The sequence below is a fragment of the Bubalus kerabau genome, chromosome 6 (assembly GCF_029407905.1).
Source record: "Bubalus kerabau isolate K-KA32 ecotype Philippines breed swamp buffalo chromosome 6, PCC_UOA_SB_1v2, whole genome shotgun sequence".
NCBI classification, from domain to species: Eukaryota; Metazoa; Chordata; class Mammalia; order Artiodactyla; family Bovidae; genus Bubalus; species Bubalus kerabau.
Window position 1 is genome coordinate 91,286,590 of NC_073629.1, and position 72,089 is coordinate 91,358,678.

The following is a 72,089-nucleotide window of genomic DNA, read 5'->3' on the forward strand; positions in this document are numbered from 1 at the left end:
TGAACTGTGGTGTTGGAGAAGACTCTTGAGAGTCCCTTGGACTGCAAGGACATCCAACCAGTCCATTCTGAAGGAGATCAGCCCTGGGATTTCTTTGGAAGAAATGATACTAAAGCTGAAACTCCAGTACTTTGGCCACTTCATGCAAAGAGTTGACTCATTGGAAAAGACTCTGATGCTGGGAGGGATTGGGGGCAGGAGGAGAAGGGGACGACAGAGGATGAGATGGCTGGATGACATCACTGACTTGATGGACATGAGTCTAAGTGAACTCCAGGAGTTGGTGATGGACAGGGAGGCCTGGTGTGCTGCGATTCATGGGGTCGTAAAGAGTTGGGCAGGACTGAGCGACTGATCTGATCTGATCTGATCTGATCTGATATAGTCAGCAAAAACAAGACCGGGAGCTGACTGTGGCTCAGATCATGAATTCCTTATTGCCAAATTCAGACTTAAATTGAAGAAAGTATGGAAAACCACTAGGCCATCCAGGTATGACCTAAATCAAATCCCTTACAATTATACAGTGGAAGTGACAAATAGATTCAAGGGATTAGATCTGATAGACACAGTGCCTGAAGAACTACAGACAGAGGTTTGTGACATTGTACAGGAGGCAGGGATCAAGACCATCCCAAAGAAAAAGAAATGCAAAAAGGCAAAGTGGTTGTCTGAGAAGGCCTTATGAATAGCTGAGAAAAGAAGAGAAGTGAAAGGCAAAGGAGAAAAGGAAAGATATACCCATTTGAATTGCAGAGTTCCAAAGAATAGCAAGGAGAGATAAGAAAGCCTTCCTTAGTGGTCAGTGCAGAGAAATAGGGGAAAACAATAGAATGGGAAAGACTAGAGATCTCAAGAAAATTAGAGATACCAAGGGAACATTTCATGCAGAGATGGGCACAATAAAAGACAGAAATGGTATGGACTTAACAGAAGCAGAAGATATTAAGAAGAGGTGGCAAGAATACACAGAAGAACTACACAAAAAAGATCTTTGTGAGCCAGATAATCATGATGGTGTGATCACTCATCCAAAGCCAGACATCCTGGAATGCAAAGTCAAGTGGGCCTTAGGAAGCATCATACGAACAAAGCTAGTGGAGGTAATGGAATTCCAATTGAGTTATTTCAAACCCTAAAAGATGATGCTGTGAAAGTGCTGCACTCAATGTGCCAGCAAAATTTAGAAAACTCTCAGTTGTCACAGGAGAGGAAATGGTCAGTTTTCATTCCAATCCCAAAGAAAGGCAATGCCAAAGAATGCTCAAACTACCACACAATTTCACTCATCTCACACACTAGCAAAGTGATGCTCAAAATTCTCCAAGCCAGGCTTGAACAGTGCATAAACCATGAACTTCCAGATGTTCAAGCTGGATTTACAAAAGGTAGAGGAACAAAAGATCAAATTGCCAACATCAGTTGGATCATGGAAAAACCAAGAGAGTTCCAGGAAAACATATACTCCTGCTTTATTGACTATGCCAAAACCTTTGACTGTGTGGATCACAACAAACTGTGGAAAATTCTGAAAGAGATGTGAATACCAGACCACCTTACCTGTCTCCTGAGAAATCTATATCCAGGTCAAGAATAACAGTTAGAACCAGACATGGAACAACAAACTGGTTCCAAATTGGGAAAGGAGTACGTCAAGGCTGTATATTGTCATCCTGCATATTTAACTTATATGCAGAATACATCATGGGAAATGCCGAGCAGGATGAAGCACAAGCTGGAATCAAGATTGCCGGGAGAAATGTCAATAACCTCAAATATGCAGATGACATCACCCTTATGGCAGAAAGTGAGAAAGAACTAAAGAGCCTCTTGATGAAAGTCAAAGAGGAGAATGATAAGATTGGCTTAAAACTCAGCATTCAGAAAACTAAGATCATGGCATCCAGTCCCATCACTTCATGCCAAATAGATGGGGAAACAATGGAAACAGTGACAGATTTTATTTTCTTGGGCTCCAAAATCACTGCAGATGGTGACTGCAGCCATGAAATTAAAAGATGCTTGCTCCTTGGAAGAAAAGCTATGACCAACCTAGATAGCATATTAAAAAGTAGAGACATTACTATGCCAACAGAAGACCATCTAGTCAAAGCTATGGTTTTTCCAGTGGTCATGTATGGATACGAGAGTTGGACTATAAAGAAAGGTGAGCACCTAAGAACTGATGCTTTTGAACTGAGGTGTTGGAGAAGACTCTTAAGAGTCCCTTGGACTGCAAGGAGATTCAACCAGTCCATCCTGAAGGAAATCAGTCCTGAATAGTCTTTGGAAGGACTGATGCTAAAGCTGAAATTCCAATACTTTGGTCACCTGATACAAAGAACTGACTCATTTGAAAAGACCCTGATGCTGGGAAAGATTGAAGGCAGGAGGAGAAGAGGACGACAGAGGATGAGATGGTTGGATGGCATCACTGACTCGATGGACATGACTTTGAGCAAGCTCCAGGAGTCAGTGATGGACAGGGAAGCCTGGAGTGCTGTAGTCCATGGGGTCGCAAAGAGTTTGACATGACTGAGTGACTGAACTGAACTGAACTGAGGGCGTAGAAATGAACAGCACAGCTGCCTTACCTCAGGGACGCTCCCGCTGAAGTGACCTTGGAGCACAGACAGGGGAGTGAGGGAAGCCATGCAGCTCTCAAGGGCGAAAGGAATAGTAAAGGCCCCAGGGTGGAAGAGGACACAGCATGTTTGAAGGCTGGCCAGGACTGCCTCATTACGGTGAGGCAAGTGAAGAACCTAGGTGTAAAAAGGAACCCTCCTGCACTACTGCTGGGAATGTAAACTGGTGCAGCCACTACGGAGAACAGTATGGAGGTTCCTTAAAAACCTAAAATAGAGCTACCATCAGTTCAGTTCAGTTCAGTTGCTCAGTCGTGTCCAACTCTTCGTGACCCCATGAACTGCAGCTCTCCAGGCCTGCCTGTCCATCACCAACTCCCAGAGTTTACCCAAACCCATGTGCATGGAGTCGGTGATGCCATCCAGCCATCTCATCCTCTGTCATCCCCTTCTCCTTCTGCCCCCAATCCCTCCCAGCATCAGGGTCTTTTCCAATGAGTCAACTCTTCACATGAGGTGGCCAAAGTATTGGAGTTTCAGCCTCAGCATCAGTCCTTCCAATGAACACCCAGGACTGATCTCCTTTAGGATGGACTGGTTGGATCTCCTTGCAGTCCAAGGGACTCTCAAGAGTCTTCTCCAACACCACAGTTAGAAAGCATCAATTCTTCAGCGGTCAGCTTTCTTCACAGTCCAACTCTCACATTCACACATGACCACTGGAAAAACCATAGCCTTGACTACATGGACCTTTGTCGCCAAAGTAGGAGCTACCATATGGTCCAACAATTCATCTCCTGGATGTATATGCAGAGAAAATTATAATTTGAAAAAATACATGCACCTCAACGTTCAGAGCAGCACCATTTATAATAGCTGAGATGCAGAAGCAACCTAAACATCCCATCCTAAGAGGATAGATATATATATATATAGATAAATAGATAGATAATGGAATATTATTCGGTCATTAAAAAGAATGAAATGATGCCATTTGCAGCAACATGGATGCACCCAGAGATTATCATACTAAGTGAAGTAAACCAGACAGAAAGACACATATCATAAGATATCACTTATATGTGAAATCTAAAAGAAAAAAAAGATACAAATGAACATATTTACAAAACTGGAAGAGACTCATAGACATAAATAACAAACTTATTGTTACCAAAGAGGAATGGTGGTGTACAAGTATATGCTCTCTCCTGAGGGAAGGGATAAATTAGGAGTCTGGGATTAACAGATACAAACTATTATATATAAAATAGATAAACAACAAGTGCTACTATATAGCACAGGTAACTACACTCAATATCTTGTAATAACCTATAATGGAAAAGAATCTGAAAGAGAATGTGTGTGTGTGTGTGTGTGTGTGTGTATCCAAATCACTTTGCTGTACACCTGAAACTAACACTGTGTAGATCAACTTCAATTTAATTAAAAAAAAAAAAAAAAAAAAACACTTAAGGAGGCCCTCACTCTTTTTTTTTTTTAATTTTATTTTTAAACTTTACATAATTGTATTAGTTTTGCCAAATATCCAAATGAATCCACCACAGGTATACATGTGTTCCGCATCCTGAGGCCCTCACTCTTAAGGGGCCACACAAATGCCAACCAAGCAGGGAGTGTCTCCTTATACTTTGTGCCCTGACCACATTTCATTCTTCTTGCTTCATCTTGGCCTAAGTCTCAGAGCTGAGTAGGAGCTGGGGAGAGTAGCAGAGACCCCAGAGTGGCCCCCAGACTCAGAAGATATGGATATCAGGAAGTCAAAGACGATAGATGACTCACTTGCTTGTTCTTCCTAGGAAACCTAATGTCGAGATACCCCTACAAGCCTGGAAGGTTTATCTAAAAGGTTAGAGAGGGCTTGGATCCAGTTCTTAATGTGTTATAGGATCTTCACTAAGAAGCAGGAAAGAAGAGTTCCAGCCTTGTCTCCTAGCAGGGCATAGCTTTGCAACCTCAGGCAGCCCCCTTTCCCACTCAGCACTCAAATTTCTTTACTGTATCATGAAAGGATTGCATTAGATGAACTCAAAGTCCTCCCAACACCATCCAGGTCTGAAATTCTATGATTCTATGAACTCAGAACAAACCTCTGTTTTAAAAAGGAGCCGAAGGACTACAAAGAGGTTATCAAAAGCTCAAAGAGAACAAACCTTTTTTCTTCTTCCCCAAGTATTTCTAAGACACTTGGGAGCTAGTTTCAGAGTTCCAGTTGGCCCAAACTTGACCAGAGTCTGGAATTATTCTCTCTCCATGGGACAGAAGAGCCTCTTGGATGGTGACAACCTGGCTGTCAGTAACAGGCTGGAATCTGTTATCCTAGCAAGTGTCCACACACTGGTGCCTCTGCAGGTGAGTACCACGGTGGACACCCATGGGAGGGACCACTTCAAGAATCAGATAATAAAAAGGAATGTTCTGTTTTGAGCAAAGAAGGCCACTTGCAGCCAAGTTTTCCATTCATGAACCTGAGCCAACACAGATATAACTGCCTCATTACTCCTTTTTCTTAGGCTTTTCACAGCTAATTTTGTTCCCTCTATGTGACTAACAATTGCCTAGGGGATTAGAGTTTTTGAAGACTTTTACATCTTGACATTCAACCTGACTTATGCACTCAGGATCTGAAGCAGGAATTAACATCATTCCTCCTTTACAAATGAAGAAGCTGTGGCTCTCAGAGAGGAGCTGGGAACCATCCCCCAAGTTAAGTGTCAGACCAAAAACACACTGCCAGCGATACCTTATAAAATCGGTGCCATGAAACTCATGGTAACTCAGGGTTCAGTTCAGTTCAGTCGCTCAATCATGTCCAGCTCTTTGTGACCCCATGGACTGCAGCATGCCAGGCTTCCCTGTCCATCACCAACTCCCAAAGCTTGCTCAAACTCATGTCCATCAAGTCAGTGATGCCATCCAACCATCACATCCCGTGTCATCCCCTTCTCCTCCCACCTTCAATCTTTCCCAGCATCAGGGTCTTTTCCAATGAATCAGTTCTTCACATCAGGTGGCCAAAATATTGGAGTTTCAGCTTCAGCTTCAGTCCTTCCAATGACTATTCAGGACTGATTTCCTTTAGGATGGACTGGTTGGATCTCCTTGCAGTTAATTAAAAGAAATACCCCTGCCTGTTGCATCAGTGAATCAAATCTCACTTTCACGTTTTACAATTCCCTGGTGGCTCAATGGTAAAGAATCCACCTTCAGTGTAGGAGACCCAAGTTCGATCCCTAGATCAGGAAGATCTGGAAAAGGAAATGGCAACCCATTCCAGTATTCTTGCCTGGGAAATCCCATGGAAGAGTAACCTGGGGATTACAGTCCATGGGTTCTCAAGAATCAGAGGTGACTTAGTGACTAAATGACTACTATCTACCTATCCTGTCTGTTTTCCAGACAGCAGGGACACAGCCACCACCTCTCCTCTCCACCCTCCTCAACACCATCCGCCTCTCTGTCAAGCCCTCAAACACATTCTGACTCCTTCCACTCCTCCTCTAAAAGTCCATGCACATCGGCTCCAGGAAACAGAGTCCCAGGAGGATCACCATACCACTGGTTCTGCCATCAGCCTGCCTCCAGGGCAGGTCTGGGTGCCCTTGGAGCCCGCTTGTGCTATGCTGCTCTATGGAAAATCTTTGCAAAGCCTCAGGGAGGCCTCCACCCTCAAAGGGTGGAGGAAGTGGGACACTTAGATCCAGGACACCAGCGACTCTCATTTTCCACTCTTGACTCAGAGTGCCCTGCCCAGAAAAGCCATTGGACCCCAGGCTGCCCACAGATCAGCATGCCAAGATTGGTAGATGTGTTTGCCTGTGTAAATGGAGTCAAAGAATGGAAAATCTGGCCCCGTTTTTGGGAGAAAGTTCACGAGAAACATGCTTTCTCTGACTTGACCTGATAGAAAAAGTTGGGAGAGGTCAGAGCTGGGAGAGGAGAAGTGGTGATCTCCTGAGTCAGAAAAAGCAGTTGTACAGATGCAGAGAAAGCCAGCCACGCCACCACCAAGAGAAGGGTGGACCTACGGCGAGGAAAAGCAGGCTGCAAAAGTTACCTTCATAAATTAGCTTGTTTTCACTTGGGGTTTTAGCAACCAACAATTAGTTTTATAGAAAATGGAAAAATCCAAGTTCAAAGACTCTAGTCCTCCAACAGCCGGCTTCAGGCAATTCTAATCAAGCAATAAGTGAAAGAATAAACCTCAAAAAAAGGGCTAGAAGGTTCAGAATAGATTCCAATTTGACCTGGAAAAATCTTCTCCCTCCCTTGAGCTTCAAATAGTACTTTCATTTGCTACTCTTAGCTCGGAACTATCCCAACAGTCACTCAAGAGAATACCTTATTATGCCTATTTTGCAGGTGAGGAAGCTGAAGCTCAAAGAAGTGAAGTGGCTTAGTCAAGGTTATATTTTACTATGTGTAATAGCTAAATGGAAATTCTATCCCATGTCTGCCTGAACCTAGGGCTTCTAGCCACCATACCATATGCCTCAAAACAAACAAGAAGGATTTATTATACCTCTGATTCAAAGAGGTTAGGTGATTTTCCCAAGGTTGCACAGGAAATAAATTCAAATAGCAGGAAGTGAACCCAGGTTTCTTACCACCAGAAAAAGAGCCTTTTGCCTCATGCCACTCTGCCCTCATCACCTCTCTCTGTTCTGATCTATCCCTTCCAGCTGCCAAAGCAGCATCTGGTATGTAGCAGGTGCTAAATAAATATTTGATGGGTAAATGAGTCCTTCTTTGAAGTGAGGTTTTATTAGGTAATCGGATAATGGACTTAATTGAGTGAGATAGTGATTCATTTTGCTCAAGGCTTAAATCTGAATTTGGAGGCGAGCTCTTGACTTAGCTGTAAAATATGTCCCTGGGCTCCTCCCCAGTTAAGGACAGGGATGACTGGAGAAAGAACCCACTGTTCTTCTCTGGAATGAGAATAAACCCATAACTGAGGCTTTTATGTTTTTCTTCTCCAGGACAATCCGGGAACAAAGACTGTTCTTGACTTCACTGCAATGTCCAAGAGGATAGGGCCTTTTAGTGTCCAGACACTAGTTTTCTTCTCATTACCTGTGATTTTGTTAAGGTATAGCGATTCACCAATAGAAAACTGTAGAACAAAAAAACTGTGGGGCTTACCTCTAGGGAAAATTCCTCCTACATCTATCTCACACATTCTCTTGAGTACTGGGGAGTACTTGGGAACAGGGAGTAGGGGCACGAAAGGGGCTGCCTCATGCAACCTCTTCTCCAGACAGGATCCCAGGCATCTTCCCCGTGAGTCTGAAGACAGGGAGCCCCAGTCCACAGTGGGGGGAAACTAAGGATCAATGTAGATGACAGAGCCAGGATTTGAACTCTAATTTCCCTACGGCATAGCCAGTGTTCTTTCCCACCACAGTCAGAGGCTCCTAATGAAAAGTATCATCACAGAGGAATCTGCTTTACAAAGAAGTACCACCTGCTCTCTCTGTCAGTATGTGAGCATACAATGAGAGGGACAGAGCAGGGATGATCCCTATTTTATAGATGAGGAAACAGAGGCTGCCTCTATGTTGAAAGTGATACATGCATGTACTATGCACTACATATAATTCCTGTTTTTACAGAGAGGAAACGGAAGCTCAGAGCAACCAAGTTACCTACATATTTACATATATTATATATATTCATATTATGCTCCTACAATGTACACGTTCCCACCTGACATTTACAGTGCTATCTCTCCAAACTTCAATTTCTGCTTTTCTAAAATGAGGATGAGTGGCTCAACTGAAAGTGATCACCTGGAGAACGATGAAACATTTGGAAGTAGAATCTACTTCTGATTCTACTTTTTCAAATTCTGATTTGAAACCTTATTGAACTGTTGTCTATTACAAGGATCTTCTACTCTGATGTCATGAAATATGTAGCTCTTAAAAGCATCTAAATGTAGAACATTTTACCAATTGCTAGCCAGGGTAGCTAGTTCAACAAATACTTCCCTGAACCTGTGCAGAAAGTCAATTCTGATGTTTGTATGAATAATTCATTCATGGAATCAAAACTATGTATTCTACCAGTGTAGGAAGGCTGCATCTAAATAAATCCTGTCTTGTGTGTTGCCCATAAAATGGTCAGGGTGGGGGAAGAATTTGTCATTAACGTCCCCCAAGAGGCTGGACCAGGGGGCCCTTCATTCAGTGCTCTATGCCAAGTGCTTAAAATTAAAATGGCCTTTGCCCTCTTGAGGTGCAAGAAACACTATATTGGACAAAACCATGAAAGACATAGACCACTTGGCCAATCTTTGCAGAAAGTTTCCTTTCCGGCCAAGATTGTTGAGCACCAACCCTGTGTGCAGGGAAGGTCAGCTGAATGCCTGGATGCGCAAAATGCTCCACACTGGGTGGGAGGGTGGGGGAGTAGCCAAGCACAGAAGAGGGTGGAGCTCCATTTCAGAACTCTCAGGGCAGCCCAGGTGGAAAGGCATGAGCTGGGAAACTGAAACTGGAGGCTAGGGTCACGCTGGGAAATATCATAAGTGTCTGTACTGAAGGGTTTAGTAGCAAAGAAATACAATCAGAACAGTTTTAGAAAAACCAGTCTTTTATTCACTCATCGAACATCTTCTATTGGGCACGGTGCCAGCCGTAGCAGGGCACCTTTGTGCTACTGCTCCCTGGGGACTGGCATGAAGAAGGCTAGCACAAAAACAGGCACTCGATGATATTAAACATGGGACTGCTGCAGTGGAGATCCATGCCGCTGCAGCAGGGACCAAAGAGGCGTCTCAGGCTGTGCTCTCCTAGAAGCAGACCCAGAGACAAGGGCTTGAATGTAAGTAGTTATTCAGATGTCCTCAGGAGGCATTCATGGGGGATTGGGGAAGTGAGACAGGAAAAGGAGCTAATACCACGGGGCAGCTGGTCTTAATCCCACTGGATGCGCCTAGGAGACTGTGTAGAAGGCTTTTCTGAGTTATTCCACCTAAGGAATGAGGAAGCTGGGGTATTAACCTACCACCTCCCATCCTTCCTTAGCTGAGGGCTGCTCCCTAGAGACCGGACCACCCAGGCTGCCCACAGATTATGGTCTTTGGCAAGAGAAAGCCCTGAGGCAGTGTGTATGGGGGAGTCCCTAGGGGATGTAAGCAGGTAAGAGGATAAGACCCTCCATGGCTCCCTGATGGTCAGGCAGGGCCTCACTGCACAGGTGGTGCTTAAGCTGAGGCTGGGAGCACCAGACAGCAGGGTCCACAAAGGGCAGTAGAGTGGATGGTCCTCTGTGTCTGGTAGATGAAACGAGGGAGTTGAGGAGAAAAGAGTAATGAGTGATGCAGCTGAGCAGGCAAGAACCAGATCATGGAGGACCTTGGGTTTCCTATAACATTTGTAGATTGTGTGCTGTGACATAATCCTAATAGCACAGGGAGGCCGAATCTGGTGGTAGAGACCATTTGAGAGGGAGTGATGGGGCGGGGGTCGGGGGGAGGGTTCTACTGAAAAGCCCATATGAGAAATCACGGGCTTGAAGTAGAGCAGGGCCTTCAGGATTTGAAACAAGGAAACTGACAAGAGAGATATTTAGAGGGATCTCCCTGGTAGTCCAGTGGTTAAGATTCTGTGCTTCCACTGCAGGGGGCACAGGTTCAATCTGTCATTGTGGAACTAAGATCCCACAGCTGGTAGTTTAGTGGCTAAATTGTGTCCAGCTCTTGCGACCCCATGGACTGTAGTCTGCTAGGCTCTTCTGTTCATGGGATTTTCCAGGCAAGAATATTAGAGTGGGTTGCCATTTCCCTCTCCAGGGGATCTTGCTGACTCAGGAATCAAACCCAGGTCTCCTGCATTAAAGGCAGATTCTTTACCAACTGAGCTACAAGGAGAGCCCATGCAGTCGGGGGATGGGGGGTGGGGGTGGGGGGTGCGGGGAGAGAGAGAGAGAGATTTAGAAAGAAGAGTGCTCTACCTGAGTTCACAAAGATAGAGTTTTCTACTGCACACGTTAGGGAGGGAAAACAAATTCCAAGTAAATAGATACTTGGAAAGAGTGTAACAAATAAGGAAAGGAGCTGAGGAGTGGAACACAAATGCATCACTACAACCACACTCAGGGTCTGGAGGAACAGGATACAGCCATAGAGCCGGTGAGCTTTGAGGACAACCAAGAGGTGTCCTCACATAGAAGCCAGAGGAGCTCAACCAGCACCACAGGTCAGCACAGCCCAGGAGCAGAGGTCAGGGAGCAAGAGACCATGCCACTGTTGCAGGCGGTGCTCACTGGGAGGGAGATCACAGATGACTCTTTTCTTCAGTGAGAAATTAATGAGTCAAGTGATAGACTGCTGGCCGTGCAGATAAGGAAGCCAGTGCAAGAAGTTTGGCAATGAATAGATAAAGAGATGCAGGTATCTTGGGGGGCTGGAGGGGGAGGGTGGAGGAGGGTGGAAGGGGGTGGAGAGGTATGGCAAGGACCACAGCATCACCGGAAGCATCTTCAGGCCGAAGAGTGCAGCCCACGCTGTGATCTGAGCAAAAAACCAGAAGACGAGGTTGAAGATGATGAAAAAGGAAGAACTTCTAGAAGGGGAAATCAATGTTTTAATAGAAAGAATTGGGACTCCCTAAGGCCATTACTGCCGGTTAGTCTCTGGGTAACCATGGTAACCAGCTTCCAAGATGACCACTCATGATCCCTACCTCCTGGTATTCACACCCTGTGTGGGTCCCCCCCACACTGTACCAGTGTTGTTCTGTGTGACCAATAGAATATGGCAGAAGTGATGGTATAGCATTTCCAAGATCAAGTTATGAGAGATGCTGTGACTTCCCTTTGGCGCTCTCTGAATCTCTCTCTTGAAGCCCTACAGAGATACCCACATGGGAGAAATGAAACCTTCCTGCCAACAGCGCTGTGAGTAAGCTTGAACTTGGAAGTGGACAACACCTTCCCCACTGACTGCTTAACTATTGCTTCATGAGAAACCCTGAGCCAGAAATCACCCAGCTACTCTACTCGCAGCCTCCTCAGCCTCGGATGCTGGGGGAGATAATACCTGCTTGTTCTTTTAACAAAGTCTGAGTCTTGGGGAAATTCATTACACAGTGATGGGTTAACTAGTACAATGGTCATCCTGGCCTGGTTAATGGGAAGGTAAAATGAAATAAAGAATGGAATGGCATAGGGATTCATGAAAATACAGAGGAGAGACTAAGAGGCAGACTCAGAGAGGCAGGCGGAGGAAAAGCCACCTCTCCTTCTAACCTAGGGGTAGAGAGCAGAAGCTCCCCGTGCTGCCCTGACTGAGCCCTGCAGGCCAGGCCCAGAGATACCTCATCCAGAGCACCTGACTGCATCCCCAGACCTCCCTGCAGGAATGGAGGCACCACACAGCTTTTCCCAGAAAGAAACCATGGTTAGCAGAGGTCTGTTTAGTACCTGGATGACAGAGGCAGAGCCCAGAGGGGAGAAGGAGAGAAATAGATAGTGCTCAGACATCGCTCAGGGCAGGGAGTGGGTGGGAGGCTTTGAGGAGAGGTGTGAGGTGGTGGGAACCAGGAGCTGGGGAGGACATGAGGAAGGTGAGCCCAGACCTGCCAGCCTGGGCGGGAGGACTCTCCACCCTCGGGGGCCACTGGCTCTCAGAGTGCAGGAAACTTCCCCCATGCCTCTGATTGAAGGTCTGGCTCACTTTTTATCCTTTTAAAGTAAAAACTCAGGGATATACCCAGGCCATCTGTGTTTACCAGAAAGGGCCATTTTTCCATCTCCCTGACGGCCAGGAAGGTGCTCTATGGAGGACCAGAGCATATTCCACCTCCCCACCCAACTTGGCCTCCTCCTTGCCAGCAGGCTGGGCCTGGCTCCACACACTCCATCCAGAGATAATCAGAACCCTTTTAAAGGGCTGACACACGTCTTCTGGGGCATTTCACCTAGTCCTAGAAATCCCGGAGATGGTGGCTACATCTGAGCTATTTCCCTTTTTAGGTAAAAATGATGTGTACCCAGGACTAATTGGACATATTAGTGCTATCTTCTCCAGAAATCAACCAGTCACGTAAGAAATTTTTAGTTAACAAACACATAAGGATGAAAAAAATCAGTTGCCAAATTATTGCCTCATTTCCAAATTGTCTTTGTTTTTTAATGCTATAAAAACAGAGACAGCTGTGGCTCAGGCATTTCAGTGTGTGTGTACTCAGTCCTCAGTCGTGTCCAGTTCTTTGTGACCCCAGGCTCCTGTAGCCCACCATGCTTCTCGGCCCATGGAATTCTCCAGGCAAGAATACTGGAATGGGTAGCCATTTCCTCCTCCAGGGGATCTTTGTGACCCAGGGATTGAACCCGCGTCTCCTGCACCTCCTGCATTATAGATAGATTCTTTACTGCTGAGCCACCTGACAAGCTCATATGAGTGAAGCCAGAATCATGAATCTGCAATATCTCAGCCTCTTCCCATCCCGTGAAGGATAAACTTGTTTCCTTATCTTACTCAAGCCCTCCCTAAGTGGCTCCTGTCTCTATTTCCATTTACAGCCACAGTCCCTCTGGGAAAATTTGCCCCCAGCCCAAGACCCCCTTCGCAAACCTCCACACCTTTGCCCAGGCTGTGGCCTCTGCCTAAAACACCTTCCCTTTCTCGATCAGTGAAAATCTACCTACTCCTCAAGCTCCGCCTTTCCCCGAGGACCTTCAGATGGAGCTATCTTTGAGGACAGGGCTGCACCTCCTTCTCTCTGTCCCCTCAGGACCCAGCATTGCTCTGGCATTAAGGAGATGCTCCCTGTGTTTGTTAAAACACATCATCGGGAATGAAGCCATTGACTCAAGTTCTTTTCTGGCAGGAGGGGGACCATTCCTGCCACGCTGGAGGGAACGCCCGCCTGGGAGAAGGTGCTGGAGAAGGCACGAAACACTCTGTTCCTCTGCTTTGCTCATCTCCCAGATGTCAGGAGGATGGGAAAAGTGGATCTCATCCCCGTCATCGCAAATCATCTGGGTGTTGCTCTGGTTTTCCTTTAAAAGGATTATTAAAAGGGAGGGACCCTCCAATTACAGCCATGTGGGGAAAGCATCACACATTTCAGAGAGGAGAAAAAGTGCTCTGGTAACTGGCCTGGCTTTGGTCCACAGCCTGTCTCCCTCCAGGGCCTAGAAATGCTGCCACATGGGGAGGAAGGTGACTGCAGTCCCAAGGGGCAGGCAAATGATACATGTTGGCTCCGATCTCATACAACACAGCTGCAGAGGCCAAGGGGGGACTCGAAAGCATCACAAGGAAGCCTTCCCAGGAGGCCTGCCTCCCATTCCTTGCAGATCTGGGGGCCTCTTTGCTAGCAAACCGGGTGGCCTACCCCATTCAGAGTCTTTCTGTTTCCTGCTTGGCAAACACCAAGTTAGAAAACAAACCCTCTGCATTATGGTGCTGGTTAAAGGAGACCATCAACTCCATGAGGACAGGTAGTCTGTGATGGTTGACAGATTTCTCAGGGAACAGTGGTTGGAGGCATGAATGAAAAAATCATGGTAGCTCTAGCCCCACCATAACTTACACTGATGCTAGTTTCCCTCTTTTCTGCCAGGAATAGTTGAGTCCAATAAATGTTTATGAAGCATTTGTCCTGAATGTGCTTAGTGTGGTGGAGAATACAAAAGAGGTACACCGTGAGCCCTCCTCCAGACTCTAAGATGATGTCAACACCAGTAAAACACAGGATAGAATGAGGTAAGTGGATGAAGAAAAGAAGGCTATGGGAATTGGCTCGAATGGGGTGGTCGGCTCTGGTTGATCCAGTGGGGAAAAAAAGAAGTGAGGAAAGGCTGAATGCCAGTCCGCACACAAAAGATGGCATGACGAATGATTGTGGGGTACACTTGTATTTTTCTTAGACTAAGGGATCCAGGATTGCCTGGGCTCTCTTACACATGAAAAATCAAAGTTTATATTAATAGCTGGACTTGGATCCAAACCCTCCACGTGGAGTTTGCTGGAGCTTTTTATGAAGCTCTTGAGCACAAATTCAGATCTTGGAATCAGACCACCAGGCAGCCAATGTGGGGGACAAGAGGCCAAAGTTGAAAGCCCTTGAGCATATGCCTGAAGGAAATGGGAAGAGGCTGGGTCTCCTCCCTGCAAGCTGGACCCTGGCTCCTCTCCTACTCCTGGATCTAGGGGGGCAAAGCAGAGAGTCACACTCCCGTGCATTGCCTTTACATACAGTGATCCCCCCAGCACTGCTTATGAGTTTACCTCGCTATCTTGGGGTCTGAACCATGATTAACAATTTGCCAACACTTCTGGGAGAGGGGGAGGAGAGGAGGTAAGGAGGAGATAGAAGGTGGTAAGGAGGGAGGTCTCCCTGCTAAGCAGCCCCCTGCACTTGGGGGCTACAGGTAGTGGAAAATATCTTACTGTTCTCTGGTTCTGCCCCTTTGCACCCACTGCATCCTCTTTGTTCTGCCGACACCTACTCATCCTCCAAGATCCAGGCAGGATCACTTCCCCCAGGATGGCCTCTCAGGTGCCCTATCTGAGTTAACTTCTCTCTCAGAAGTAAGTACAAGGAACCACCATGCCCAGGGAGAAAGCATCTTCCACATTGCCTTGTCATCTTTTTTTTTTTTTCCCCAGGCAAAAAAACACACACAGCAGCTTATGTTCTTGCTTTTCTCTCTCTCTGTCATGCACACACACACACAGAGGCATCACAATATATCCAGATGGCCCTTAATAATGAGAACTCTTTCTCCTCGGTAATATTTTAACCTTTATTATACACCTGCCTAGATATGATTTCATTCAAGTAGCACAACAGTCCTGCTCTAAGCAGAGACAGATCTCATCCTTGCTTCCTACATAGACCAGTTTAATAATATGGAAACAATTCTTCAACAAAAGTCAGAAGACTGATTTGTATACCTGGAATCTGTTGATATTTGCTATAGACTGAATGTTTGTGTATCCCCACGCCCCCAAAAAAGTCCATATGTTGATATCTAATCTTGAATATGATGGTATTTGGAGGTGGGGCCTTTGGAAAGTAATTTTATCATAAGGGTGGAACCCTCATGAATGATATTAGTGTCCTTGTTACAGAGACCCCAGAGAGCTCCCTTTCCCCTTCACCATGAGGACATGGCAAGAAGGTGGCCATCTATGAACCAGGAAGTAAGTGTATCAGATCAGATCAGTCGCTCAGTCGTGTCCGACTCTTTGCGACCCCATGAATCACAGCACGCCAGGCCTCCCTGTCCATCACCATCTCCCGGAGTTCACTCAAACTCACATCCATCGAGTCAGTGATGCCATCCAGCCATCTCATCCTCTGTTGTCCCCTTCTCCTCCTGCCCCCAATCCCTCCCAGCATTAGGGTCTTTTCCAATGAATCAACTCTTCGCATGAGGTGGCCAAAGTACTGGAGTTTCAGCTTTAGCACCAGGTACCTAATCAGGACAGCACCTTGATCTTGGACCTTGCAGCCTCTAGAACTGTGAGGCATAAATTTTCCTTATTTATAAAACACCGGTCTATGATATTCTGTCATAGCAGGCCAGATAGACTCAGATAAGGTTTAAGGTTGATAAACTTTAAAAAAAAAAAATTACTTATCCTTTAAAGCCAAATCAAGAGTTCCTGGGAGGTCAGAACATGCCCCTTGTGGAAGGTCTGTGTCTCCTGTAGACTGTAAGCTCTCTAGGGCAGGGCCTCTACCTGCTGTGTTCAGCACTGTATCTCCAGGACCTAGCCCTGTGCTTGGTATGTGATCAGGGCTCAAATTAATACATAAGTAAATGAAAAATAAATGTTCTTTCCTGAATTTCAGTTGTCTATGCCTAGCAATGAGGGAAGCTTAATGGAGGAGCTGTGGTACGGTCACAAGTTCTTCCAGGCCTGAACTCCATGAGTCGCTTTTGCTGCTGACATGTTCACAGCGAGTTATGAACTACAAAGAGCCTTGATCCTCATAGAACCTCATAGGTGAGTGGTTCATCCCACTGAATGCTAGGTTCATTGAGGACAGAACCTTAATTATTTCTGTGTCCCAGGACTCCTATTTTTGCATATGGCAAATGCTTACTATGTTCATTCAAGACTCGACCAAGTAGTGACCTGATGCCCAGAGGGGCAGCTTGTTCCAGTCACACAGCTTATTGGTGATGGAGCCAATGGGATGCCCAGGTCTCTGTACTTCCTACCCTATTATATCAAGTACTGTGTGATTCTTTTTTCTAATTTTTTAATTGGAGGATCATTGCTTTACAATGCTGTGTTGGCCTCAAGTACTGTGTGATTTTATACGTGAAGCTGTGATGGAGACTCAGAAGTGGACCTCATCCCTCTGCCCCCACAGGCCACTGTGCTCATCGAAGGCCAAGAGGATAGATAGGATTCCGCCCTGCTCTAGCAGGACTCCTCCGGAACTAATGCAGTGGCTTGCTGCAGATATCATTGGGAGTATCTGAGTTTGGAACATACCCTCCTCCAAGTGCAAAAGACAAAGCTATGGGGACAGTTGTAGGATAAGTCACATCCCCACAAAGATAAGTTGTAGATCTAATCTCTAGTACCTGTGAACATAACCTTATTGGGAAATATGGTCTTTGCAGATGTAATCAATGTGAAATGTGGTCATACTGAATTATATCCAGTGAGTGGTATCCCTATAGGAAGGTCATGTGGAGCCAAGAGAGAGTGAGAAAGCCATATGACAACAAAGGCAGAGATTGGAGCCGTGCATCTACAAGACAAATGTTGCCAGAAGCTGCCAGAAACTAGCAAAAGGCAAGGAAGCATTCTCCCCTAGGGCTTACAGAGGGAAGACAGCCCTGATGACACCTTGATTTCAGACTTCTAGCCTCCAGAACTGTGAGACTATAAATGTCTGTTGTTTTAAGCCAGTTTTTGGTACTCTGTTACAGCAGCCGCAGGAAACTAATACAGGAACAAAAGCCTCAAGTAAGAGATGTCTTTCTTCAGTACAATCAAGAGGAAAGGACATGGGAAGAGGACAAGTAGAGGAAATGAAATGAGATGGAGACATAATTCGTAGTTAACATTTGAAGACCCAGATAGATTCCTGCTACCTGTAGCTGTAGAAGGTGTGTATGTGTATCAACACCATCAAATGATATTGACAGAGAACTGTGTGTGTGTGTAATTTTACACAATTAGGGAACAGCATTCTATTCAGAATACAACAATCAACTAATTTCTTGTTCACAATTTGGAGGAAGGTATATCCAGTCAAATGGTCAACAAGTGTTCACTGAAGCTGCTTCCTGCAACTGGCACACGGAGACTCACAGTAAATGAAGGCCCTACCCAAGAGGGCTCATGATTCACTCGGGAGACCTCACATTGAATCAGGCACACAAACAAACATTTGACAAAACTCCTTGGAGCACACAGAGAAGGCAGGGCAGGAACATTTAACAGAGGAGGTGTTCATGTGACCTGAGTTGCTGAGGAGAAATGCACCATAGGATTGCTTAAACTGCAATCAGTGTGATAAATGAAAGAGCATTCATGAAAGGAGGAAGATGGATTTCATGCAAAATCCAGAGCGTGTCTCGTTAAAGGGCCAATGATACCCTTTGGTTTGGTGGGATCCAGCGAAAAGGAAGAAGACAGACGTTTTGATTACCTATTTAGTACATGTGAATTTCTCACTATACATATTGAAGTGTATAAGAAATGCAACTTATTTTTTCTACAAAGCACCCTATTTTCTATAGACTAAGTCCATATTCTGCCCAAGGGCAGCAATACTAGTAAAATCAACTTGAGGTTTTTCTTAGACTAACCAAGTCTTTCTCAAGTCAAAGTTTTGTCCCTCCCAGACCAATCCCAAGATGGTACCTTAACCCTGATGCAGCAAGGAATGCTGGAATGGAGGGGCTGACCCGTGGTGTCAAGGCACTGGAGAGAGGATCAGGGAGGTGGATTTTTTATCCTAAGTACCAACATCCATGGAGACAAATGCAGAACCTGCTGCCCATCATCCCTTGTCCACTCTTGAAATCCCTAGACCCATTCCATGTCAATGTCATATCAATCTCCACTGCTCTACACCACACGAATGTTACAGTTTGTGTTTCAACTTGACTAAGCTATTAATAGAACTACATTTCCTGGACTAGCTTTCCTATACAATTTCAGGTTGGAACTGGTCAAAAGAGAAAAGTATGCAAGACTGAGAAGTGGAAGTAAAGCAGCATCCATTGCTCTCTTAAGGCTGTTGTATTTAGATGAGGGAAGGGGCAGATGCAGAGGGTCCTAGAGATCTAGCTCTTTCTCCCTCACTTGTCTGACTGCACCAGTCTCAGAAATGTTGGTTAGAGACTTCTTTTTTTTTTTTTTTTTGAATTTTCATTGCTTTTTTTTTTTTTTTTAATTTTATTTTATTTTTAAACTTTACATAATTGTATTAGTTTTGCAAATATCAAAATGAATCCACCACAGGTATACATGTGTTCCCCATCCTGAACCCTCCTCCCTCCTCCCTCCCCATTCCATCCCTCTGGGTTGTCCCAGTGAACTAGCCCCAAGCATCCAGTATCGTGCATCGAACCTGGACTGGCAACTCGTTTCATACATGATATTTTACATGTTTCAATGCCATTCTCCCAAATCTTCCCACCCTCTCCCTCTCTCACAGAGTCCATAAGACTGTTCTATACATCAGTGTCTCTTTTGCTGTCTCGTACACAGGGTTATTGTTACCATCCTTCTAAATTCCATATATATGTGTTAGTATACTGTATTGGTGTTTTTCTTTCTGGCTTACTTCACTCTGTATAATAGGCTCCAGTTTCATCCACCTCATTAGAACTGATTCAAATGTATTCTTTTTAATGGCTGAGTAATACTCCATTGTGTATATGTACCACAGCTTTCTTATCCATTCATCTGCTGATGGACATCTAGACTTTTCTTTGATCCTCCAACTGCCCAGTTCAGACCTTTATTTCCACATCTTCTCCCACAATTTTATGACATCTTGTTTCTAAAATAAATCCTTTATTCCATAACAATTATAACGATTCTGCTTCCTTGATTGAACTCTGCCTGATTCTTGGGGAAATATCTGCCATTCTATGAGGGCTTTCTATAGCAAGATTACTAATTGTCCCCAGTATCCATTCTGTCTTGATTCCCATTAACCTTAAAGCCCCACACCTATAAGTCTCAGCTTGTCCAATAACCATCAGCTAGGGATTCCATTTCCAACCCTTTTTTTGCAGCTGGGGATGTCTATGTGATAAAGTTCCAGCCAATAGAATGTGAAAAGAAGCAAAGTGTACAGCTTCTGGCCATGCCCTGAAATGGAAGCTTGCTTCCATTTCCCGCCTTCCTTTTCCCACCTTTCAGCTGACTAAAATGCAGGTGTGGTAGATGAGAGCTAACCACAGCTCTCATGGTTGAGATGCTTCAGGGAGCCAGAACCATCACCCTAGGATAGGGGGAGTAGCGAGAAAGAAGGACTCATGGAACACAGCTGCCTTTCCTTCCTGAATCACCAATTAGTATAAACTTTGAGTGACAGAAATAGCCTTTCTCATTTCAGTCATTGTTGCTTTCAGCTCAGCTAGAGAAGCAAGCAAATATCCCATTATATCGTCATTCCACCCATCCAGGACAAAGCAGAGGAAGACCCTTGTGGGTCTCATGTTGTCCCAGAATGGGGAATTAGATGCTGGCCAGAAGTTCCTCAGTCCCCCTTCTTTGGGGCTCATCAAACTCACCTGGGGATGCATTCACCCTCTCTTCTATCTTCAAGAGGGACAAGAAAACACTTGGACCAGAGATGTACTCTGTTGCCCTCCTCTTCCACTCTTCCATCTTTCTACCAACCCAGAAAGGCTTGAGCTTTTTTTATCTAAGACAATAGCAACATTCCTGGATCCTCCGCTATTTAACGTATAAACTGCAAGCCCTGAGTCGGTCCAGGTTTTGTCCTCTGTGTAGACTGTTTGCTGCTAGGAACTTCAAATGTCTACTTAGAAATCCTAATGGTGACTTTTTAAAATCAATGTATCTTCCCTAATGACCATGCTTCAGTGAGTCTGGAACATGCTGGCCACTCTTTGGAAAAAGAGGGGACAACAATTAATACTTGTCAGCATCGTCTCCAACACCTGTGAAATGCAGAACATCATGCTAGACTTGGTTCATTTTTTCTACAACTCACCCCTGAAGACGAATTCTCTCATTTGTGAAATGGATGTAATACGACCCAGACCAATGAAGTAACTTGCTTGAACTCACATAGACAGGAAGTTGTGGAATACAACTTAAACTCAAATCCATCCTTTTTCAGCTACACATCTTTTTTTGGCTGGTGTGAGCCAGCTGGATGGAGATGTGGAAGGCACTTTGGGCAAAATCTAAGGGATGAGTAACCTTGAAAATCAGGCAAAGGGAAGTGGACTTTGGTTTCTCTTTCAATTTTTTTTCTTTTTAGTTTTAACTTATTTTTAATGGTTGCATTTCTTCCATTTTCTTTGACAAAAGGGCCTTAGATTAAATTCATATTTCAACCAATTTTTTAATGTTTAACTACTTTTTATGTCCTAGGCAGAAATCTGACCATTAAAATAACATAAACATTAAAATTATATTCCCTTTTAGAATAATGAAAGATTAAAACAGAAGCATGGAGAGCTTTTTCAAAGGCACACTTCTTAATATTCTTTGTAATTCCAAACTAATATTTATTGTTTCGCATCAATAATTTTCATGATTTAACTATAAATATTGGAATATTTTTCTTACATATTAAATGAACCTCAAGAAAAGGAAACTTGCCTTTGAAAATCAGTGACTTCTACAACTATATATAAATATTATGTAGATGTTTTGAATGTTTTCTGTTGAACAAGAGTTCTATTTCTCTTCCCTAATACAGAGTGATTTATTTTTCTTCTACAGATTTAAAGGCAAGGGTAGGAGGGAGTCTTTGAAGCAGGGTATAGTAGTTTCCTTTTGCTGTTATAACAAATTGCCAAAAAGTTAGTGGCTTTAAAAACAAAATTATTCTTTTATGATTCTGGAGGTTGGACTCCAAACTCAGCTTGAGTTACAGTGAAGGTGTCAGCAGGTCTGGCACCTTCTGGAGGCTCTGATGGGAAGATCCATCTCCAGGCCTTTTTCAGCTTTGAGAAGCCACTGTATTTCTTGGTTAGCAGCCCCTTTCTCCATCTTCAAAGTGTCTCACCTTCTTCTCTGTTCTGTCATCATATTGCTTTCTCCTTGAACCCTAACTTCTGTTCCCCTCTTACAAGGACTGTTATGATTACATGAGGCCCACCAGATCTTCCAGCACATCTCAGAATTCTTAATTTAATCACAACTGCAAAGTCCCTTTACTACACCATGTCTCATATGCCCAGGTCCTAGAGACTAGGGCAGGGACATCTTTGGAGGCCTTAGCTTACCACAATGGGGACACTGGTGGAGAGTGAGGCTGTGGGCACCAGTGGAGACCGAGGATGTATGTGGCTGCGACCCTGCAGAGTCAGAGGAAAGAGCAGAGGTTTGTGAACGAGAGAGATCCAGTCAGGAACAGCTATATAATTTGCAGGGCCCAGTGCAAAATGAAAATGCAAGACCCCATGATCAAAAATTAAGATTTTAAGAAAGCACAACAGAACATTAAACTACACAGGTGGCATGCTCAAGAAGCCAGTTCTGAACTGAGTTAGAGGCTGGTCTGGGGTATTTGCTACTTCTGTGACCTTGGACAAAGTCATAAACTCTTGGCCTCAGTTTTCTTACCTATAAAACTAAAAAAGCATTTCTGTATTACAGGTATTAAAAAATTACCAAATGCTTACTAGTTTAAAGCAACAGAAACTTACTCTCTCACAGTTCATGAAACTAAAAGTCCAAAATCAAGGTGTTGGCAGAGTTGGTTCTCACTAGAGACACTGATATAGAATACGTTCCACGCCAGTCTCCAGGTTTCTGGTGACTGTTTGCAGTCCTTGGCATTCCTCAGCTGGTAGATTCATCACTCCAACTTCTGTCCCCATCTTCATATGGTCTTCTGTCTGTGTCTTCAAATCAAATCTCTCCCTTCTTTTACAAGGATACCAGTCATTGGATAGAGAGCCCATTCTAAATACGGGATGACCTCATCCCAAAATCTTTAACTTAATTGAATCCACTGTCCCTGTTTCTACATGAGGTCACATTCATAGTTACTAGGGTTAGAATTTGGACATTTGTTTTGGGGGGAACACTATTCAATCCACTACACTAGAATTGTTGTCAATATTCAAGATATCATATATGAAATGCTCAACAGAGCACCTTGGACATATACTGTGCTTAGCTGCTCAGTCATGTCTGACTCTTTGTGACCCCCATGGACCATAGCCTGCCAGGATCCTCTGTCCATGGGTTTTCTCCAGGCGAGAATACATAGGAGGCTCTAAAAATTATACTTATTATTAAATATAATAAAAGTAAAGCTTGGGCATACATTTGATGATGACTAACATCTAAGAATGGAAATCCAGAGAATGAAAATGAGGAGCTTGCTTATTTATAAAACAGTCTAAGCACAAGAGGGCAAAGCCCTGAGCTCCAGGCTTGCCACAAAGCAAAACGTTTCCTAGGGGAGCAGCCCCAGACACTGGGGGGAAGCCTGAAGTAGAGGCAAAAATTGGCACAGGGACACCCTACTGGAAAAAATGGGGACCTGGCAGTTAAACAAAAGATTCACCCATTTGTCCCTTCAATCACTCATTATTTATTGCCCACCTACTAGAGTCAGGCATGGCACCAGTCTCCAGGGATTCCAAGCATAGCAAGAACACTACATTTTAGAAAGATTTCTATTTTGATTGGGGGTGGGGAGGGACAACCTTTTTACATTTGTTTGCTTTCATCATAAAATTAATTAAGGTTATTAGAAAATATTAGAGGAAGCAGATGGCCTGAGCAGGTAGTTGTGGTACAGAGAAGACTATAGGCTTCAAACATACTCACATAGCTGTAAGATCTTGGTCATGTCATTCAAACTCTCTGAGCCTCAGTTTCCTCATCTATAAAATAGGGGTAATAATATTCCTCACCTCCCCATTGGAGAAGGCCTATATAACATGAGAAAATGTACGTGAAGCACTTGGTACAAGAACTGAAACAAGGAAGGTTTGCAATAAATACCCCTTTTCCCTTTCAGATTGGTGTTTCAGAAAGAAGACGCGGGCATCCTCGCACTCATTCACTATATAACATGACACTCGTATTCCCTAAGTCAACTTTCACCAGAGGCTAACGGGCTGTTTTCTTTCAATTCAAGCAAGATATTTTCCTGGCTGGGCTGTAGCTGGAAAGAAAAGCAAGAAATATAGGATACAGTGAACTTGGGAAATCTTTCCTGTAAAAGCCCTGGCAGATTTATCACAGATGTCTGGCCCACTCATGGCCTTCTCCTGAATTCTATTAAGAATAATAACAAACAACCAGGAAACTGAACCCCGAAGCCCAGAAAACAGTGTTCTGGGTCTCTGGCAAAGTGGGGTCATGTACACACACATGAGACCCCAGGCCCTCCAGGCACTCTTTGGTTGCCGGGACAAGGAAGTCGGCAATTACAGACACCCCTGACAGACGATGGGCTAGGCCTTCTCACATGCACAAGCTCTTTTGGATCCTTGAAAAGAGCTGTTGGTCCCTCATTTTTCAGATAAGAAAACCTAGGGCTAAGATAAGGTGAGTTTTTTACGCTGAGATGCTCAAGCACGCAAGCATGTAGGACTCATGGAGCTTATGTAAAACACAGAGGTTCTGACTTGGCAGGTCTGAAGTAGGGGCTCTGGCATGAGTATTTTTTATAAATATCAGAGGTGATTCCAATGTATACATTCTGCTGACTAATGACCTCTGCAGCACAGGCTCTAAGTCTGTGAGATTTGGACTGACGTCCTGTCTCTGTCAGTATCTAACAAGGTAGCACTTAGCAAGTTGCTTGATCTCTCTGAGCCTCAGTTTCTACTTCTGTCAAATGGGGGTAATTAAACCCAGTCCATAAAGTTTTTTAATCAAAGTGAAAATCATTCAGTCATGTCCAACTCTTTGCAACCCCATGGACTATACAGACTATACAGTCGATGGAATTCTCCAGGCCAGAATACTAGAGTGGGTGATCTTTTCCTTCTCCAGGGGATCTTCCCAACCCAGGGATCAAACCCAGGTCTCCCACATTGCAGGCAGATTCTTTACCAGCTGAGCCACAAGGGAAGCCCAAGAATACTGGAGTGGGTAGCCTATCCCTTCTCCAGGGGATCTTTCCCATCCAGGAATCTAACTGGGGTCTCCTGCATTGCAGGCAGATTCTTTACCAACTGAGCTATGAGGGAAACCCTTTTTAATCAAGAATCTTATAAAAATGAGTTGCTAATCCACAAGAAGTACTCAATAAATCATAGTAAGTCATATGGCTACTGATTATTTCTGTGGCCTTGAGCAAATTTCTTAACTCTTAGACTTCAAGTTCTCTTCTGTAAAATGAGGGATCTTAGGATAGAATCTTTAGGAAACATTTTGCTCCATGTAACCCTGAGTGGGTGCCTATTAATATATGTCCCTCCTTCCGTGAGGATGAACCCCACTAGCCATTTAAGCAATGAGCCAATTCTGGACAAAGAGCAAGTTGAGCAAGAAAACAATGCTTACTTCAGGCCAATGTGTTTCTGTCTTCCGACAAGCTGGCCAATTCACCCCAGGCTGTATCTGCAGCCGATGCTTGCTGAAATGTCTCCACGTAACCCTCAACTTGCCATTCCTATTATACTCTCCTCATGCTGCCTGGAATTACATAAAGCAGCAGGAAAGAGCACGACTGCACTTCTGATCACAACAGAGAGCTGGGGTGCCTGGTTTTGCTCCTCCAGTTTGCAGCCATGAAGGAATGGAATGTAGGACCCTTCATTCATCCCTTCAATATGTCTGGCCCCACTGTGGGCCAGACGTGGTGCTGGGTGCTGAAGATGCTGAGACAATATGCAAGGCCTGATCTAGGGTTCATGATCAAAGGACGGAGGAACAGTCATGACAAGAGGCCAATGTTGTGACTTGGAGGGTAGAGGACAGATGTCTGTGGGTGCACCAAGGGGACCTGGAAGCCAGGGCCCAGGGCTGCTTTACTCACTGATTCCTTCATGCATAAGCACATCTGTGTGCCAGGCTCTGGGCTAGTCACTAGCTTTCTTGGATCATCATCACATCTGCTCTCAGGGTTTGAGCTGCTCACAGCTCCAGTCCTGGGCTCTCATCCACCCATGTGCAGGGCTCAGCACTACCCAGGAATATAGCTCTGTACTCCTATGCCCCTGTAGCTCTAGGTCTCTCTAGGTAGACTCTCCACCAAAAGCTGAGAACACACAGAGGCAGCATTTGTTCCATAGACACAGCAACCTCAGTCCTGAGCCTGAACCAGGCATAGAAGAAGGTGGTGAGAAGTGATCAGCCAGTTGATGAGGAAAAGCGAAGAGATCGGAGACTCCAGGCTTCTCCTAGGAGAAGGAGGGAAGGTCAAATTCTTTCTCTAAGATTCTCAAACTTTACTGTGCCAGGCACTCTGAGGAATACAGACACAGCCCCACCTACAGAGTTCAGTCTAGGCCTGGCTGGGTGCAGCAGCCAGGCTAAACTATGATCTGTATCAGAGGAGTCAGGAGGGGCCTTGGCCCCACCCCTCAGGCCCAAAGGGCCTCATTAAAAGTTCCATTTAGGTTTTGAAGAGGTAAAATGTACAGCCCCAGACATGTTCCTGCAGGATTAGAAAAAGAGGATGGTCGTGGTTGGATCTTAAATACATCCTATTTTATAATGCTAGTTGGCTTTTTTTTTTTCATTTTTTATTATCTACAAGAATGACAACGGCTGAGGCCTCTTCAGATCTCCCAAAACTTCATCTATGAGCAGCTCCTTATGTTTTCAACCCCCTTGAGTTGCCCAGCCAGCCACAAGGCTGTAAAGATGGAAAAGGCAGAGGGAAACGAGGCTCCCAGAGGTGATAAGACTCACCTACAGTTACACAGATGCCAATCCAACATAGGAGGCAAACCCTGAAGTCTAACAGCAGGCCATGTGCATGGGGCCATTTCACCTGGCCAAGACCCTGGCCCCAGAGAGGGGGCGGTTGACTCCTGGCTTCATAGGATGCCCATAAAGTGACCTTCTCACTGATCTCTCTACACTCTCATCGAATGGGAAAAGTGGGGGGTGTTTCAAGAAAACAAGAGATTTCAGATGAAGACAAAGAATTTTAGAGTCAGCCTGGCCTAGGATAAAGCACATAGTCTTTGGAGTTAGGTCATCAGAGTCCATACCTAGGCCTACTGCTCTCTGTGGGAGAATTAGTTGTGAGGATTTAATAAGAGACTGATGCATGCAAAGCACCTGATGCATATGTGTGTATGTGCGTGCACTCAGTCATGTTGACCCTTTGTGACCCCATGGACTATATAGCCCATCTGGCTTCTCTGTCCATGGGATTTACTAGGCAAGAATACTGGAGTGGGTGACCGTTTCCTTCTCCAGATCTTCTCGACCCAGAGGATCTTCCCAACCCCGTTGGCAGACAGATTCTTTACCATGGCTCCACTTGTGTAGGTGTTAAATTGTAGCAATAATAACAGCAACATTTTTATGTTTTTTAATTGTAGGAAAATTGCTTTACAGTGTTGTGTTGTTTCCGGCCATACAACACTTCGAATCAGTTATAATCATATACACAACCCCTCCCTCCCCTCTCCCCACCCCACCCCTGGTCATCACAGAGCCCCAGACTGGTCTCCCTGTGTTATATAGCAACTCCCATTAGCTATCTATGTTACACATGATAGCATATGTCTGTCAATGCTCCTTTCTCAACTCAGCCCACCCTCTCTTTCCCCAGCTGTGTCTCTACATCTGTATTTCCAATCCTTCTCTGCAAATAGGTTCAATAGTATTTTTTCTAGATTCCATATATATGCATTAATATATGATATTTGTTTTTCTCTATGACTTACTTCAATCTGTATAAGAGGCTCTAGGTTTGTCTACCTCATTACAACTGACTCAAATTCATTGCCTTTTATGGCTGAGTAATATTCCATTGTGTATACATACCACATCTTTCTTAGCCATTCATCTGTTGATGGGCATCTAGGCTGCCTCCATGTCCTGACTATTGTAAATAATGCTTCAGTGAACACTGGGGTACATGTGTCTTTTAGAATTATGGTTAAAAGAAACAATTGTGGTTTTCTCAGGGTATACACTAAGTAGTGGGATTGCTGGGTCATATGAGCTTCCCTTGTAGCTCAGTTGGAAAAGAATCTGCCTGCAATGCTGCAGACCCAGGTTCAATTCCTGGGTTGGGTAGATTTCCTGGAGAAGGAAATGGCAACCCACTCCAGTATTCTTGCCTGGAGAATCCCATGGACAGAGGAGCCTGGTGGACTACATTCTATGGGGTCTCAAGAGTTGGATAAAACTTAGCAACTAAACCACCACCAGGGCAGATTTATTTCTAGGAATCTCCATTTTGTTCTCCATAATGGCTGCATAGGTTACATTCCCACCAACAGTGCAGAAGGGTTCCCTTTTCTCCACACCCTCTCCAGCATTTATTGTTTGTAGATTCTTTTTGATGATGGCCATTCTGACTGGTGTGAGGTAACAGCAACATTTAGCTAGGGCTTACATGCTGTTCTGAGCACTTCCTGTATATAAACTTTTTAGCCTTACATCAACTCTATGATGTAAGTTATAGTAATCATCTCCCATTTGACAGATGAAGAAATAGAGGCACACACATACACAAGAAAAAAAAAAATAAGAGAAATGCTGAGAGTCACACAGTTAGTAGGGAGAAGTGTAGCTAAAATTTGAACACAGGCTCCAGAAACAGGGCCCTAAATCAGAGTGCTATATCATGCCTTTTTGAAAGCAGCATGTGTGCTTGTGTGTCTCAGTGATGTCCAAATCTTTTGTGACCCCATGGACGATAGCCTCCCAGGCTCCTCTGTCCATGGAATTTTCCAGGCAAGAATACTGGAGTAGGTTGCCACTTCCTACTCCAGGGGAGCTTCCCAACCCAGTGATTAAAACTGTGATTCTCATATCTCCTGCATTGCAGGCGGATTCTTTACCACTGAGCTGCATCCCTAATAAAACAGAATTAACTGCCTTTTACTTCCCCTAAAACTGACTTTAGCAAATTTCAGAAAGAATTCTGGGCCTAATACCGCAGACTCAGTAGCCTTGGTGGCTACTCCCTAAGCAAGGGTCTTCTTGGCTTTCCCGTTCTAGCCTTACCTCTCTGGGATAAGGCCATCCCAGTGCCTGCTGGCCCACCCACCACCCACCTTTCCTAGATGGGTACAAAACTCATCTCAAGTCAGCCTGCCTGGATTCTATTTAGACATTCTTCTCAGAAGCAGATAGTACAGATACTTCTGCTGAATGAGGAGCAGGTACAAGTTTACCCTACACGTCAAAGGACAAGACAGATGGGTGCCCCTCAAGGCACTCTCGTCCCACCCAGCAGCAGGCCACCCACCAGCCTCCCCTTCAGCTCTGACCCCCTGGGGACCCCACCAAACTCTCTCTAGTCATCATTTCTCATTTTGCACTCTGGGAGGGGAGAAAGATCTGCATTAGGTGGGAGATAAATTTTCACAGAGACATCTTCGTTGGCTTTTTTTTTTATTAATCTTCATTAGTCACTGCACTTGGGCTTCCCTTGTGGCTCAGCTGGTAAAAAATCCGCCTGAAATGCAGGAGACCTGGGTTCGATCCCTAGGTTGGGAAGATCCCCTGGAGAAGGGAAAGGCTACCCACTCCAGTATTCTGGCCTGGAGAATTCCATCAACTGTATAGTCTGTATAGTCCATGGGGTCGCAAAGAGTCAGACACGACTGAGCGACTTTCACAGTCACTGAGCTCACCCAGATGACTGAGGGAGTTAAAATGTGTGAGCGTCTTCTGAAAGCAGGCCTTCAGGTGTGACATGTATATGCTCAGTTTTCTCATCCACAAAATGACGATAACTCTTGTACAGTGCTGACTGGGGATGAGATCAAATAAAGAGACATTTTAATGAAGAAAAACAGCCTTTGTCACTGGTTCCCCTAAGATAATAAACTTTCTATTGTGCCTTTTCTTAGAACTAATCCTAAAATGGAGCTCAAAATGCCAGCTACAAGGTGGAAACAAAACCCTCAGAGCCCTTCCGAGGGCAGCAAGATGTCCAGGAAAGAGCCCTGGCCTGGACCCGTCCCAGTTCAGCCTGTCACTTGCTGTGTAACTGAGCAAGTCTCATTTCTGCCTATAAAATAAGAGCACTAATAACACCCATGGGGCCTCCCAGGTGGCTCAGTGATAAAGAATCCACCTGCCAATGCAGGAAGATGCAGGAGACAAGGGTCTGATCCCTGGGTCAGGACAATCCTCTGATGAAGAAAATGGCAATCAGTATTCTTGCCTGAAAAATCCATGGACAGAGGAACCTGGTAGGCAACAGTCTATGGGGTTGCAAAGAGCCGGATATGACTGAGCGACTAAGCATGCACAATTAACAACAGTACCAAGGCCTTGCCTGGCACTTGCTACATGCTCGGCACTCTTCCTAGGGCTCTCAGATATTAACTCATTTCAATAAAATAAATAAAATCAGATGAAGGCTGGATCTTCACGTTTCCTCCCAGCTCTGCCTGTCGGGGACTAGCAGGCCCGCTTTGGGGTTCTGTAATTAAGAGAGGTGTTAATGGCCCTTATCTGTCCCCAGATCAACAGGCCAGATAGAGTCCAGCTCTGCGTTGTCAGCACCAAGCACTGGGGGTCTCCACAGCAGTGTGGTAGGCCTTCCTCCTCGAGCCCAGGGTAATTGATGAGGTGTGGGGGCAGCGACTGGACGAGGAACCAGTGAGAGAGCAAACAGAGCAAGTGATTAAACAGAGGAGCAGAGCGGCTGGCCACATTCGGCCTCCTCAGAAGACCCCTCTTTGGAGGCCATCCAGATAGGAAACATGATCCTCCACCGGCCAGCTGGGTCTTTTCACAGCAAACCTGGCTCAAATGGGAAAACACTTTTCGGTGGCCTCTCTCTTCTCATTTTTAGATTAAAGGGTGACAATGGACTTGCCAAAGGAAAAGATAAAGTTTGTTTCATATATGGAATCAGGTCTAGTTGCTAATAGTCTGCTTTCCCGCTCCCTCCCACTCTCTCCTGCTGCCACTCTAGCTGCCTTATTTTCCAAATGAACCGCAGACCTCAGTCCCTCCCAACCCTTGTCCATTCTGGTCCTTCTACCTGGAGCACCCTTCTGTCTCCACTCTACCTGGACAGTATCTTCTTCTTCTTCAGGACTCCAGTCAAAGGTCACCTCATCATCCTTCTAGAAGGTTCTGGGACCCTCCTCTGCAGCCTTGTGGAGTCAGAGACTTGGACAGAATCATAGCTCTTTTAATACTGTGCCCTAATCACATGGGTATAGGTTAAAATGAAAAATCCTGTCATCCATCAGAGAACAAGGTTCAAATCTGGTCCAGTGCTTATACCTGCATGACCTTGGGCAAGATGGCTAACCTTCAGCTTCTGCTCCCTTGGCTATTAAATGGGGATAACGATGAGTATCTAAGCCAGCTGTAGCAAGCAGCAGCTGAGACCATGTGGGGATGGTGCCTGCAGGGTGCTTGGCAGGGGCCAAGCTCGTGGCAACTCTGCTCAGTGTCACTGCTGTTAAATGACCTTCCCCAAGCTGCAAAAGGAGAGGGGGTTGAGAATCTTATACTTAGGAGATCTGGGTTTAGTATGGCTCCCCTGCTCCTTTCTTTACAATAATTGTTTTTACTCTGTTAGTCAAGAATTTCAACTGCGTATTTTGAGTTCTCTTTTCTCTCCAATTCAACCCTTTCCAGCAGGCTGTGCTGTGAGTCTGAGTGATCTGCCCAGACTTGGGTGCCACCAGTTATCAGCAGGTGAGATTAGGGATGTCTCTATAATGTGTCAGTCACTGAGCCAGGTGCTTCCCGTGCTTTTCATCTCATCTATACAGCCGATGTCCTCATATTACAGATGACAAAATAAAGGAGCAGGCAGTCTGGATTGCCGTTCACAATTCAGTGCTTGCATGACCTAAGGAAGCTACTGAAACTACGGAGCTTCTATTCCTCACCTGGCAAGTAGGGATCATGTGAGGGATGGATGGGACGATGCAGGTGGTGGGTTAGGTAGGGTGCCTGGTGTATGGGAAGCCCATGGCACACGCTGTGCTGTTGCAGGTAAACCTAAAGTTTGCCCTTGATAAATGCCAGCCCTCTCCACCTACCTTAACCCCAAGTCTTCAAGCTTCCCCTCAGCCATAATGAATTTAGGTTCCTCGATTCCCCATATTCTCTCACCTTAAGTTCTTCACTTGTACTGTTCCCTTTATCTGAAACATTCCTCTGCTCTCCACTACCGGCCAACTCCAACTTATTAGATTAAATGTCAGCTTCTCCAGGGGGCCTTCCCTGTTACTTTACTCTGAGTTATATACTACTCCTAGAGGTACCTTACACTATCCCCATCATTTCATTTCAATTCACAGGTAATAGGTAATTTTGCTAAATCCAAAGTTCAAAACAACATGCTGCTGCTGCTGCTAAGTCGCTTCAGTCATGTCCGACTCTGTGCGACCCCATAGACGGCAGCCCAGCAGGCTCCCCCATCCCTGGGGTTCTCCAGGCAAGAACACTGGAGTGGGTTGCCATTTCCTTCTCCAGTGCAGCACAGTGAAAAGTGAAAGGGAAGTCGCTGAGTCGTGTCCGACTCTTAGCGACCCCATGGACTGCAGCCTACCAGGCTCCTCCATCCATAAAATAGTATAAAGTGGTGAAAAACTGGCTTCTAACCCTGCCCCATCCACCCACCTTCCCTCACCTCAGCAGGTTATCACATTCCTTAGTTTCCTGGGTATCCCTTCTAGAGTTACTTCAGGCAAATAAAAATAAGTATTCTTATTTTCCCCCATTCTGACATGAAAAGTAGGACACTCCATAATCATTTCTCACCTGGTTCTTGCCACATCACACCCCACCATGGAGATCATTTCTTATCAGGATGTATAGCACTTTCTTAGTCTTTCCCACCATAACCTAGCATTCTATTGTATGGAATTTACCTAATCAGTCCCCACTGATGAACATGTATATCTGCTGTGTTGCTGGTGTGCAGTATATGTAGAGGATAAATTTCTCCCAGAAATGAGGAAAAGGCATTTATAATACAGTGTAATATCTTCCCTGATTCAAATATAAGCCTCATGAGGGCTGGGACACCTGTCTTCACTGAGCATAGGGCAGAGCCCCCACCCACACCTCCTCCAGGGCTCCACATCCTCCCACCATACAGCCCCACTTGGAAAGGGACACAGATGCCTGTGTGCTTTCCTCTTTCTGACCTCTCTCCGCAAAAGCAGTATTCCTGCAATACCCCAGGAAACAATTTATTAATATTTGAGTTCTCAACTCAGGTTTCCAAATACTAACTTATCAAGATTAGTATTTGAATTTCCAACAAGACAGTAAGGATGAGGAGCCTTAGAGGTTGACCTGGCTCTTTGCCATTTGCCCATCACCCCCCAGATCCATTGTCAACTATGCAACTTTCCAAGGCTGCGGGGAATTAGTCAGTGATGGTATTCCTATCTCTGTGAAGGCCACTGCCATTAATATCACCACATCAAGCTACAGTTGGGAACCAGTCATTCTCGCTCTTCTTTCACAATTTCGTATCATCAGTCATCAAGTCCTATCAATGATACCTCTTAAAAATCCCTAACATCTCCATAGTCTCTGTATCTTTCTGGATGACAGCCTTATCCTAAATCTCTCCTCTTTTGAAGTACAGTATAATTTTCAGAAAGTTAAAATAAAAATGACTATCATAATAACATAAAGTTAACATGTGTTCAAGATTTATTTAATTCATTAATGAGGAAACCTGATAGTAAAGCTGGCTTGGAATATTTTTGAAGAGCTGAGTATTGATATTACATAAGTGCTACAGAGAGAATATTGGAATAAGATATCTTGCTAGATACAAAACTAGTTAATGTCCTTCAGGACAGTAAAAGCAGAACCTTTTTTCTATCAGATAAACTATTTTATCTCTGGCAGACAAAAATCCACAAATCAAAAAGGAATTTCACAGAGCCTGGGTCTAATCAATAGCAAATAATATATCCAACAAGAATACATGCAAATTTGCTTCTGTCGTTTCCGACTCTTTGAGACCCCCATGGACTGTAGCCCACCAGGCTCCTCTGTCCATGGAATGTTCCAAGTGAGAATACTGGAGTAGGTTGCCATTTCCTACTCTGGGGGATCTTCCCAACCCAGGGAATGAACCTGCATGTCTTGTGTTTCCTGCACTGGCAGGTGGATTCTTTACCACTGTGCCACCTGGGCTTCACTTGCCCAATAAGAGTACATTCCCACAAAGAAAGATGGCAGCCACCTTTTGTTTTTGTAAATAAAGTTTTATTTACATCATTATATTCATTCCCTTACCTATTGTCTTTGACTGCTGGCATGCTACAATGGTGTTGTTGAATGCCTGTGATGGAGAACATAAGGACCACAAAGATTCTCCCTTCCCTCCCACCCACTTCCCAGACTGTTACCAGAGCAATCCTTCAAAATCACGCAATGCACATTGTCAGTTCTCTGCCTAGAATCTTTCTGAATCCCCATTGCTCACTAGTTAACTTGACCTTGTACGAATCCCTGAACCCTCTGACCCCCAGTCACCTTTACCTGTGATGACCTCTATCATGTGATATGTGTGACAGCTCTGTGGACCTAAAGCCTGTGCACAAGGTCTGTAACTTGCATTGGTGATCAGGAGGACTCATTTTTCTCCACATCTCAAAGCACTGGGAAGACTTTGGGCATCTCTGGTTTGAGGGAACTGGGGATGAAAAAACGATTAATACCAACCACCCCTGAAGCTTTGGGGGAGAATTAAGGGGGAAACTTGTTTATAGAGCTTGGCACCTGGTAAAGAGCTCCATAAATGCGAGCTTATTCCCCTACAGGCCGCTTACCTCATGTGGATCTGAAATAAGGATTATGCTTCTGAGAGGGAGAAGAGGCAGTGAGGAGCAGAGGGCTGCCGAGGCTGGAAGGGAAAATTGTGGTGAGGACAACATCTGCTTTCTATTCCCCAGACTCGGGCCCCCGGCCACCCTCCCGGTGGAACGTTTCTCCATTCCGTATAAACAGAAAGGATGATTCTCGTAATCTCGGCAACAAAATACGCAAGCATAAAAATGGGTCATATTTTACTTTAATGAGAGAAACGAGGGCCTGTTTCCTTCACACAGAGAAGCCTGGGTTGCTGTAATTAACACCAAATGGGCCCGAGGCTGATCTCTCAAATGTGAAGAGGTTGTTGGAATTGGAAGAAACCTGGGGCCTCTGGAGGTGATAAGCATTGCCATCCCCTCACTCCGCCCATCCCTAACCTCCTCTTCCAGCCAGCTGCCAGGTCCTGAAAAGCAAGGGAGGATTAACTTTCATTAAGCACTTACTAGGTGCTTCACAGGAAAACACACATGGGAATGCATACAGACACACACACACACACACACACGGATGCAATCAGGAAAGGCATTTCCAGATCAGAAGACTAAGCCTCAGAGAGGTGAAGCAATTTGCCTAATCTTTGCCAGCTTGGAAGAGATGGAATCCTTCACCATCTGGCATTAACTTCTCTTTCAAATCTCATCCCTCCATAACAGCCCTCCTGTATGGCAAGGAAATCAAACCAGTCAATCCTAAAGGAAATCAGTCCTGAATATTCATTGGAAAGATTGATGCTGAAGCTAAAGCTCCAACACTTTGGCCACCTGATGCTGGGAAAGATTGAAGGCAAGAGGAGAAGAGAATGACAGAGGATGAGATGGTTGGATGGCATCACCTACTTGATGGACACAAATTTGAGCAAACTCTAGGAGTTGGTGATGGACAGGGAAGCCTGACGTGCTGCAGTCTATGAGGTGGCAAGAGTTGGACATGACTGAGCTACTGAACTGAACTGTAGTATATAGTCCAATCACATTGGGCCACTTTCCATTTCCCATTTATGGCCAACTCCTGCCTGTTTGTGGACTGGCAAACCAACCACCTTTCCTTTACTTCTTTGCTCTTGAAATCTTGGTTCATCTTTCAAAACCAAGTCAAAATTGAGCAGAGCATGGATTAGTGACATAGAACATGCGTATGGACATTGGGATCACTCAAACCATCTTCACAGACCAATCCTGCCATCTCATTCACCTCTTCTCTTTAAGCCCTACTTGCCCATGTGTAAAATGGGGATAGCAACACAGAGGTGTGGTAGGAGTGAATGAGTTAACATATATTAAATGACTTGCACAGAGCTTTGAACCCAGTATTTGCCTTCTGTATATCTGGTGGAAACATGGAAACATTGCCAGCCATCAGGAAAGAAACTTAAACAACAAAGGCATTTCAAAGGTATACTCTCATGATGAAATGACTACTCTCACAAATGACCATGAAATGTCCCAACCCACTCCCCTTGCCAGAGACACATTATCCCAATGTGCCTACCTGCCCATCTTTGTTTGGAGGCTGCTCCAATGGAGCAGTTGGACACAGGTGACAGGGTGTCAACTCCCTAAGCTAGTCCTTGGTTGCTGATCCTAGACTTACTACAGAAAGTTGTCAGCACCAGATAGAATATCTGATCTGTAGGCAAATAAAAATATGATAACAGTGATAAATTCAAACTATTGTTCTTCCTTTTATAAGACTTCTTTCAGGGGAACCGTTTGGCATGCCACTATGAATAAAGAAATGGGGCTTGAAAAGATAAGAAGATGGGAAGATCAGAGAGGAAATTCTTGGAGGATTCTACAAAATAATGACCTGAATATGTGCTCAGGGTCTTTTCACTGTTCCAACTCCCAGGGATCATTCCACCACCAAAATAAACTTGGCTCATTGTAGTAACCTAGAAGAGAAGCCGGATATGGCTGACACTTCAAATACTGGGAAAGAGGACTTAGGATGAGGGATTCATTCATTGTTACACAAAAGGAAGGACTCAAACCCCACCTGAAAAGAGGCTTGCCTTCCTAGAAGAATCTGCAGTGAAGACTTCAATTATGAGGTCATGGGAAGAAAGCATGATGGACGCTCTAGGGTCAGGGAGAGGGACCATCCCTCCAACTAGCTCTGTGTGGCTCTAGAAGAGGTCAGCTATTTTTCAGAGGTGGCTGTGTCAGAGGGTAGAGAAGGCAATGGCACCCCACTCTAGTTCTCTTGCCTGGAATATCCCATGGATGGCGAAGCCTGGGAGGCTGCAGTCCATGGGGTCGCTAAGAGTCGGATGCAACTGAGCGACTTCACTTTCACTTTTCATTTTCATGCATTGGAGAAGGAAATGGCAACCTACGCCAGTGTTCTTGCCTGGAGAATCCCAGGGACGGGGGAGCCTGGTGGGCTGCCGCCTCTGGGGTCGCACAGAGTTGGACACGACTGAAGCAACTTAGCAGCAGCAGCAGCAGTGTCAGAGGGAAGTGGCAACATGGGATTGAAGACACCCCATTTCCACTGGAATATTATAACAAAGAGGCTCCCTTCCCTACCCAATCTTAACAAACCTGTCATCAACAATCTACCAGAAAAGAAACTTCTCTGTCTTCCACTACCTATTGGCCTCCCTTGGCCCAAAAGACCCCAATGCCTTGTGTGCATACTCTACAAAACATGTACTTACAGACCAGATATTATTAAAGGGATCAGAAGCTATTGAGGCAAGGAGACCTTTCTCAACATGTGGCTTTTAAGGAGGCAAGATATAGTTAGAATTCTTAATGAGATATTGTGAAAGCACATACACAAAAACACCTTTTAGTACTATACACATGATTTCTAAATTCTAAAGTTCAATAGAAAAAATTTAAAGCTAAATGTTATTTTTTCAGTTTTTATGCTTTAACTTTAACTTTAAAACTTGTTTGTTAACTTTAAAACTTAAAGTTAGCTTTAAAACTATAACATATTGGAAAGTTGAACACAAGCAGCAATCACAATACAGAGCAAAAACTGCTTAAATTGAAGACCATAGATGAGAAGGTAAGAGACATGAAAGACAAAAGCAGAAGATATATTATCTAAGAATAGACTTCTAAAAGGGGAGCAAGAAAGAGATGGAGGAGGATTAATAATGGGAGATAGAATTAAAGAAAATTTCACGGAGGGGAGGAAAAGCAGGAAACTTTATATGGAAGTTGCCTTGAACAGGAATAATTTTAAGTAACACACACCTAGACCTACTCTGGCAAAATTACTGAACTCCAAAAAAAGAAGAAGAAATATTTATGAGTTTCTTGTGGCAGCCATGAAGATATGCCTTTCAGATCTCCTACTACAGGGAATCTAATTAGCTGATGGCCCCTCTCCAGCCCCTCTGAAACTACCACAAAGTTCATGCTGAGGCCTTGCTTTCTGCAGACAGCTCTCAGCCATGACTAAGCATGCAAGGGTCCTAAGGCAGGCCCACGCCCAAGTGATGCCTCCTATGAAAAACTTTGGTTCAAGGACTCCCAATAGGTTTGACCAAACCTTTCCTAGAGCTGCACTCCTGTCAGAGATAGCTCCTGCCATAACTTCTTTCTTTACAACTCTGCTTTCATAGGTCTTATACCTCCACTGTGGTCAAAGTTTCCCCTGCCCTTCACTTCCTGTTTCGATAAATCTCTTACCTATCTAATCCTCTCTTTGTGTCATTTTAGTAGACCTCAACTAGCACAGATATGGAGAAGGCAATGGCATCCCACTCCAGTACTCTTGCCTGGAAAATCCCATGGACGGAGGAGCCTGGTGGGCTGCAGTCCATGGGGTCGCTAAGAGTCAAACACGACTGAGTGACTTCACTTTCACTTTTCACTTTCATGCATTGGAGAAGAAAATGGCAACCCACTCCAGTGTTATTGCCTGGAGAATCCCAGGGACGGGGGAGCCTGGTGGGCTGCCATCTCTGGGGTGGCACAGAGTTGGACACGACTGAAACGACTTAGCAGCAGCAGCACAGATATACAAAGATATTGGTAAATAGATAAATAAGTGGTAGGTAGATAGACAAAAATAAATATCTGAATTTCTAGATACAACACAGGTAACAGAAGACAGTGAATCATAATTTTTAGATTGAAAGAAAAAAACGCACTGCAATTCTATCTATATTCCACCAAGACATCCATTTTAAGCAAAGGTTCAGTTAGATACTGATTGATGCTCCCAAGTATTTCCAGTTCTCTGCCTTCCAGGCACACAGAGGGCTTGGCATGAGTCTGTTTCATTTGAAGTTTGCCATGGTGAAATTCTTTGGCCAATGAAAATGACTGTGTCCCTCCTGGGCAGAAGCATTTAATGGTGGTAGGAGACTTTCCAGCATTCTCCTTTGCTGATGTGATCTAGAGACTAGAGATCTCTTCATGAAAATTAGAGATACCAAGGGAACATTTCATGCAAAGATGGGCTCAATAATGGACAGAAATGGTATGGACCTAACAGAAGCAGAAGATATTAAGAAGAGGTGGCAAGAATACACAGAAGAACTGTACAAAAAAAGATCTTCATGACCAAGATAATCACGATGGTGTGACCACTCACCTAGAACCAGACATCCTGGTATGTGAAGTCAAGTGGCCTTAGAAAGCATCACTACGAACAAAGCTAGTGGAGGTGATGGAATTCCAGTTGACCTATTTCAAATCCTGAAAGATGATGCTGTGAAAATGCTGCACTCAATATGCCAGTAAATTTGGAAAACTCAGCAGTGGCCACAGGACTGTAGAAGGTCAGTTTTCATTCCAATCTCAAAGAAAGGCAATGCCAAGGAATGCTCACACTACTGCACAATAGCACTTATTTCACACACTAGCAAAGTAATGCTCAAAATTCTCCAAGCCAGGCTTCAGCAACATGTGAACCGTGAACTTCCAGATGTTCAAGCTGGTTTTAGAAAAGGCAGAGGAACCAGAGATCAAATTGCCAATATCCGCTGGATCATCGAAAAAGCAAGAAAGTTCCAGAAAAACGTCTATTTCTGCTTTATTGACTATGCCAAAGCCTTTGACTGTGTGGATCACAATAAACTGTGGGAAATTCTGAAAGAGGTGGGAATACCAGACCACCTGATCTGCCTCTTGAGAAACCTATATGCAGGTCAGGAAGCAACAGTTAGAACTGGACATGGAACAACAGACTGGTTCCAAATAGGAAAAGGAGTATGTCAAGGCTGTATATTGTCACCCTGCTTATTTAACTTATATGCAGAGTACATCATGAGAAATGCTGGGCTGGAAGGAGCACAAGCTGGAATCAAGATTGCCAGGAGAAATATCAATAACCTCAGATATGCAGATGACACCACCCTTATGGCAGAAAGTGAAGAGGAACTAAAAAGCCTCTTGATGAAAGTGAAAGTGGAGAGTGAAAAGGTTGGCTTAAAGCTCAACATTCAGAAAACAAAGATCAAGGCATCTGGTCCCATCACTTCATGGGAAATAGATGGGGAAACAATGGAAACAATGTCAGACTTTATTTTTGGAGGCTCCAAAATCACTGCAGATGTTGACTGCAGCCATGAAATTAAAAGACGCTTACTCCTTGGAAGGAAAGTCATGACCAACCTAGATAGCATATTCAAAAGATAAGACATTACTTTGCCAACAAAGGTCCGTCTAGTCAAGGCTATGGTTTTTCCAGTAGTCATGTATGGATGTGAGAGTGAAGAAAGCTGAGTGCCAAAGAATTGATGCTTCTGAACTGTGGTGTTGGAGAAGACTCTTGAGAGTCCCTTGGACTGAAAGGAGATCCAACCAGTCCATTCTAAAGGAGATCAGTCCTGGGTGTTCATTGAAAGGACTGATGCTGAAGCTGAAACTCCAGTACTTTGGCCACCTCATGCGAAGAGTTGACTCATTGGAAAAGACTCTGATACTGGGAGGGATTGGGGGCAGGAGGAGAAGGGGACGACAGAGGATGAGATGGCTGGATGGCATCACCGACTCGATGGACATGAGTTTAAGTGAACTCCGGGAGTTGGTGATGGACAGGGAGGCCTGGCGTGCTGCAATTCATGGGGTCGCAAAGAGTCGGACACGACTGAACGACTGAACTGAACTCAACTGAACTGATGTGATCTAGGCAGCTCCTGTTGATATAGACTCAAAACACTGAGCCTTCACATAGTCAATAAGCTCCCTAGTAAGTTCCCTGGGATCAGCAGCAAACTTCACATAAGCAAAAGGACAGTTAGGATTTTTTAAGCCTTTGAGATTGAGGGTGGGAGTGTTAATTCCTGCATTAGGCTATTCCACCAGTGCAAAGACCAAGAAAAAACGTAAGCTCTGTGAAGATAAGGCCCTTGACTATTCTGTCATACCCTCTTCCCCCAGCAACAGCACAAAGTACTACCAAATATAGCCTTCTAATTGTTGCTATTCTTATTGAAAGAACTTTTCAAACATTAAAGAAGTCAAAGAGTTATGTGCCTTTAAAAAAAGGCATACCCCTAGCTGAGAAACCACTTGAGAAGGATTCTAACCAAAGGAAACTTAAATTAAAACAAAAGTCTCAAGATACAGAGGATGACAAGTATAAGAAAAAGTAGTAAGCAATGAATCTTATGGTATTTTATTATTAAATTTAAAAACAAATGATGAATGCTTAACTGGGAATTGTAATATGAGTTAAGTGAGGATTATTGAAACAGAAGAGGCATATTGTAAGAAAATATGGGATAATAGAATGAAAGCCCTGAATTTACTTGGCAAAACCCAAGAGGTAGGGGTTGGGGGTAGAGGGGGAGAGGTTTCACAATGGGGTAGGAAAATAAAGAAGTTAAAATGTTTAAAGGTTTCATCACTATGGAGAGCACAGGGCCAAGTCAAACATTGAGGGGAGAAAGAATTAGGAAGACTTGTTGAGTTTTTACATAGCAATAGAGAAATATTTAACTGTGAAGATTGTTAACAATTACTGTGATTAAGACACCTATTATTTGGCCATTTATTCAACAAAAAGGCATTGAGCACCTAGAATATGCCAAATATTTTTCTAGGTGTTGGAGACAGATAAGTATATATACATCAGTAACTACAACACGCAAGGTTCCTACTCTCATTCTCAAGAAGGAAGACAAGCAATGAACAAATTATCAAAAAAATAACAAGGTAATTTCAGATGGTGATAACTACCATCTCTTTTCCTTGGCTGATAGCTTAGGAAAGAATAGAAATTATCCATATTAAGCTAAGTGTTCTAAGTGTTCTAAGCAAAGAAGTTGTGGCAGTGATAAGCTTAATATGTTCAAGAATTAAAAGGAAGGTCAGAACAGCTGGAGGTTTGTGTGTGTGTCTGGAGATCAGGATGGGGTTGCAATACCAGTTCACAAAAGTGGCAAATCACATAGAACTTCATGAGGCTAAGTAAAAACATACAATTATTCCAAATGTGTTGGGAAGCCACGGGGCAGGGGGTAGGGGGGCGGGGGAGGGTTTTAGGAAGAGGAGCATCATGATCTCATTTATTTTAAGAAGATTACTGGCTGACGGAGAAGGAAATGGCAACCCACTCCAGTATTCTTGCCTGGAGAATTCCATGGACAGAGGAGCTGGGCAGGCTACAGTCCATGGAGTCACAAAGAGTTGGACACAACTGAGTGACTAAACAACAACTACTGGCTGATGCATGGAGAAGAGATTATAGAGGGCAGAGCAAGAAAGAAAGCAGGGACAGCAAGTGGGGCGCGACGGTGGCTTGACCAAGGGGTAGCAGTGGTCCCAGGTGAAGGGAAGGGATGGATCAAAGTTGACTCAAAATTTCTGGCTTGAGCACTTGAATAGAAGAATCAGGGCCTACTGATCAGGAACTAGAAGAAGGTAGGTTGTAAATACAAGCGAAGTTTAGGCAAGCTCAGTTTGAGATGCTTGCTAAACCTCCAAGGGAGAGACATGTCCAAGCTCACACTGGATATGTGAGCTTAAGTGAGAACTCAGGGATGGAGGAAAATGCTCATCAGAGAGAAGGCATCTAAAGCCAAAGGAGTACTCAGGCTACTGTATTTACAGAGCTACCATATAAAGCACCTAGCCTGGGACTTAGCATATGGTGGGTGCTCAATAAATGGTTCTCTCTCCCTTTCTTCTAAGGATGAGTGATGATGGTCTTCTAGAATGAATACTGGGCCAAGTGTCAGGAGGCTGTATATTAACCCTGTCCTAGGCAGGACGTATAACCTTCTGGTCTTCTGTTTTCTCAGTGACTATAAAAAAGGAAGGGCTTCCCTGGTGGCTCAGACAGTAAAGAATCTGCCTTCAATGCTTCAGACCAGAGTTCAATCCCCAGCTTGGGAAAATCCTCTGGAGAATGGAATGGCTACCCACTCCAGTATTCTTGCCTAGAGAATTCCATGAAGAGAGGAGTCTGGCAGACTGCAGTCCATGGGGTTGCAAAGAATCAAACATGACTGAGCAAATAACACTTTACTTTTTTCTTTTCATACAAAAAGGAAACATATCAATAGTGATCACCTGGGGATGGGGTGGGGTGGGGGAAGGGACTGGACTACAACGAAGCACAGGGAAACTTTAGAGGATGGGTATTTTATTTATGTTGACTGCGGTGATGGTTTCACAGATAGGTTCCTATCTCAAAATTCATCACAATTGTACACTTACACAGGTGTAGATTATTGTGTGTCAATTATACTTTAACTACACTGCTAAAGTAAAAATGAAGTGAACAACTTCTGCTTTATTATCTCCCTGGGTCACTGTGTCCCTAGGATTAATTATAAAAACACTTGAAATAATAAAAATGGACACAACATAGGACACATGGAGTGTATTCTACTGTTGTGATGTTTTGCTCTCTGCAAGTAGCCACTGTATTACTTGGGGGTGGATAGTATGAGTTGAAAGATATATGAAACAAAAATATGAAGATTTTCCTGAAAAACTGACAAGGCAGATGGGAAGGAGACTGTATTAGTCAGGGTTCTCTGGAGAAATAGAACCGACAGGATATGTGTGTGTGTTTCTGGGTGTGGATATGGGTGTGGGTGTATGGTTTATTTTAAGGAACTGGCTCACACATTACAAAGGTTGACAAGGCCCAAGATCTGCAGTTGGCCAGCTGGAGGCCCAGAAGAGTTGATGGTGCAGTTCTAGTCTGAGTAAAAGAGCCTGAGACGCGGCAGAGCTCAGGATTGAGATCCAATCTGAACATGCAGGCTCAAAGCCCAGGCAGAGGTGATGTTTCAATCCTGAGTTCAAAGGCATGGAAAAACTAATGCCCTAATTCAAAGGCAGAAGGCAGGATGAGGTCCCTTTTACTCAGCCTTTTTGTTCTATTCAGGCCCCCGACTGATTGGATGAGCCCCCTCCCATTAGTAAGAGAAATTTGCTTTACTAATGAGGCAGGAGATAGATGAGCTGCAGGTTAGACATTAACAACCCGCCTCTTGTTTGCATTTCATGGGGCAGGAAGAAGTAGGCTTCAAGCTGGATACTTATAACTAGATTCCTGTTTGCATTTCCTGAGACAAGAGATTGGTGGGCTCCAGTTAAGGCATTTACAATCAGACTCCTACATGCCCTCTCAAATAGAAGTAACAACACAAACAGGGTAAATAGCCAGTTTTTGACTCTTGTAAAACCCCAGTAAGTTTCTTGAAAAACCCCAGTAAGACAGTAGGCACTGGAACAGCTGTAAGGAGATACCCCATGTCCGAGGGCAAAGAAGCCCCAGCAAGATGGTAGGAGGGGGAATTCATGTTTAGAATCAAACCCCATTCCTGCCAGAGACGCTCAGAGGGCTCAAGCAAACCTTGTGCACACCAGGACCCAAGGACCCCACAGAGACTGAGACAGAACTGTGAGCGTCTCCGGTGGTGGTATGCATTAGCAGTGGACTGCCACAGGGACAGGGGCCTTGGGTGCAGCAGACTTGGGTATAGCATAAGCCCTGTTGGAGGAGGTCACCATTAACCCCACCACAGAGATGCCAGAACTTACACAGGACTGGAAAATAGACTCTTGGAGGGCACAAACAGAACTTTGTTCACCAGGGCCCAGGAGAAAGGAGCAGTGACTCCACAAGAGACTGACCCAGACTTGCCTGTGAGTGTCCAGGAGTCTCCAGCAGAGGCGTGGGTCTGTGGTGGCCTGATGCAGGGTTGGGGGCACTGAATGTAGCAGTACATGCATGAGATCTTTTGAAGGAGGTCACAATTATCTTATCAGTATTCTTGCCTTGAGAACCCCATGAACAGTATGAAAAGGCAAAATGATAGGATACTGAAAGAGGAACTCCCCAGGTCAGTAGGTGCCCAATATGCTACCGGAGATCAGTGGAGAAATAACTCCGGAAAGAATAAAGGGATGGAGCCAAAGCAAAAAAAAATACCCAGCTGTGGATGTGACTGGTAATAGAAGCAAGGTCCGATGCTGTAAAGAGCAATATTGCATAGGAACCTGGAATGTCAGGTCCATGAATCAAGGCAAATTGGAAGTGGTCAAACAAGAGATGGCAAGAGTAAATGTCGACATTCTAGGAATCAGCGAACTCAAATGGACTGGAATGGGTGAATTTAACTCAGATGACCTATATATCTAGTACTGTGGGCAGGAATCACTCAGAAGAAATGGAGTAGCCATCCTGGTCAACAAAAGAGTCTGAAATGCAGTACTTGGATGCAATCTCAAAAACGACAGAATGATCTCTATTCATTTCCAAGGCAAACCATTCAATATTACAGTAACCCAAGTCTATGCCCCAACCAGTAACGCTGAAGAAGCTGAAGTTGAATGGTTCTATGAGACCTACAAGACCTTTTAGAACTAACACCCAAAAAAGATGTCCTTTTCATTATAGGGGACTGGAATGCAAAAGTAGGAAGTCAAGAAACACCTGGAGTAACAGGCAAATTTGGCCTTGGAGTACAGAATGAAGCAGGGCAAAGGCTAATAGAGTTCTGCCAAGAAAATGCACTGGTCATAACAAACACCCTCTTCCAACAACACAAGAGAAGACTCTATACATGGACATCACCAGATGGTCAACACCAAAATCAGATTGATTATATTCTTTGCAGCCAAAGATGGAGAAGCTCTATACAGTCAGCAAAAACAAGACCAGGAGCTGACTGTGGCTTAGATGATGAAATCCTTATTGCCAAATTCAGACTTAAATTGAAGAAAGTAGGGAAAACCACTAGACCATTCAGGTATGACCTAAATCAAATCCCTTATGATTATACAGTGGAAGTGAGAAATAGATTTAAGGGCCTAGATCCGATAGATAGAGTGCCTGATGAACTATGGAATGAGGTTCATGACATTGTACAGGAGACAGGGATCAAGAGCATCCCCATGGAAAAGAAATTCAAAAAAACAAAATGGCTGTCTGGGGAGGCCTTACAAATAGCTGTGCAAAGAAGAGAAGTGAAAAGCAAAGCAGAAAAGGAAAGATATAAGCATCTGAATGCAGAGTTCCAAAGAACAGCAAGAAGAGATAAGAAAGCCTTCTTCAGTGATCAATGCAAAGAAATAGAGGAAAACAACAGAATGGGAAAGACTAGAGATCTCTTCAAGAAAATCAGAGATACCAAAGGAACATTTCATGCAAAGATGGGCTCGATAAAGGACAGAAATGGTATGGATCTAACAGAAGCAGAAGATATTAAGAAGAGGTGGCAAGAATACACAGAAGAACTGTACAAAAAAGATCTTCACGACCCAGATAATCATGATGGTGTGATCACTGACCTAGAGCCAGACATCCTGGTATGTGAAGTCAAGTGGGCCTTAGAAAGCATCACTATGAAAAAAGCTAGCGGAGGTGATGGAATTCCAGTGGAGCTATTTCAAATCCTGAAAGATGTTGCTGTGAAAGTGCTATACTCAATATGCTAGCAAATTTGTAAAACTCAGCAGTGGCCTCAGGACTGGAAAAGGTCAGTTTTCATTCCAATCCCAAAGAAAGGCAATGCCAAAGAATGCTCAAACTACCGCACAATTGCACTCATCTCACACGCTAGTAAAGTAATGCTCAAAATTCTCCAAGCCAGGCTTCAGCTATCGTGAACCATGAGCTTCCAGATGTTCAAGCTGGTTTTAGAAAAGGCAGAGGAACCAAAGATCAAATTGCCAACATCCACTGGATCATGGAAAAAGCCAGAGATTTCCAGAGAAACATCTATTTCTGCTTTATTGACTATGCCAAAGCTTTTGACTGTGTGGATCATAATAAACTGGAATATTCTGAAAGAGACAAGAATACCAGACCACCTGACCTGCCTCCTGAGAAATCTTCATGCAGGTCAGGATGCAACCGTTAGAACTACACATGGAACAACAGACTGGTTCCAAATAGGAAAAGGAGTACATCAAAGCTGTATATTGCCACCCTGCTTATTTAACTTATATGCAGAGTACATCATGAGAAACGCTGGCCTGGATGAATTACAAACTGAAATCGAGATTGCCAGGAGAAATAGCAATAACCTCAGATATGCAGATGACACCACCCTTATGGCAGAAATTGGAGAACTAAAGAGCCTCTTGATGAAAGTGAAAGAGGAGAGTGAAAAAGTTGGCTTAAAGCTCAACACTCAGAAAACTAAGATCAAGGCATCCGGTCCCATCACTTCATGGCAAATAGATTGGGAAACAGTGGAAACGGCAGCTGACTTTATTTTGGGGGGCTCCAAAATGACTGCAGATGGTGATTGCAGCCATGAAATAAAAAGACGCTTACTCCTTGGAAGAAAAGCTTTGACCAACCTAGACAGCATATTCGGAGAAGGCAATGGCACCACACCCCAGTACTCTTGCCTGGAAAATCCCATGGATGGAGGAGCCTGGTGGGCTGCAGTCCATGGGGTCGCTAAGAGTCGGACATGACTGAGCGACTTCACTTTCACTTTTCATTTTCATGCATTTTAGAAGGAAATGGCAACCCACTCCAGTGTTCTTGCCTGGAGAATCCCAGGGACAGGGGAGCCTGGTGGGCTGCCGTCTCTGGGGTTGTACAGAGTCGGACACTACTGAAGCAACTTAGCAGCAACAGAAGCAGCAGACAGCACATTAAAAAGCAGAGATGTTACTTTGCCAACAAATGTCTGTCTAGTCAAGGCTATGGTTTTTCCAGTAGCCATGTACGGATGTGAGTGTTGGACTATAAAGAAAGCTAAACACCAAAGAATTGATGCTTTTGAACTATGGTGTTGGAGAAGACTCTTGACAGTCCCTCAGACTGCAAGGAGTTCCAACCAGTTCATCCTAAAGGAAATCTGTCTTGAGTGTTCATTGGAAGGACTGATGTTAAAGCTGAAACTGCAATCCTTTGGCCACCTGATGTGAAGAGCTGACTCATTGGAAAAGACCCTGGTGCTGGGAAAGACTGAAGGCAGGAGGAGAAGGGGACAACAGAGGATGAGATGGTTAGATGGCATCACCAACTCAATGGACATGAGTTTGAGTAAACTCTGGAAGTTTGTGATGGACAGGGAGGCCTGGTGTGCTGCAGTCCATGATGGGGTTGCAGAGTCAGACATGACAAAGCGACTGAACTGAACTGAACTGAACTGACTCTTGTAAAGACTTCAAGTTAACAGTCATGGCAAGGACCAAGAGGGGCAAAACTGCCTCCAAGTAAAGGATTAAGGGATCTCTGCCCCCCATCCCGCTTTTTGGGACATGGGAAACACTACACATATGCAGAAAGGATCCTTGGTTGTCAAAAGTCATGGGATAATGCCAGGCCTTAATGAGTCTTGCTCCTCACAGAAGCCTTCACTTTGAGATCTATCTTGACTGAGGGGTATGTGCACACCCAGAGGAAGGTTGCAGGGTAGGTCAGGTACGGGAAAAGAAACCAGATATTGGCTAAAGGTAAACAAAGACGTGGAAGAACTGACCTATATAAATGACTTAACCACCTCTTTACTGCACTGCTTCTCACTAGAGGGGACACTCACACCCTTTCTCTCCAGGTGTGCCTCTCTGCCTTGCTTCTGTCTTAACTAAACAAACTTTCTCTGTGTGCTCTCCCACTTGTTGTTGAGCTCTGTCTCTAAAATAAACTTTGTACTGGCATTTATACTTTTTGCCTCTGTGACAAATGCATTTTTCACTGGGAGCAAAGATCCAGGGAAAAATAGCGTCCAGCCTCTAGCCCTTGCTGGTCTGGTGGCTAGGGTTTCTGATTTTATCCAGGCTGAAAGTGAAAGTGTTAGTTGCTCAATCATGTTCAACTCTGCAACCCCATGGACTGTAGCCCATAGGCTCTTCAGTCCATGTGATTCTCCAGGCAGGAATACTGGAGTGTTAGCCATTCCCTTCTCCAGGGGATCTTCCTGGCCCAGAGATCGAACTCAGGTCTCCTGCACATCAGGCCAGTTCTTTACCATCTGAGCCCCTAGGCTACCCAGATTCAGCTCCTGGGCAGAATTAAGATTTCAGTTCACACCACCGCTTGCTGCTGCCTCATCCACCAAAATCACTAAGTGCAATTTAAGTGTTAATCTCATCCAAAACACCCACAGACAGTATAATGTTTTGCTAAATATCTGGCCATCTATGGCCCAGTCAAGTTGCCACATAAAATTAACCATCTCTATTAGGGTACACCTCTATTACCCCCTAGTCACAGATGAAACTCAAAGGGACAAAGAGTGATAATCCTTTGCCCAAGAATACAGAGTTGCCAAACTTACAGAGCTGGATTTTCAAATTTCATTTCATTGGAGTCTACTGCACCAAACTCCACTTCTTAGAATCCCAAACTTCAGAGTTGAATGAGCCCTTACAGATTCTCTAGTCCCATCTCTTGTTTTACTGAAAAGTGAAAAGCTGAGGTCACACAGCTAGTTATGGAGAGAGCTGGGGGTCCAGCTTTGGCTAGTGCTCCTTCTGTCCACATCACCCCTGCTGTTAGGCTCTTAGTCAGAATCCAACTCCATCTTTGGCCACTTGTTCCAGCCCAGCCTGTAGGGAGAAAGAGCCTACTCTGGGATCATGTTCTGCCCTCAAGGTCTCAACAGTGATGAAGAAGATTTCCACAGGTAAGCCCCCATCCAGCCTCTCACCATTTCCAGCCCCCGCTCCACCCAAGGTTGACCGGGTGCAGAAGCCCAGATATTTTGCAAGTAGCCCATTGGCACCTCTTTTCCTCCTCTGGTGGAAAAAATGTTGCTCAAAGATCCTGATTTCAGGACGGTGGGCCTGCCTCAGTGGGTAATCTCTGTAGGAGGTTTCCCTTTGGGGAAGCTCGTTTCTTTAAGGTCATAAATGACTGGATCCCAGGATGCTAGGGAGTTCCAGAGAAGTAAGGAGTGGGGGAAGGAAAGGAGAGGAAACTTTACCAGAGAGAGGCTACTGCAGGAAAATTTTTTATAGATAATGCTCTCAGCCTTTGAGAACTTTCATGTCAGCCGCTAGTCTAAGTAACTCAGAGTATCTCAGTTGCCCTAGTCACCCCACAAGGTAGGTAAATTTTCTTATCCCATTTTACTAGATTAAAAGAAAAGCTGAGGAACAAAGATGCTTAGTGATGTCCCCAAGGTCACACAGAATAGCTGGGGAGCTTATTTTTTACCTCTGTCTGTCCGAATTCAGAAGCTGGGTCCTAACTCTTACACAGAAGTTTTACAGTTTATGAAGCATCTTTCCACCAGTTATCTCATTAGATTTACACTGTATGCCTGTGAATTAGGGTTTGCTATTTGACTGGATTTCCTTCAAGTTTACTAGACACCCACTCTGGGGCAGGCAGAGTCTCTACACTCAGAGAGCCGCAGATTAGCAGGAGGCAGTGTGTGTGTTAGTCTCTTCAGTTGTATCCAAGTCTTTGCGATCCCATGGACTGTAGCCCGCCAGGTTTCTCTGCCTAACCCACGCAAGAATACTGGAGTGGGTTGCCATTCCCTTCTCCAGGGCATCTTCCTGACTCAGGGATCGAACCCACATCTCCTGTGTCTCCTGCATGGCAGGTGGATTCTTTACCATCTGAGCCATTAGGGAATTCAGGAAGCAGAGACAATTTCTCTTTTTTATTATTTTATTTTTTCATTTTATTGAAGTAAAACAATGCAGTAAAGTACACAAATCAAAGTGTGTAGTTCAATAAAATGCTCATTCAATATAAACATAAATATGTGTGTGTGTGTGTGTGTGTGTATAACCACCTTATGAATCAAGGTATAGACTATTTCCAACACCGCACGAGGGTATCTAATACCAAGGTCACCATTATTCTGACCTCTTTCACCTCTTCTATCAAGCCATTTTGCTGTCCTTTGCTTTTATTCAAATGGAATTCTATATTGTGTTCCCTTTTATAGTTGGCTTTCCTCACCCAGCATTCACAGGTTGCCTCTGTCATAGTTTGTTCTTTTTATTGCTGCACGGTGTTTTATTGCATGAATTCACCATACGCTGCAGGTTTGCTTTCTATGACACCAACTCTGAGACAAAGATTAGCATTCAGTATCATCACTAGGAAGTGCCCTTGGAATGACAGCTGTGGAAAGGAAGGGCAGGAATAGGATCAGCAAGAGGGAGAATTCCAGAGCTCTGTACAGACCCAAGCACTCTCTCGGCCAACCTCACAAGGTGACCTAAAGCTAAAAATGGTCTTAGCGGTATGGATGTGTGGATAAGGCCTCCCCCAGCAAGGGCAGCCTTGGGCAAGGTGGCTTTGGACAGCCAAGGCATTGCTGGAAGAGGCTAACAGCCTGAAAGTTGTCTGCCAGCGGCACTGGCAAAAGCTAGGGCAGGAAGTCCCGCCTTGAAGGGGAATCTGAGCAGCACATGACTGTATCCACCATTCTTAATGTATTTCTCCATTCTCCTGTTGATGGACATCTGGGTGGATTCCAGTTAGCACTATTATGAATAATGCTGCTATAAATATTCTTATAGATGTCTTTTGATGGACATAGCCACTTATTTCTGTTAGACCTATAACTAGAAACAATGCTGGGTCAGTCACAGGGTATATATCAATTTATACTCTCACCAGCAATGTTTCAGTTGTTCCAAATTCTAAAATTAAAGTGTCTTTAATTTTAGTCATTCTTGTGGGTGGGTCTTTAGGGGTATCTCATTATGGTTCTGATCTGCATTCCCTTGACTGACTAAACCACATAGCCATCCAATATCTGCTCTCATGTCTGGTCCTGGTGGAGCTAAATTTGAACCCAAGGTAAGTTGGGTCTCAAAATGCCATATTTCTCCCTGTCTATTCAAAGACAGGGTGTATCTATACAAAGGCTGAACTGCTTTTGAAATCATCATGACCTTGAATCAACCTGCCCTCCTGCTGGGTGTGTGGTGTATATGGGTTCCCTTCTGGGGCAGATGCTGCTGGACGACTACCCACAGCCAGTGCCTGCTCTTTCCTTGCTCTCATACACTCTGGGTTTAAGAGAGAGGACAATGAAACATGAGGGTGTGTTGCTGGGGCCACTGAGACTCAGCTTGGGATCTTTGACAACATCCTCAAACAATTCAGTTTCCTAGCCCCAGAACCTCCCATAGTTCTAATGTTCCAAAACATAAAAAGATAAATTTTCTTTTCATTAAGCCATTTGAGTCAGGTCTTCTGTTACTTAAAGCTAAAAATATCCTAATACCCCTTTTCCCACACCTCAACTTGGACAAATTGGAACTTCTCTTCCCCCTTCTCTTTACAATGTGGTTTGATGGAAAAGGAAAATGCAGAAACCTCATCCTTATAATATTTATAATAACAGATTATTTTCATTCTGTGCAGAGAAATTCTGAGGAGTAGGGGTTAGTGTGAAGTCTAGCAAAAGAGATGAGAAAACAATAGAATCAAGTCTATGCTTCCTAAAGAGTTAACGACTTCATTCTTTTTTTTTTTTTTTTTTTTTTTTTTTTCCAAAACTACAGCCAAGACGAAGAGGGAGGAAGTATTGTGCCTGTGGCCACACATCCAGTAAGTAAAACAGCTGAAATCTGATGGACTGAGGTTCATGCTCTTTTCTTTAGAACTCTATGTAAAACAATTCTTCCCTTAAAAGAAAGCACGTGAGCATTAAAACCAGAACTTTGGAAAGTTCAAGTACACAGGTTTTAACTGCTCAATAAACAGTCCTCAGCTTCAGAGGATGCAAGGTTGAACCCCTCCTGAATTATCTCACAGAGGACACATATTCTAACACTGAGGAGAAAATGAAAGTGACTCTATGTCCAAGACTCATAAAGTTAGCACCTTTGTAGAGATGGACAGTCTTCCTTGAGGTACTGGAAATTCACTGAAAGCCAGCCCTGGTGTACGAAGAAAAGGAGAACAGAGGTCCTTCTTCTCAGCCTCAAGGGTGGGGCAAGGGAGAGGGGACAGCTCCTTTCCACACTGTACACACCAAAGCCTCAGAGTCACTGAGAGACAGAACTATAGGTCTTTCTCCAGCCCTCAGGACTCTGACCCTTCTCCATTTTGCCCTTTCCTGCCAGGGTCCTCCCTCCCTCTCATCTCTGGAGCTGTCAGCATCCTCTCTTCCCTCTGCAGGGCTCCGATCTCCTCACCCCGACACTGGACACTGGAGAAGGCACCACCCCAGCTCCACAAACACACTCTCACTTGCTGCCCCAAAGTTAAGTCCTTGGTCTCTTTGTTTTATGGTTCTTATCGTGAGCTTTTAATGCAAGTACATAAATGAAACTCACTTGGCTTTGCTGAAAAATTGATGATAAGAAGATGAAGGTAGACAAGAAGACAGGGACCACTCCAGGCAGGAATTTGCAGGCTTTGTTACACAGTTGGGCCTTATCTCCAAAGCAAAGGGAAGCTATTGAGGGATTTTAAGCAGGACAACTAGCTTAGGTATGAGTATTAGGAAAATCATTCTTATGGCCAAGGGAAGGTTGGGGAGAAAAAGAAAGGGACAAGACTAGAAACCAAAGGCAATCACCTGGGGTGCTTTTTCAGGTAAGGAGCTCCCTGTCACTGGATTATGGAAACAGAGATACAGAAACCATAGGGAGGACTCCTATGATGGATACACAATTGGACTAGCTCATGCCCAAGGTCCTTCCAGATTTAGGCACGGAGATTCTCTGCAAGAAAATTTACCTGCCCAGGTCCAACCTCCCTTTTCCCAAGTTCACAGGCCATGAAAATGAGAAGTGCCAAGGACTAGAAGTCGATCTGGGATGGCAGTGTCTCAGTTCAATCCTGGGTAGGTTTCCATCTCCATGGCCCAATCAAGATCCTGCAGCCAGTGCCCACCATGGGGACAAGGGGTGGTTCCATTTTGTTGTGCAACAGCTCATAAATCCAGGAATTACAAACAAAGGGGATTCTGTTACAGGTAAATACCATTTGAAATACAATCTCTGTAAGGGCTTTATGTTTGTCATGAATTTTATAAATTGTTGCAGTAATTAACAGGGCATAAAACAGTCTTCCTACCCCATCCAGGAAGGCCTTCCTGAATGCTGCATTGTCAGATGTGCCACTCAGCCTCTTAGAGTGGCGGTGACTTGGGTGATACTGGGTATAGGAGGAGGGTGGGGGGCTCCAACCCTGGGAAAAACGCCTCCATTCATGAGCCAGTAGTTTAATGGGCTCATTTTAGGAGGCTTAGAAAATGACATCGAGATTTACCTCCTGGGCCCTTCCCTCTATAAATTAGAAAGGGCCCTGGGGCCTGGGAGACAATTAGGGCCTTCCTCTGCATTTCAGACTGAAGCTGGGCAATGAGGACCCTTTTCTCCTTTGCTGTGACTGCAAGCATTTGGAGTATATTTCTACTTTTTCCACCTTTTTCTTTCTCCCTGGGAAAACGATCAAACACCGTATGGAAAAGAAAGACTCCAATTCATGAACACAGTTTTGGTTTCTTTCTAGAAAATAGTGCGTTCTTGAAGTCTCAAATGACCTAAAGAATTGATTCAGAGCCCTCCTGTTCCCACCACCCTGGAGGATTCTGTGTCCCCTTCCAGACAGCTTGCATGATGTCAGGACAAGGCAATGAGCATGGTGGCCTTGGTACTTCCTCCACATGAATTTTTAATTGAAAAAAATAATTTCAGCAGACACAAAGTATAAGTGGTATAAATATTTATGAACCTACCACCTAGATGAAAATATAAAACATTATACATCAAACTGAAGCCCCTGGGCCCCCTCCTATATTTCAATAACATGTCCTGTGGGATTTTAGCAGGAAGTGACATGATCAGATGAGTTGTTGGGAGCTCACTCTGACTACAATATGGATCGGAGGAACCAAGCTGGACTCAGAGGGACCACCAGACCAAAGACTAGAGCGCCAAAGGCCCTGCTCCACACCCCTCAATGCTAAGCGTGGAAAATCAACAGCCAAAGGAAATTTACAATAATGGCAATTTATACTGGTTTCTCAACCTTCAAGTCACTCCATGTTTTTCAAACTGACTAAACAGTCAAATTCCCTCCATAAATCTTTATTTAATTCCAATTTTACATATATGCAAAGTGAGACTCAAGGGTATTAAATAATTTTTCCAAGATCACACTGCTGGTTTTGAATACCAGCTAGTGCTTCATTCCCTTGATGATGTGTCAATCTAATATCTAGAACAGAACCTGGCTATAGACTGTTTGTGCTCTGTCAACACTCAGTGTACAATTGAATCACTCCTGCTATACATCCTCTCTGCTCTTTAGAGATTTAATCATGTATCGCCCAGTGCCAAATTTTTTGGCATCTATGCACATAAAATAATTGGCAATTATATATTTCCTAATTTAAAAGTAAACTTCTTGAAGGAACAGTAAAGTTTCTTAACTCCTGGCACAAAGTAGGAATTCATCATTATAATTATGTAACAGGCACATAGACTTTTAAACCAGAGGAAATATTTTAGGACATCTGGTTAAAGTCTTTTATTTTATAGATGAGAAAACTGAGACTTGGAAAGAAAACAAATGCCTGACCATGGTCCTCAGAGTGAGGCAGGAAATTGTGCGCATGTATAGCAGGGCCACTTTCTCCAAGATCCTTCAGCCAGCCCATATTTAGAAACCCTCTGCTATGCCAGGTTCCAGGATGAGCACTGGGACATCTTGAGCAATAAGATACAGCTCTTGCTCTGTAGGACACAGGGGCTCATGGACCACCCCACTGTGTAAAGCCATCACAGAATAAAACAGAGAGGGAGAGCCTGTGGCCAAAAAAAGACATTTAAATTTCATTGTTATACAGTGTGCCAACAAAACATGACACATTTGGAAGCAAAATTTGGCCATTTGGCCATTGAGGCAGCAGTTGTGAGCCCCCTAGAGAGTCCATCATTCTACTGGTGATTCAGAGTCAAGGGGCACAGTGGCTAATTATGCTGTACATGCATCCACAAGACCTATATGGCATTAAAACATTCATTCATGGAATTATTCTGCCTTCATACTGACCATAGAGCTCACACTCCACCTGGGATCAATTATTGAATGGTCACCTTCCAAACACAAATCTAGAGTCATAAATGTCTAACCCAGTCATTGCACTTCTGGGAATCTGTTCTGAAGAAATCATCCTAAGTCTTGGAAAATCACACACGATGTTCACTGAACCATGGTTTATAATGAAGAAGAACTACATATAGTAATAATAATTATAAGCATGTGTTAAATACTTTTCATTTAGGTTAACATATCAAGCACTGTGCTAAAGGACTAATAAATATGATTTCAATCTCATTACTTTTCACTATCAACTCTATGAAAAGGCTATGATTGTCCCCATTTTACAGTTGAGGAGATTGAGGCTCAGAGAGGTAATTAACTAATCCAACTTTGTAAAGCTAGAAGTGGTGGTGATATAAGACATCCCAGAGCCAGTGATCTTATACATTAGATTTAAGATCAAACAGCAGAGCAATAAATAAAGGTTTGCATTTAATGTAATATTATCCAACTTCTGAAAATTATGTTTATGAAAACTGCCTACTGTATCCAAAGCAATGAAAATAATAGTGAGTTTGACATTTGCATTTTTACAATGACAATTATGGTTTTATGTATGTAAACACACTCACACACCCTGAAAGACTATAAACCAAAATTTTACCAGTGGTTGCCATGAGGTAACATTGTCTTAGTCATTCAGTTGTGTCCGACTCTTTGTGACCCTATGGACTCCAGCCTGCCAGTCTCCTCTGCCCATGAAATTCTCCAGGCAAGAATACTGGAGTAGGTTGCCATGCCCCCCTCCAGGGGCTCTTCCCAACCCAGGAATCAAACCCAGGTCTCCCACATTGCAGGCAGATTCTTTACCATCTGAGCCACCATGGGGTGATTATTTTACTTTGTGTCTTGATTTTTGAAATATTTTAGAATAATCATGGCAAATTACTTTGATAGTTGGAAAAGCAGATTTACCATATTTATGAATAATAATTCTAACAAGTGTCTACCCTCCTCACATTAATCATCTGTAGAATTTCTGACAGAAAACATCCACCATGCAGAGTATTAATGTTACAACAGTTTGCCAAAAAATGCTCAGTCTTAAAGAGAGAAAAGAAACAAATGGAAAAAGAACAATTGTGCACTTCTCTGTCATTTGTTTTCATCATTTCCCCTGTCTCGACCTCAGACTTTCCTAAAACCAGAGGAGGAGAACCAGAATCTCATGGAATCCCTGACTTGGTAGGAAGCCTGGAAGTCATCTGCCCATCCCCTACTGGGTACAGAAATCCCAGCCAAGGCGCTGCAGAGATTTCTGAGGCTGACACTCAGTTGTGTTGGGAAACAGTTCTCCATGGGTCCCTAATGTTCTGCATATCCCGTAAGCAGAGGTACCCCTTTTTTTTCTTTTCTTTTCTTTTTTTTGCTATACCATGCAGCAGGCAGAACTTCCTGCACCAGGGATCGAATCCACACCATCTGCCCTGGAAACACGAAGTCTTAGCCACTGGACCACCAGGGAAGTCCCAGGGCACCAACTATCTTTTCAAAGATGTTTGTAAAACAAACAGACTTGGAAACTAGAGTCTCCCTCAGGAGCAGAAGGCAGATTTATTTGCCCCCAGAGAATAAAAGCAATGTCTTCCCCCAGGGCAAAGGTCAGGTGGATTTGCATGCAGCCATTCTAAAAGATTTGTTTCCCTAAACTCAAGTTTCATCAGTCCTGAAGCAAACTCAGTCTCCCTGCAGCACCTGTCTGGGCCACATGGCATCACCCCCACTTCACCTCAGGACTTGAGGGACACGAGACTATCACATAAGCAAGCTTGTGCTGCTCGCTGTGCATGAGTAATAAAGTTCTTTGTCTCCAACCCAGAGGTCACCAGTTTTCCATGACATCCATGAAACCATGGCAGGCTAACGTGTTAACTTGGAAGGAGGGAGAAGTCCTCACTATTCTTCAAAACTATTTTCTAAGACAATTCTTCCTCTGGTTTCACATGTATCCAGTTATTCCCAGATGACATGTAAAGCTCCTTCTCTTAATTTTTTGTTGTTAGAGTAGATTTAAGCTAGAGTTTAAGCCTGAATTCAAGTGCATGGTGGTCAGAAGACCTGGGTTGTCCACATTGCCAATCCATTTACACCTATTGTTCCAGCATAACTATTAATAACACTCCTTTCCATTCCCCAAACTGTCCTAGTTTAGATGATAAATTACACATGCTCTCTTACTAAAGGGAGAGCACAAGTTAACTTAGGGCCAAGTTAACAAGAGGGAAAGCCCAAGGGCTGAAGACCCTGCCTGTATCCTTCCAGCATTTCCTGTCAAAACAATAGGATACAAAGCAGGGCTTTATGCCCCAATATTTAAAATTGTATGGCTCTGGGAAGCTATTGAACCTCTTTGTGCTTTGATTTCTTTATCTGTAAAATGGCAATAATAGTAGTATCTGTTTTATAAGGTTGTTGTAAAGATTAAATCAGTTAAATATTTAAGTATAAAATACTTAGAACAATATAACTATCATGCATTGGCTTTTTATCATTTTAATTATCACCATCACATTCATTTAACCTCAAAAAGTAATTACTCTGGTGGTTTGTCAGCACCCACTGATCTATTTTATGCATTCATGGAACTCAAAAGAGCCCTAAGTGGTTATTCATGCCTTGCCCTTGACTTCAAGCAAGACTGTACTTCGTCAAACTCAAGATGGCGGCTCATTTGACTTTTCATGAAAGTCACTGGAGGACCCTGTACAGCAGCATTACAGAACCACGCAATAAACAATTAGGAATAAATTAAAGCAGTTGCATTCCTATAAACTTGTATCTGCTTCATGACTCCAAACTTTCACCATTTTGTATGTTAATGGTGGAAGGCTGGGTGGATATGCATACCTATGTTTTATTAAAGATTCTACACCATATCTAAGAGGGAAAGGAGGTACTAGTAATATTTATACTGCAATAATAGACAAATAAAGACAATGCAAGGCAAATTGGGTCAGATGGTCAAATGGGACTAACACACACAAAGGAACAAAATGGGTTGTCTCAGGAGCTAGTGGCCTTCCCAATGTCAAGGTCTCTCAGTAAACTTAATTGGATCGTGGGCAGTGAGCAGGGAGCCCTCTTCTAACATGCTGGTGCCCAGGCCCGACAACTTAATTGCAAGGTAGCATTTCAGTTACAAAGCAAGAACTTTCCAACTCTGGTGGGTTGGCCAGGGGGTCAGAGGGGATCTCTGAATCTGCACACTCTATAAAAGGCAGGACATTTTTATGGCCCTGGGGGGACAATAAATGTGAAAACACCAAAGGTGGCAATATAACCAGTATGCAAAATATCCCACAGGGTCTTAAATCTCAGAGCAACACAGCTCATGTTTGATTGTCTTCCAGTCCTGACAAGTATAATGATTGTCCAAGACACCCTCCACTAGGCATCAGGAAGGAAGTGTCGAGCATGTCAAGTATGAAATATGCCTCTTTTTAAAATTCGTTTATTCCTCAGGAAACCTGAGCTGCTTTGCACACTCCAAGTGTGTGCCTGTACCCTTTGTGAGCAGAACAATTGAAATGGATATAACCATTTGTAAAACTAAGATCTTTGAGATTCAGCAGCCCCCGCCCTCCAGCCCCAAGCCATGATCTGTAGTAGATGGTAGCTATGCAGAGAATTTGTTCTGCCTGATAATTACTGGTCAGACTGAGGACTGACATTCTTTGTACTTGTCACTCTAGATATGCCTGATCAGAGGGGCTGCAGGTTTTTCTTAATCAGGGAAAATAATAATAATAGTAATAATAATATCAGCTATGATGACTGTTACAATTTCATCTACTGTATCCTGTGCCTTTATTATGTAGGTATGTGAGTCCGTTAGATCCTCCAGGAAGCAGACACTGAGAATAGATAGGGGTACGAGGGGTAGATTGGAAGTAGTGTCTGTAAAAGTTTCAAGTGGGAGGAGGCAGGATTGGGTGGGGAAAATCCAACAGACAGGTAAGAATCTAACACCTGGAAAAGGAAAGCAGGGAGGAAGTGGGATTCGCAGACAGTGACCCTAACAGCAGCACAAAACTGACAACTGGCTGCCAACCCAACAGGACCCTCGCAGCAAAGACACCCCCCATGGAGGACTCCCATGCTGGGCAGGAAAGGCCCCAAGTACTCAGTCACTGGCTTGGGTCAAAGACTGTGGCAGGTCCTGGATGGGCTGTGGCTGAGGACTTTCAGAGTTCTGTGGCTGCCTCTGTGTAATTCTGCCTGCTTTATCATCAACTGGAAAAGTAGAGCCTAGAGAGGAAGCTCCCCAAGCACACACAGCCATGAAGCTGCAGGGCAGAAAGGGCGTTGGTACAAACCTATGTTCAAAGGCCTACCTTCTTATAACCATCAAGGAAAACCATGAGCAAGAGGTGAACATCTCTAAATATGTTTTATTTTGTACATTTTAAGCTATATTCAAATGTTATTATATTTAATTTATTAGTTTGCAACTTGACTTTTTCATATAATATTTTATCTATGAGATTTATCCTTATGAATACTTCTAGCCTGTTCATTGTTTTTTCTTCTGCTTCATAGTATTTCATTAATAAGAACATTCTAAATGCTCTTTAGAACATTCTAAATGTTCGTTCTCTTGTTGATGAACATTAGAAGGTTTCCTTTGTTTCTTTATTACAAATAATTTGATTAAAATATTCATGTTTAAAAATAAATATGATAAAACTTCACAGAGGGCCTTTTGTGTCGTGTTTCATAACTCAGCCGTGGGCTGCAGGTACTCAAGGAGGAGACACAGCCTTTCTCCCCAGAGAGATGGTTTCAGGTTTGTGTGATAAGCATCTGGAGGATGGAGTTGTATGCAGACTTAAGGAGGTCAGCTCTTCTAAGCGCCACAAGCTTACACCAAGGGCCTTGCGTGACCAGCAGACAGTGGTGCCCAGGAGGTGTGCAGCTAGCAGTGTGCACAGAAGAGCTGTGAATGAAGTGCCCTAGACCAGCTTCCTCCCAGCTCCATGTTTCTACACTGTGCCTGTCTTCCCCTTGAACTTCTGGACATCCAGGGCTTAACGGAGCTCAACCTTCACATTTGGCTTGAACTCAACTCCCAGCCTAGAACTTACGTTTCAGTCTCTCCTTTGACATTTAGACCTGCCCAGAGAGCTAAAAGCCTCACAGATTGAACAGTGTGAAACCATCGCTATGAGGCCAGGGCCCAGGACCCAGCCTCCCCAGCCTGATCATCTACACTACACCAGCTCAGCCCTGTCCTATACCCTCAACTAGAAAACACTTCAAGGCAGAAGAGTGGCACTGGCTGAACTGAAATGATTTGGATTCAGCCTTTCATGGTTTCTGGAGTATTCAACGGTCAGAACTAAAATGTCTGCTCTGGAACTGCTATCCGGGAGCTTACTCTCACACCCAGAATGTTGGAATTTGACCACTGACTGAGTTTCTCATGAAAAATGCAAACTGATGGAAAGAGTGTCAGCTTAGAGTCGGAAGGACTTTCAGTCCCAGCTTAGCCACATCTTCATGGGCCTTGGGCAGACCACTTCATTCTCTGAGCCTCAGTTTTCCTATCTGTATAATAAGAATTGTGGTACTCAAAAAGATTCTAGAGAGTCTCCTGGACTGCAAGGAGATCAACCCAATCAATCCTAAAGGAATCCAACCCTGAATATTCATTGAAGGACTGATGCTGAAGCTCCAATACTTCGGCCACCTGATTGAAGGCAAGAGGAGAAGAGGGCAGCAGAGGATGAGATGGTCAGATACCATCACCAACTCAACGTACTTGAATCTGAGCAAACTCCGGGAGACAGTGAAGGACAGGGAAACCAGGTGTGCTGCAGTCCATGGGGTCGCAAAGAGTGGGACATGACTTGGCAACTGAATAGCAAGAAGAGGAAGAAGATTCTAGAGCTAATATAAAGAGTATTTTAAATATTTAAGAGTTAATATACAGAAGCTCTTTGCCACCTTGAGTCATAGGATTATTCTAAGGTTTAGTGAAAAATAAATACAGTGTGTCTAATAAAATACCTAAAACATGAGAGGTACAAAATAAGTTACACTTGTAAAAATTAACATCATTACTGTTTGCCAACAACAACATAACCTCTCAGAACAATGTCTATTTTACAAAACATTTACAAATCCATTACCTTGTTTGATCTTTTCAACCCAGTCAAAAAAAAAAAAAACTCCATACCTCCACTCCACAGAAACATAAACTGAGATTTAAGTAACTGGTCCTCAGTGCCTTGTTCAGGGTCACCCTGCCCCATAGCAAAGGAGCTCACTCATCAGATCTTCTGTCTTGCAAACCTGGAAACTCTCACTAGGTTCTTTTGGCTCTGGTCACACCACAGCTCTCTGAATTCCATAAGAGCAGAAATTCCATTTCCCATTGCATTTGGAAACTCTGAGAACCAGGTGGTCAAAGAACAGGCCTCTGGTCACACACAAGCCAGAGGAAGAGAAGGAACCAAGTTTCTGTCCAGTTTCTGAGTGAGTCTCCTGGGCCATGCCTTGAAGGGAGCTTGGCGGCATCTCCGAAAGCCAGGCTGAATCTCACATGTATATGAGGGGCAACCTGAGAAGTAAACCCATTTTACTGATGAGGACAATACGATGCCTAGGAGGAAAGGGGATACACTGTGGGGATGTGCAAACAGCCCTGGCAGGGAATCAGAAGCCCTGGATTGAAGTCTTAGCTCAGGTGTTGACTGATTCACAGTGGAGCTACAAGGAAGTCACTGCTCTCTTTAAGCCTCAGTATCCTGCTTCAGGATTTTCCTACAGTTCACTCAGAAACCAACCCAGGGAAAGCCCCTCACAATCCACACTGAGCATGGCCTCTTACAGAGCTCCAGGTCCTGGTGGCTTCTTGCAATGCTCTCAGGACTTAACAACTCAGAGCCCGTGTGGGCCTCCAGGTCCCTAATCCAGGACCTTCTTTGCCATTCAAACACCTGGTACCAGTTAGGAGTACTCAGCCAATCTTCCACCCACCATCCAGCTCAGAGTAGAATCCTGGTTACAGTTAAATGCCTGTAATGTGAAGGTGCGGAGAAGACGACGGCACCCCACTCCAGTACTCTTGCCTGGAGAATCCCAGGGACAGGGGAGCCTGGTGGGCTGCCATCTATGGGGTCACACAGAGTCGGACATGACTGAAGAGACTTTGCAGCAGCAGCAGCAATGTGAAAGTGAAGCTGTAAATAGAATCCAGGCCACAGCAGGTAGGGTGTGGATGAGAGACCTCCAGACAAGCCAGGGTGGTACCTAGATGACAATGAAGCTGGGATTCTCACTTTTCAATAGACTCAGATCCTGTGGGATGTGAGGGTCTTTCTTGGGGGCCTGCTAGGCAAAGCTAAGTGCTGTTGCATAGGGGATAACCCCTTTCAACAGAAAGAAAAACACATAACATAAGAACCGTGAGATGAGTTTAATTCAGAGCCTTAATGAGGACTATAGCCTAGGAAATAGCCTTTCAGTACCTCTGGGGGGACTGCCCTGAAGAGGCAGAGAGAGAGGCCAGTGTGTGTATGATTCTGGCAAGTCAGTACGTGCAGTCAAGCATACATCTCAGTGAAGGAGGAGGGACTGGTATCTCAGTTAACCATTTTAGTGCTTTTTAAAGAAGAAACAAGAATCTGGACTCACAAAACCTTTTTCCTAAGATAAATTTAAATACTTAAGAGGTCTTGTTTTTCCAGAGCACAGAGCACCTTATCCTATTCTTCGTCCTGAGTTCGTCTCGGGTGTAGTCAGTCAGTGACAGCAGAGATCAGTGGCTTAATCCTTGCATAACAGAGGGGGGGCCACATGCTTGGTTTTACACCCATCTGTCTGAGCCCTAGCCCCTGCACACCATCGGTCTCTGATCCTGCCACTCTGGCCTGGGAGACTCCTGGAAGGGCCCATGCTGGCCATCATAGAGCTGGGCCCTGCAAGATCTTGACAGAGAAGCAGGATTCAAGGGCCCTGTGTTCCCTAAATCATACTTCACCTAGAGGTCTTGACATCTTGGAGACACTTGATAAAGGCAAATGTACCGCAGGATTTCTCCACAGTTTATTCAGAAACCATCCATTCAGAGACCAGCCCTCACAAGCCCACATGTATAATTTACAAAGCTCTGTTTATTGATATTTCCATTTATAAAAGGGTAAACTGGGGTTTGCTGGCTCCAGAATTCATGCTGTTACTCATTATACTGCATCACCCTTTATCAGTCAGCATCAACAAGGAGACAGAAACTTGATGGGAGCAGGGACAGATGAATATAATTAACTAGTAACAGTGATACCAGGAAAGGAAGACCCATTATATATCCTGAGTTCTTTTTGCCATAAAGCACTGCAGAGGCAAGCGTCAGCAAGCCATCCAGGGTTGCATTCAGCCTCCAGGGTTATCTCCTCTATCCTGGGCCTGTAAGGGTTGGAAATTCAACAGTGCCCAATACACATGTAGCTCCCACCATCACAGAGTTGAGACTCGCAAAAATGCCTCATATTTTATGGGCAAGGATTCAGTTCAGTTCAGTTCAGTGGCTTAGTCATGTCCAACTCTTTGCGACCCCACGAATTGCAGCATGCCAGGCCTCCCTGTCCATCACCAACTCCCGGAGTTCACTCAAACTCACGTCCATCGAGTCAGTGATGCCATCCAGCCATCTCATCCTCTGTCGTCCCCTTCTCCTCCTGCCCCCAATCCCTCCCAGTATCAGAGTCTTTTCCAATGAGTCAACTCTTCGCATGAGGTGGCCAAAGTACTGGAGTTTCAGCTTCAGCATCATTCCTTCCGAAGAAATCCCAGGGCTGATCTCCTTCAGAATGGACTGGTTGAATCTCCTTGCAGTCCAAGGGACTCTCAAGAGTCTTCTCCAATACCACAGTTCAAAAGCATCAATTCTTTGGCACTCAGACTTCTTCACAGTCCAGCTCTCACATCCATACATGACCATAGGAAAAACCATAGCCTTGACTAGACAAACCTTTGTTGGCTTTTGAATATGCTATCTAGGTGGTCATAACTTTCCTTCCAAGGAGTAAGCGTCTTTTAATTTCATGGCTGCAGTCAACATCTGCAGTGATTTTGGAGCCCCCAAAAATAAAGTCTGACACTGTTTCCCCATCTATTTCCCATGAAGTGATGGGACCAGATGCCATGATTTTCGTTTTGTGAATGTTGAGCTTTAAGCCAACTTTTTCACTCTCCTCTTTCACCTTCATCAAGAGGCTTTTTAGTTCCTCTTCATTTTCTGCCATAAGGGTGGTGTCATCTGCATATCTGAGGTTCTTGATATTTCTCCCGGCAATCTTGATTCCAGCTTGTGCTTCATCCAGCCCAGTGTTTCTCATGATGTACTCTGCATATAAGTTAAATAAGCAGGGTGACAATATACAGCCTTGACGTGCTCCTTTTCCTATTTGGAACCAGTCTGTTGTTCCATGTCCAGTTCTAACTGTTGCTTCCTGACCTGCATACAAATTTCTCAAGAAGCAGATCAAGTGGTCTGGTATTCCCATATCTTTCAGAATTTTCCACAGTTTATTGTGATCCACACAGTCAAAGGCTTTGGCATAGTCAATAAAGCAGAAATAGATGCTTTTCTGGAAATCTCTTGCTTTTTCCATGATCCAGCAGATGATGGCAATTTGATCTCTGGTTCCTCTGCCTTTTCTAAAACCAGCTTGAACATCAGGAAGTTCACGGTTCACATGTTGCTAAAGGCTGGCTTGGAGAATTTTGAGCATTACTTTACTAGCGTGTGAGATGAGTGCTATTGTGCAGTAGTTTGAGCATTCTTTGGCATTGCCTTTCTTTGGGATTGGAATGAAAAGTGACCTTTTCCAGTCCTGTGGCCACTGCTGAGTTTTCCAAATGTGCTGGCATATTGAGTGCAGTACTTTCACAGCATCATCTTTCAGGATTTGGAATAGCTCAACTGGAATTCCATCACCTCCACTAGCTTTGTTCGTAGTGATGCTTTCTAAGGCCCACTTGACTTTACATTCCAGGATGTCTGGCTCTAGGTCAGTGATCACACCATCATGATTATCTGGGTCGTGAAGCTCTTTTTTGTACAGTTCTTCTGTGTATTCTTGCCATCCCTTCTTAATATCTTCTGCTTCTGTTAGGTCCATACCATTTCTGTCCTTTATCGAGCCCATCTTTGCATGAAATGTTCCCTTGGTATCTCTAATGGGCAAGGATTAAGAAACACCAATTGAGACAATGAAATTAATTGGGACTAAACACCTGGAATGACTGCTGAAAAGGGACTGGCATATCTGAACCCAACTCCAAAACTACAGAATCAGAATTTTAATAGGTGCTCAGAGAACATACAGCACAAACACCTGAATCTGATGGGGAAAGAGGGCATCAAGGAACACCTTCCAAAAGACTAATAATAGAAGAGCTCACCATTCCTGCAGGCCAACTAACTGCAGGACATAGTGCTAAACATTACATGTGCATTATCTTCTCTTGTCCTCCAGCAGCCAAGTAGGATTCCATTTGTTAATCACGTCAAATTTTTGAGTTATTATTTTCATCCCTATTTTACAAATTATTAAAATGAGTCAAAGAGAAGTTAAGAAGTTTGTCCAATGTCATACAGCTAATAAGTAACAGATCATTAAGCTGTAACTTTTCAACCCAGCAGGCTTCCTTGGTGGCTCAGTGGTAAAGAATCCACCTACCAATGCAGGAGACTTGGGTTTGATCCCTGGGTCTGGAAGATCTCCTGGAAAAGGGAATGGCTACCCACTCCACTATTCTTGTCTGAAGAATTTCATCTACAGAGGAGTCTGGTGGGCTACAGCCCATGGCATCACAAGAGAATCAGACATGACTTAGTGACTACACAATAACAACAATTCAACCCAGCACCTTTGAGAGTTTTCCCAAAACAGCATTCACCTCTCCCTGCCCTTCTGCCCATCCTGCAGACTCTTCCTGTCACAGCTAAATAACATGTGCAAAAGCCCACAGGTAAGAAAGAACATAGCCTAGACTATTTAAGGTGGTGAGGAACAGAGAATGCTATTGATGAGGCTAGAGTAGAAATGTTTAAGATAAAAAGCATGCTGCAAAATCTAGACCCAACAGGCAGATGCTTTTAACCTCAGTTTAGTCCTGGGACCTGCCTAGAAAAGTGTTCATCTTAGGTCCTGAGTACTCCCATCTTTGCCTCCATCGCAGCTAAGGCATAAGTACACCTAAGAATCCAAAGTAAGAAAATTGGCAAAGTCTACACTTTGGCCACCTCATGCGAAGAGTTGACTCATTGGAAAAGACTCTGATGCTGGGAGGGATATGGGGCAGGAGGAGAAGGGGACGATAGAGGATGAGATGGCTGGATGGCATCACTGACTCGATGGACGTGAGTTTGAGTGAACTCCGGGAGTTGGTGATGGACAGGGAGGCCTGGCGTGCTGCAATTCATGGGGTCACAAGGAGTCAGACACGACTGAGCTACTGAACTGAGCTGAACTGAACTGACACTTCAAACTCCCCTCTGATCCTTGGAAACACCCAACTCAGAACCAGTGATGTCAACCCCTCTTCCTTACCACCCTCTGGTGGTTCTTTGCAGTGAGACAGCAGCCAGTGGTCCAAGCCCAGCTTGTACTTGTACATTTCGCTCCTGTCATCAAGATCAGCTTGTCTTGTGTCCTTTTGTTCACTGAGTTACTAATATGATTAATGAATAATATAATTCATTAGCTTTTTTAAAAAGATTTTTTTAATGTGGATCATTTTAAAAATTTTTATTGAATTTGTTACAATATTGTTTCTATTTTATGTTTTGGGGGTGGGTTTTGGCCACAAGGCATGTGGGATCTTAGTTCCCTGACCAGGGATCCCATGCAACCCATGCAATGACCCACAACCCATGCAATGGAAGGTGAAGTCTTAACCACTGGACCACCAGAGAAGTCCCCTTTCACTCCTTAACAGTGACAAATACCAGGATGAATAAGAACAAGCTTGCGTTTTTGGGTTAGGAAAAATGGATTCGCATTTTGGCTTAGCTATTGGCTAGATCTCTGAGCCTTAGTTGCTTCATCTGAAAAAATAAGGTAATACCAACCCCTCAGAGCTGCTAAGAAGTGAAAGATAATGTCAGTGAAAATCCATTTGAAAACCCTTTACAAAAATTATTTCAGAAAACTTGAATTTGGCCACCTAATGCCTGTCTGGTCCATTAAACCTCCTACTAAGGCTAAAGTTAGAACTGGACATGGAACAACAGACTGGTTCCAAATAGGAAAAGGAGTATGTCAAGGAGGTATATTGTCACCCTGCTTATTTAACTTATATGCAGAGTACATCATGAGGAAGCACTGGGCTGGATGAAGCACAAGCTGGAATCAAGATTGCTGGGAGAAATATCAATAACCTCAGATACGCATATGACACCACCCTTATGGCAGAAAGTGAAGAGGAACTCAAAAGCCTCTTGATGAAAGTGAAAGTGGAGAGTGAAAAAGTTGGCTTAAAGCTCAACATTCAGAAAACGAAGATCATGGCATCTGGTCCCGTCACTTCATGGGAAATAGATGGGGAAACAGTGGAAACAGTATCAGACTTTATTTTTTTGGGCTCCAAAATCACTACAGATGGTGACTGCAGCCATGAAATTAAAAGACACTTACTCCTTGGAAGGAAAGTTATGACCACCTAGATAGCATATTCAAAAGCAGAGATATTACTTTGCCAAAAAATGTCCATCTAGTCAAGGCTGTGGTTTTTCCAGTGGTCCTGTATGGATGTGAGAGTTGGACTGTGAAGAAGGCTGAGCACCGAAGAATTGATGCTTTTGAACTGTGGTGTTGGAGAAGACTCTTGAGAGTCCCTTGGACTGCAAGGAGATCCAACCAGTCCATTCTGAAGGAGATCAGCCCTGGGATTTCTTTGGAAGGAATGATGCTCAAGCTGAAACTCCAGTACTTTGGCCACCTCATGCAAAGGGTTGATTCATTGGAAAAGACTCTGATACTGGGAGGGATTGGGGGCAGGAGGAGAAGGGGACGACAGAGGATGAGATGGCTGGATGGCATCACTGACTCGATGGACGTTGAGTTTGAGTGAACTCCAGGAGTTGGTGATGGACAGGGAGACCTGGCATGCTGCGATTCATGGGATTGCAAAGAGTCAGACACGACTGAGCGACTGAACTGAACTGAACTGAAGGCTAAATGAGGGTAGTCGCCATGTCTGAGATATTTTCTTAGGTTTATCCAAGTCAGTGGTCCTGTGTGAGGCTCTGGGATCAGAACCTCCTGCACTAGATTCAGGGTCTGCCTGTGAGACAATTTGCTTAACTCTACTGTATCTCAGTCTTCCCATTTGTACAATGGAAGTAATGATAGTACCTCGTTCGTAGGATTGTTGTGAGAATTAAATGCAATAATACAAAGAAGTCCTTTTTGTAATGTCTTATAGTAACTGCTCAGAAATATTACTTTTTAAAAAATCTTCACAACACATTTATAAGGGCTATATTATTACCTTGTTCTTACAGATGAGTAAACTGAGGCCTACAGAGATTGAAGTCTCAATCAAGAACATCCAACCAGTGAACGGCACTGAACCCAAGTCTGTAAAGTGCCAAATTCTTCTCCTATTCCATCTGCCCCATCGTCTCTCGTTGGGGAGCTTGGCCGACAGCTTCTCAGATGGGATCATGAGTTCCTATATGAGCTCATTGGTAACACGATCTCAGGCTCCAATTTAAATGCTCTCCTCTAGAGAAAGGGTAAGATGGGGACAGGGTTCTTCTGAGCAGCAGAGGCAGGGATGAGAAGCATCAAGAAGAGGAGGAGGGCTTTGAAAACCTTAGAAAGTGTGTCAAGGGTGGTCTGAGCCAGGACAGTGGCAGGGAAAGGGGAAGCCAGACTCAGAAGAGCATGGAAGACAGAGGAGCAGGAAGACCCTGCCAAAGGCCTGAGGCTTGGCCCCACCTCCCTTTTCATCTCCCTCCATGTCTACAGGGAACCTTCTTTTTACAAGGCTTTATCCCAGAAGAAAGAAAAACTGCATCAGGAGACATTTCCTCTCATCTGGTGGAACGCTCAGTCCCTACTGCAAAGGAGAAAACACACCACCCATAAACAACCCTGAATTCTCCAAAAACCCAAGAGCTGACACACAGCAGCTGCCTCGCATCAGTACCTCTGATTCTGCCCCTCAGGACAGAAAATTCATTCTCCTAGGGGTACCAAGGGTCAGATTCAGAAGGGTCCTTAGAAATTATCAACTGGAACCTTGGTGGGAAAAGTAAGGCCAAGGGTGGAAAACTATGTGGAGAGGAATATTTAGCTACCTCTGCAGGTATTGGGGAAATAGTCAAATCCTCTCCACCTCATTCATTTACTTACTCATTCATTCATTCAGTACCACTTATGAAGATACAGACTCTATGCTCAGAAATAGAAACAGGAAGCTACCAACTAACAGCCCCAAAGCATCATTTTTTTGAACCATTAGAATATGTTTAATTTTTAAATTGACAGCATTTAAAAATCAGCATGCTGCTGCTGCTGCTGCTAAGTCACTTCAGTCATGTCCGACTCTGTGCAACCCCATAGATGGCAGCCCACCAGGCTCCCCCATCCCTAGGATTCTCCAGGCAAGAACACTGGAGTGGGTTGCCATTTCCTTCTCCAATGCATGAAAATGAAAAGTGAAAGGGAAGTCGCTCAGTCGTGTCAGACTCTTTGCAATCCCATGAACTGCAGCCTACCAGGCTCCTCTGTCCATGGGATTTCCCAGGCAAGAGTACTGGAGTGGGTTGCCATTGCCTTCTCCAAAAATCAGCATAGTTTTCATCAATATCCAGATATTTGTCTTCTTTTAAATAATCAGATTTGACTGCACTTCCCTGAGCCTGAAAACAATTCTGATTTGGGCCCGTGGCTCAGCCTCATGCCTAGCACCCCCATTGCACCTCTATCCCACCCTCACTGCACCTGCTCATGTGTCTGAGGAAGTTTGCCTGGCCTTACCTTACTCACCTTATCTTATTTAGTTTTTACACATGCTAACTCCCTATTCAATAGCACCTCCTAAACTTAAAAGTGCATATGAATGGCCCGGTTTATTGTTAAAATTCAGATTTTGATTCTATGGGTCTGGGTTAGAGCCTAAGATTCTGTATTCCTAACAAACTGCTGGGTGATGCTAGGGCTGCCAGGCTGGTCCAGGGCCACACTTTTGAAGATCCAGGCTCCCAAGAATACCTGGCTGGTGTTCACATATGCCTAAGACACATTCCAGTCTTTCCATTTGTCTAACTTCAACCTCTCTGTCAGGACTCAGTTTAGGCACCGCCATCTCCAGGAAGCCTTCCTTGACTGCCCAGGGTAGGCTAAGCCTAGTTCTCAGCTCTCAAACCTTTTGTGCTTCCCTCTGTCCCAAGGAAGGAAGTAAATATAATCCAGTGTGAGGTTGTCAAAATTGGGTTTAAATAAGTCTCTTTGCAATCTACCTCCTTATCCATTAATATAGGTTGGTGGAGAGACAATGCCTGAGAGCTTGGTGAAGTGGAGCAAATGGAATGAAGTAGAATTGGATTCAAGTCTTTACTCACCAGCTGGGAAAGAAACATTACCCTGGTGTCTCAGCTCTCTGAATTTGATTTCCTTTGTCTGTAAAATGAGTATAGAAGTGTGCTCTGCTCAGGTTTCTTTCCAGTATAAAAGTAAATCACACATCTAGCTCAATGCGTGGCACCCAGTAGGCAATGAATAAATGTTTATTATGACTCACCTCGTAGTCAGGCCTTGAGTGCTGCAAAGCTCTGAATAAAAAAGGACAGGCCTTTGATCTGATAGACTACAGTGATTGTAGACTAACCCAACGTTTCTGGAGATGCCTACAGCCCACAGGCTGGTCATGGTCCTGTAGATATCTCTGTTTCTCTGATCACACATCAGACCCAG